Consider the following 72,089-nt stretch of genomic DNA (forward strand, 5'->3'; position numbering starts at 1 on the left):
TAATAAAAAAAATATAAAACAACAAAAACAATAAAAAAAAGTTCTTTTCAGAACTACCTCCCCGTTATAAAAAAAATTGGTAGAATATTTGGAACTCTGCCAACCTCTATTTCTCTTGGTTCGCTTCCCGGTTCGCTCGCCGGTACGCGAACAGGGAGCGAACCAAACATTTTATTTTTTTAAAAAGAACAGTAAGTATAAGGGAAGGAAACAGACAGTTATGTTAAAAGAAAGACAGCTATAGGGGAGTAAACTAGAGATACTGTTACCCGCAATCCACTGCTGATGATGTCACATATTACATCATTCATGACATGGTCAGTGACATCATCAGCAGAGGATTGCGGGTAACAGTATCCCTAGTTTACTCCCTATAGCTGTCTTTCTTTTAACATAACTGTCTGTTTCCTTCCCTTATACTTACTGTTCTTTTTTTTAAAAAAAATGTTGATCAGTCAGAAACAGTAACAGTAATAGAGACAGAGTGAGTGACCAAGAGTGAAGAAGTATGAGAAGAGAGGGACTAAGAAAAATAGTGGAAGGAGTAGAGTAATTAAGTAATAGAGAAAGGAATGAGGGAAGTAGCAAAGGCAGGAAAGTGATGCTTAAAGAAATGAAGCAATGGAACTAATAGAAGTTAAATGTGATAGAAATATAACGAAAAGAGTACAAAACATTTACCTTATAATTGTCGTTAAGTTAGTCATTTGTTATTTTTATACTTTCAATCTGTGAAAGAGACAACAAACATTTGAAAAATATTAAAACATGTTTTTAATAAATTAGAAAAGACAAGGGAAAAAATAGAAGGACAAACAGTTTTTGAACAACTTTGACACTTACAGAAGCCTCTGCTTCTCCATGCCTCTACACAGTCCTAAAAATATACATTTTAAACTAACAGTATCTTGATACAGATGAAGTGAGTCCTATCTTGCAACATGGTGCATCTTTTGCATGACTGCTGCATCGGTTTCATGTGGCATTGTTTTTTTAGAGCATGACACATCTGCGTAGATGCATCATTTTATAATTTTGTTGCCTCATAGCAAATCTTTTCAACCGCCACTGCGTCACAAAAGTGACGCACAGTGGCGCAAAAGAGGCATACACCTATCATAAATCTGTCCCTAACATGTTAAATGATTGATTCAGGATGACGATAAGGTGTGGCCTATCCAGAGGTTTGTTTAAGGTGAGTCCTTCTCAGGGTTGCAGATCAAATTTACATTTGTTGAAAAATACAGAGGAGATAATACATGTAAAGGCCTACTAATGAAGTAAGTCGTGTCCACTTCACTCTTGAACAAAGGCCAGACCTCTTCTGTGTCCGTGGACAGACCTAAACTTCATCTGCACAATGTCATTCGTAAAATTAGGAAACACAGGTGATGTAATTGAAAAATGTGGAGTTTATTTTCCTCATTTCACAATCACATAACCTGTGTTGCCTTTGCTTAGGTATCTCATAGTGCAGATGGAGTCTAGCATATCAAACAGTACACAGAAGTTGAGCAGTGTATACAACAATTTTGACACTTAGAAAAGCTTCAGCTTCTGCATGCCCCCTACACAGTGCTAATTATATACATTTTAAACTGATGGTATCTTGCTGGAGATGAACTGAAACCTATCTTGCAACATGGTGCATCTTTTACACAAAAGTGACCCACAGCGGAGCAAAAGAGGCGCACAGCCATCATAAATCTGACCCTAACATTTTAAATCATTGTTTCAAGATGCCGATAAGCTGTAACCTATTCACAGATTTGTTTCAGGTAAGTCCTACTCAGAGTTGCAGATGAAATTTAGGTTTGTTGAAGAATACAGAGGAGAAAATACATGTGCAGGCCTACCAACCAAGTGTGTCATGTCCACTGCACTCTTGAACAAATGTCAGACCTCCTCTGTCTCCAGGAACAGGCCTAAACCTCATCTACACAATGTGATGTGTAATGTTAGGAAACACAGGTAATATAATTGAAAAACGTGCAATTTTTTTTGCTCATTCCACAATCATATCACCTGTGTTTCCTTTGCTTAGGTATCTCATTGTGGAAATGTAGTCTATCATATGAAAGACTACGTAGAATATGAGCACTGTATGCAACAACTTTGACACTTACAGAAGCCTCACCTTCTCCATGCCTCCTACACAGTTCTACATGTACATCATAAATGCAAACAGTACAGAATTAATTATACATGTTAAATGGTTTATTTTTGCTGTTCTCAGAATGTATCAAATTTCACTAAAAACAGTGACTTGAAGGTATTCATCATATAACAGCGGGGAAAAAAACACAATCAAAATGATTGTGTTTAAAAAACCCATACAACATAACAAATCAGAATTCAGAACTCCTTAAAGTTAACTTACTTTCCATGACGTCGAAGGATGTCCTATGAACAGCTTACACTCTGTTGTGCTGTTATTACTTTCAGCCCGCCACTTTCTGAAAGAAAACCTCCATCGTTTTGAAAAATATGTTACATACAATAAATGAATTCTCGCTCTCTACCACACGTTTCCACAAGGCCAAATCGTGTCAGAGCCATTTATAACTCTTGGAATTCTTGTAAGCCAATCCCGTCATGTTGTATTTCCGCAACTTTCAGAATTAAAATGTTGAAGATCATTTTCACAATCCTGGATTACTAATATCTTTCCCTTCTTGCTCAGTCATGTTCTACATTTCCTATGACACTGATACTGCTTACTATGAAGCAGACTTACACTACCTCTATGACTACTACAATTATTTAATTCTCTACATCACTTTTAATCACAAAGCAATGTAAAACAGTAGACAGCATTGCAGACTTACATTCCCTCTACTCCATGTTTTGATTGGCTGCTTCAATTAGCTTATAAAAAGAAACCGTTTTTCTGAACTCATTCAAAGTGCACTTATTTCTCCATGACGTCCAGTGTTATGGTAAGAAGTTATGTCTCTGTACTACACTTATCCTCAAGGCCAAATCGTGTAGGAGCCATTAGAACTTCTTGAAATTCCTCAGAGCACATCCCGAGATTCTTTCCCTAAAATTTTGGTTTTAAAAACACCAGGTAAGAGTTTTTAAGGTCATACGGCAATTTTTTTTTGAAAATTAAAACAGAATCATTGCAGAATGACCAGCCATTTCTAGACTTTAAATAAGCTCTGTAATGTCCTGATGTTATTAAAGGACCGTCATGATATATAATTGCTGCAGTTACAAAAGTCCTTCCTGATATTGACAACTGTGAAGCCACAACATTTTTAATTAAAGTTGTCAATTTTGTTCCATCAGGCCTACATCGTTGGAACATTAAAATAACATACTGGCCATATGTTCGTATAAATAATGTGGACATCATTTCAGATTTACATTGGCTACACTCCATGTTGTGATCAGCTGCTTTTACTAGTTTATTAAAAGAGACTGATTTACTGTCTGGCAAAGTTAAATATATAAATCTTTCTGAGTCTACACTAGTAGTACTTGATACCCTACAGTTCTCGCAGTCATGCTGCCATTGATAAGAAAGCCCAAACAGGTGATCTACATCTACACCTTCAGCATGCAATACATCAAGCATATACATTAAAAACTCCTGACAATCTTGCTGAATATTTTGAGAGAATTGTGTTTGGCCTGAACATCTGTCTAACAGATTTCGAATTTCAGACACACTTTCTATTTTTGTTCTATCAGTGCTACATTTCTCTAACACAGAATTTAACAAACTGCAAAATCTTTGATCAGAATTGACCACAATCTCTTCTTTTACATTTTCTAGAGAAAACAAAACATTAACCACTACATTAGCATAGCAGTTGACACCAGAACTGTTTTCAAATTGAAAACCAACAACATCTTCAACAGAATCCTTTTTGTTTCTGCTTATAATTTCAGGTTCATCGACTTTTCGTCTTTTTGCTACAACCTCCCCAGTATTGGTCACATTTCTTCGTTTCCGGCCTACCACACGTTTCTCAAACAAAGGATATTGAGGCAAATGTGGCGCATACTCTCTTCTTAACCTATTGTATTCCTTAACACAATCTAGATCCGCACAAATGTTTGTGACATCACACTCAATCAAGTACAATCCCGATAAAGTTCTAACTCGTGACAATGCCACATATGCCATACCCTCCTTGAACACAGAACTGCCCATATTCACCAATGCACTGTCTACACTTAAACCTTGCGATTTAGGGATTGTCACCGCATATGCCAAGCAAACAGGAAACTGCTTACGGCGAACATATAAGTCTTTTACAAGCAAAAATCTAGCAGAACAACGACCAATTAGCTGTACTTCCTCAATGCCATCAAATTTAATTTTTAAAAATTCAATTCCATCTCTATTTCTGTATTTTACAAAATCAACAACATTACCCATTGATCCATTTACCAGACCTCTTTCAACATGTAAATTCCTTCTTAAAATTATACGGCAGTTCAAGCACACATTCAGAGTCTTTTCAAAACCTGCAGTTTTAGATATAGTCTTCTCTAATGAATCCAATTTTGTTTTCAAATTCTCAGACAAAATAATTGTTGATCCCATATGCTCTACTCTGTCAATAGCTTCCAGTTTTACAATCTCTTGCGTTTCTAAATGCAACATTTTGTTGTTGAATTTGGCACATTCTGCAAGAGTTGGCATCAAACATATTCCAGATTTCTTCTCAGTAATTTTCTGAAAAATATTCTCAGGCACAACATCTTGTTCTGGATATAAATTTGACAGTAATCGTGCATGTAAAGCTTCTTTCCCATGCTCGGTCACTTTTCCAATTCTAACATCTTGTAGAATAGTCTTGTAAACTTCATCCTTCGCCTGACGCATATTTTCATGCAGTTCAGCATAATTGAAGTTTAACCATATATTGACGTTGCCAATTCTCCCTAGGCACTTCCTGGTATCTTCATGCGTGAGCATTTTGAACACAGGTTGCCCTTTCACTGGTGTCAGCTGCAGAAGATCTCCGAAAACAATGATGTGTTTGCCACCAAATAACACATCATACTCTGTTTTGAGAACTTCTTGCATTCTCAAATGCACAAAGGCAAGCATGACATTGGAAACCATGCTTACTTCGTTAATGATTAGAAGTTTCATTTTCCTCAAGATTCTTGAAACTTCACAACAAGCATCTCCAGATAGCTTGTGATATTGTAATTTGTTGTCATGCTCCACTGGCAGCATCAGTAAACGATGTAAAGTAATCCCTTTAATGTTATGTGCTGCCAGTCCAGTTGGAGCAGTGACAACACAAGACAGCGATGACTCTGTCCTTTCCTGCAAATAACATGAAATTGCTTTAATAAGGAAACTTTTTCCAGTTCCCTCTTCTCCACTCACGTACAGTCGGACAGGCTTCAACGACGTACATGAGCACTCTTTCTTGTCATGACTTAATCCATGATCAATTTGCATGGTAACTTCGTCATATATTTTCCTCTGCTCAACGTTGAGTTGTCTTTCCAACTCTTCTAAGTTAACCGCATCCTCCTGAGCATGTGCCATGGCTCTTTCCACTTCATTCATAGCAGTGGCATCTTCATTTTCGATAACAGGTCCTCCTAGTGGATCCTGACTCAATGAAGCAGAACTCTGACTGTCCTGAGAACTGTCTCTGGCAATCTCGGCTGCAATCGTTGCTTCCTGCTCAATTTCCGCATTCAACATTTCTACATATTTGGGAAAAGCAGGACATTCTATGGTCTCCTTGGCAGCATTGAAAGAGTCTTCGTAACAGAGGAAATCTCCAAGCAGTTCCTCTTCTGCACGCCAAGGCTTGAAAAGTTGCAAAAGTGCTAAATAGAAAAACTCCTTTTTTACAGGAGATTCGCCACTCAATTTTCGATGGTTTACCAAGTGGCATTTTCTTTGCTTGACCAGACATCCCTCACTTCCTATTACAGCATACACTCCTTTCTCAGTATCTTCTTTGATGTTCCTCTTGAATATGTAATTTTGAAGAACCTCATACAGACAAACATTCTCGAGGTGACTGCTTCGATTTGGATAATATGTATCCAACATGTTGGTCTTCAAAATGTCGGTACTGTTTGGCTCCTTTTCCGCCAAATACTCAATTTCCCGCACAGGTTTCAGAACTCGATTACGCGTTGCAGCAAGACCAAGACTCGCCCAAACGATACTCCTGGACTTGGCATAGAGACTTGCTGAAGACAACCGGTCAGAACATTCGTAAGCTCCGAATTCTCGATGCGACAACATCTTCAGACTGAAACTGTACAACTTCTTGCTGAGGCTCTTTTCATGGGAAATGTCCTCCCACATATCCTTCATTTCTGTCTTCTCTTTTTTGGTGATGTAAGATGTCACATACCGAGCCACAGCCATACAGTTATCAGCCACAAACTGTATATCCATGTTAGCATTCCACATGGACAAAATCACCGGGTTGTAGTCGTTGATGTACTTAGACTCTTCGTTCCTCTTCAAATTGTATGTGTTTTTAGGTGATTTCTTCATCACATTATGTCGCAGCGAAGACATCAAACTGTTTACTCTTCCTTTAGAAATCACCGGTCGTGGAAAGCCGAAACGACATTTGGTGTAGAACTTGTCCTGATTTCGGAATTTACGACGACAGTACTTTCCACATCGATGGCTTTGGAAACGTGGAACTTTTTCTCTTAGGCTTTTCTTCTCCTTTGCGTTTGGAAAAGCACACGTAGTATACTGTTGTATGAAACTCATCACTGACTCTTCTGGATCCGTTCCAAATTTAGGTGCATCCTTGATCCACAGCAACATATGTATATGAGGAGCACCTCTTGCTTGGTACTCCTTTCTCCAGAAGAAATCCAACACCTCTCCAAGAGGTGGATTCTTCTTATTCATGATGAAAGACATCATAGCTTCAAATCTATGATTGAAGTACCTACATACATTGACTGGATCCAAAGAGCACAGTTCTCCGGGTGTCTTGAATTCGATGTTTTCGATGTTTCCATTTGCCTCTCGTAGAAATTCAAGTAAGTCTTCCCAGCCATACTCGGCACAGCTCAGAGTGAGGAACCATGTGGGAGTTCCTAAGTTCCTCAGCATACATTTTAAATCACCATGACAACGGTACCAGTACTCATTAGTACCACGCTGACACGCCATGAGATTAATCAGGTGAGAATCCAAAATACTGTCTTGGACATTGACTTTATCCATAAAGTCACTTGCCGAGATGTTTTGCATGTGTATACCACTTTTCAAGATGTGGTTCACTGCATATGACAGTCCAGACAGATCGCTTTCAAACAGGAGATGAAACAAATAGGGAATGCATTGTCGAAACCTAGCATCTCCTGCATACAATCGCAAAGTCCGGTATTCAGAAGCAGGAATTTGATGAGGTCGCTCATCATATCTTCCTCCCTGACCTGTTGGAAAAAGCTGTGGGAAACACCGAGCTTCCAAACTTTCCTCCCAAACACTAATGGGACTCCCTTTGGCTTGTTTCATTTGAAACAACTCAATAGCATTCCCCATGACTTCCTTGGAATGCAAAGGATGAACACTATAATGTTCATATATTTCTTCACTAGTAGAGGGTTCTACTTTCTCAATTTGACCAGCACACAAATCGCTATCCTCTTCCTCACTTACTTCCTCTTCTGCAACATATACATTCTTATAGTATTTATTATTTTTTTTCAAATACAATGTTGCCTTTTTAACTTTCCTAACATCCACTAAATCTTGCCATATTTTCTTATTCTTTGTCGGAACCCCATTAACTAAGATAACCAGAGGTTCCTCTTCCACTTTTTCTACTCCAATTGTGTTCATGTTTTTCTTCAAATCTAGAGGCAAATAAACAACTCTTGCCTTTAATCCTCTCTGTAAATCTGATGGAGGCAATTTCCCTGTCTTTGGCTCCATTCTTACAATAGCCTGAAAGGGATGGATACTTTGAATCAAAATAGATTCATAAGTATTTAAATCCTTCAATTCAGAAGGAATCTCAACCAATTCCAGATTATTATGAACTGCTCTAGCAGGCATCTGGTTTTGATTTAATTTGTTACAACAATAAGTACACACACGTTGATCCAATCCCAAATCAAAACAATTTTCTACCATCAAGTATGTTGTGAAATCCTTCCATTCACTATTATTTTCCCTTTCACTTTTTGCATATAAATCCACTAACTTAGTCTGATTCTTATAATAAGTGCGTCGACAACACACACAAGTGAAATTTGACCTCTCACTTGATTTCACCTGAAACGTCGCAATTTCCCTCTGGAAATTATCTGTACTGGAAACCTGTACACTATCTTCCACATTACCCGCTTCTTCTTGGTCAATTTCAACATTCTCCTCTTTACTTCCAAAGTAACAAAACTCAATTTCTTCACATATATTCTTCACATCTATTTCAGAACCATGCAAAAGAGCAGCGCATAATTGTTTAAGCATAATTGCTGGACTCTTAGCATAATACAACATTCTAACTAATTTCCTCACTTTATTATGATGCACTGCTAGCATCCTGAAATGATGAAAAACACTCTGGCATACTCTCCTGGAAAGACAAGCCAGTGAATGACCATGCAAACCTGTCACTTCTCTCACTCTGCAAGGATCTAATTCTTGCAACAACTTCATTTTCTGCTTCAAACTTTTCTTATTAAATGACCGTACAAAATCACAAAGCAAATTGATGGAATCCTGTCGCACACTGCAAATACTACTACACTTCCAGGTATACACAGGACCCTTAGGACGTCTTCCTAAAACCTCATTACCTAACACCTCTTCTGCCTCTGTTGTCACAAGTTTGTATTTTTCAACTGGACAACCATCTTTCACTTCATAAGCTCGACCACTGGTGTCAACTGCATGCACCAAATCATTATCCTGGAAATAACTCTCCTCCTTAAAAAATGCCTCACAGCTTGAACTATGCATCCATTCTCCAGAAAAAACTTCACAAAAATTACTACGATTAACTATTCTCTTCCATCTACTATTTCTTTTGAAATCATAAATTGCCTTGTTTAGCTTCCTAATTCTATTGATTATCAAAATAAATAACTTACGTTTAATTTCAAATGCCTGATCAATAACTTTCTCAACTATTTTTTTTCTCTTATAAAAAACCACTTTCTGTTGACCTTTCTTAATATTTTTTAACAAATTGCCAATTATCCTGTTGCGGAACATTCGTTTACGAATGTCCCTAAACTGTTGTTTCCTTCTACTATCATGCACAGAGTTATCTCTTGCTCTAGCAGTAACATTTTTCATTGGCCTTTCCTTTCCGTTTGAATTGCTTCTCTTTTTCTGGACTGAAACATTTTCTGTAGTAATATTTTTTTTACTACAGATATTTCTTATGAATGTTTTTGTACTCTTACCCGGTGCTTTCTTGGTGACTTGACAAATCTTTTTATTAGAGGACTGCTGCTTTTTTTCATTGACCTGCTGTCTTTGACGTTTTGCAGCCTTTCTCAGTCTTTCTTTGGTTGGCATGCTGAAATCTTGAAATGATCTGCAGTTGAATCTGTGGTAAAATATATTAAAAAATGTTATTAACCACTATTACCCAACAGTAAATCAATAACAGTAATCAAAAACTTAAAACACTACTTGACATTTTTACATAGAAGATTTTTTAGTGCTTGGCAAATTTAGAATACAGAAATAGCAGAAAAGAAATGGAATTTATATTCATTTTACCTGTGCTGTTTTATATGTGAATCTGATCTAATTTTATGAGCATATTTTAATATTTTATTGAAGACACTACACATAACCTGTTTTTGAAGGTGTCTTTATTTTTAAATTAAACGGTTTACATTTTTACTTTTTATTTATTATACATTTTTAAAATAAATGTTTATAGTTCCATAGCCTCAAGCACGTCAGCTTCCCATCCTATGTCATACAATTCTGACAAATCTGCATCCTCATCACGTTCTTCTTCATCCTCAGGATTTAAATCGTCCAAGGGATCAACATCCACTGGTGTTTCAATTACGAGTTCAATGATGAGGTCGAAATCAACTGATTGCTGATTGTCGCTCATGTTGATGTTGTCTTTATCTTTAAAGAAAGATAACAACGATGAGATGTTGCAGAGTAAGAGACAAATCTCAGAGATTATAATAGTAAAATTGTTTAACAAGAGTAACATTTTGCACCTATTATTTAGCCATGTCTAGCGATGCTGAGGAGGTGAAGCCTATGTCCAATTTTTCTGTGAACAGGACTAATCTCTTCTTAACCTTGGATAAGCCTCACCGACTCTGTATCCCCTGCACATACTTAAATGTAAAGGGGCAGATTTATGTTAACTGGCACATCCCCAGGGATGCACCAGTTAACGTGCACCGCTGCTCTGCCACCCATGGTGTGCCGCATTTACAATCTGATAGGACAAAGCTGCGTCAAAACCCTGCGCCTGCTTGAAGCAGGCATAGGTCTTGACGCAGCATTGTGGAGATGGAGCACCCCTGAGCCTTGCTGGAGCTGCATCGCACTTGCAATACAACTCCAGCAATGCGCCACTTTTACGGCACAGATGCGTCACGCATCTGTGCCGTTTTTGCCCCATGGTGCGCCACATTGTAAATGCAGCACACCATGGGTGGCGGAACAGCGGCGCAGGATGACTGGCACATCCCTGGTGATGCGCCAGTCATCATAAATCTATCCCTAAGCTTCTTATCTTGTTAGAGATGAACTGCCATATGTATCATCAAACTATTTTGCATTTCCTAAATAGCGAATTTTAAGGAATAAATAGCGATTCTTTACCATTCCTAATTTGCGATGAGCAAATTGCTAATTGCAAATTACCCATTCATTTGGCCCCAAGTGAGGCCTGTCTTGCAACATGGTGCATCTTTTGCATCACTGCTGCATCGGTTTCATTTGGCACGGTTTTTTTACACCATGACACATCTGCCTAAATGCATCAATTTGTAATTTTGTCGCCTCATAGCAAATCTTTTGCACCGCCACTGCATCACAAAAGTGATGCACAGTGGCGCAAAAGAGGCATACACCTATCATAAATCTGTCCCTAGCATTTTAAATGATTAATTCAGGATGACGATAAGGTGTGGCCTATCCAGAGGTTTGTTTAAGGTGAGGCCTACTCAGGATTGCAGATCAAAGTTACGCTTGATGAAGAATACAGAGGAGATAATACATGTAAAGGCCTACCAATGAAGTAAGTGATGTCCACTTCATTGCGCCAGTCATCATAAATGTATCCCTAAGCTTCTTATCTTGTTAGAGATGAACCGCCATATGTATCATCAAACTATTTTGCATTTCCTAAATAGCGAATTTTAAGGAATAAATAGCGATTCTTTACCATTCCTAATTTGCGATGAGCAAATTGCTAATTGCAAATTACCCATTCATTTCCATGGGCCAGGAGGCCCATAGGAATGAAGGTGCAATTTGCGATTAGCAATTAGCTCATCGCAAATTAGGAATTTTTCCAAGAGTGCAGGGGTGTCTCAAGAACACCCTGCTGCACCCCTGAAAAATAAATTTGGGGGCATATGGCGCACATACATTCCCTAATGGTATGTATGGGCGTCATATGGCACCTTTTGTTTTTTGGAAAAAAAGCTTTTTGAAAAGAATTCGCAAATTACCACCAACTAGAAGTTGGTGGTAATTTGCAAATCCTTAATGGCATTTTTTGCATATTTTTTGTTTGATACATTGCATTTAAGAAATCGCAAAATTTGCAAATCCTTCAGTGCAATCGCAAAATAAGGAATAGCAAATTTTGCTATTCCTTATTTTGCATCAAACTTGTTTGATACATACCATTTGTCTGGTATACACCTGTTACAACGCATTTTTTACTCCGCACTACCATTACAACGCGACCATTACTCCGCATACCATTACAACGCATTGCGCTGGGGGGCGCTCTAGGATAGGTAATAAGTATAATTTACTATCCAACACCTTCCCTAGGGTCCACGGGGACTGGAGTTAGAATAGTAAATTATACTTACCACTATCCAGCGCCCCAAGGCGCTATGCGTTGTAACGGTATGCGGAGTAAAAGTCGCGTTGTAATGGTCTGCGGAGTAAAAGTATGCGTTGTAACGTCATACATCCCATTTGTCTAATTAGCATTCGCAAAGGCCGAAATTCACAGAATTTCGGCCTTTGCGAATGCTAATTAGCTTGATACATATGGCCCCAAGTGAGGCCAGTCTTGCAACATGGTGCATCTTTTGCATCACTGCTGCATCGGTTTCATGTGGCACGGTGTTTTTTACACCATGACACATCTGCCTAAATGCATCAATTTGTAATTTTGTTGCCTCATAGCAAATCTTTTGCACCGCCGCTGCATCACAAAAGTGACGCACAGTGGCGCAAAAGAGGCATACACCTATCATAAATCTGTCCCTAGCATTTTAAATGATTAATTCAGGATGACGATAAGGTGTGGCCTATCCAGAGGTTTGTTTAAGGTGAGGCCTACTCAGGATTGCAGATCAAAGTTACGCTTGATGAAGAATACAGAGGAGATAATACATGTAAAGGCCTACCAATGAAGTAAGTGATGTCCACTTCATTGCGCCAGTCATCATAAATGTATCCCTAAGCTTCTTATCTTGTTAGAGATGAACCGCCATATGTATCATCAAACTATTTTGCATTTCCTAAATAGCGAATTTTAAGGAATAAATAGCGATTCTTTACCATTCCTAATTTGCGATGAGCAAATTGCTAATTGCAAATTACCCATTCATTTCCATGGGCCAGGAGGCCCATAGGAATGAAGGTGCAATTTGCGATTAGCAATTAGCTCATCGCAAATTAGGAATTTTTCCAAAAGTGCAGGGGTGTCTCAAGAACACCCTGCTGCACCCCTGAAAAAGAAATTTGGGGGCATATGGCGCACATAAATTTTAAAAACATTCCTTTACCTCAAAAACGATTTTCAAGTCATAATTTGAAAACACTGCCCACAGGGAAATGACTTAAAATGTCCTTAAGACACATGAAAGTGTTTTTTTAAAGCCTTTGCAACTTTTTTGGGTCACTTTTAACATGGCTATGTAACTCAAACAGTCAAAATCTAAATTTACCATGCACAGGTGGGAGCATATTTACAAGGAATTTGCTCCACGGGGAAAGGTCTTTTAATTTAATATGGGAAAAATAACATCAGAGACACTGAAATGCCTTATAAAGAAGCATACGCCATTATGTCCTTGTCATAAATTTTAAAAACATTCCTTTTCCCCAAAAACGATTTTCAAATCATAATTTGAAAACACTCCACATGGGGAAATGACTTAAAATGTCCTTAAGACACATGAACGCGTTTTTTGATTGCCTTTGCAGCATGTTTGGGTCACTTTTAACATGGCTATGTAACGCAAACATTCAAAATCTAAATTTGCCATGCACAGGTGGGAGCATATTTACAAGCAATTTGCTCCACAGGGAAAGGTCTTACATTAAAATGGGAAAAATAACATCAGAGACACTCAATTGCCTTATAAAGAAGCATACACCATTATGTCCTTGTCATAAATTTTAAAACCATTCCTTTTCCCCAAAAACGATTTTCAAATCATAATTTGAAAACACTCCACATGGGGAAATGACTTAAAATGTCCTTAAGACACATGAAAGCGTTTTTTGATTGCCTTTGCAGCATGTTTGGGTCACTTTTAACATGGCTATGTAACGCAAACATTCAAAATCTAAATTTGCCATGCACAGGTGGGAGCATATTTACAAGCAATTTGCTCCACAGGGAAAGGTCTTACATTAAAATGGGAAAAATAACATCAGAGACACTCAATTGCCTTATAAAGAAGCATACACCATTATGTCCTTGTCATAAATTTTAAAACCATTCCTTTTCCACAAAAACGATTTTCAAATCATAATTTGAAAACACTCCACATGGGGAAATGACTTAAAATGTCCTTAAGACACATGAAAGCGTTTTTTGATTGCCTTTGCAGCATGTTTGGGTCACTTTTAACATGGCTATGTAACGCAAACATTCAAAATCTAAATTTGCCATGCACAGGTGGGAGCATATTTACAAGCAATTTGCTCCACAGGGAAAGGTCTTACATTAAAATGGGAAAAATAACATCAGAGACACTCAATTGCCTTATAAAGAAGCATACACCATTATGTCCTTGTCATAAATTTTAAAACCATTCCTTTTCCTCAAAAACGATTTTCAAGTCATAATTTGAAAACACTCCACAGCTCCTATGCACATGAAAACCCTGTTAGTACTAATACTTCACATTTTCTCCAATTACAATTTCTCAAAGAAACAAAATCTATTTGTAAAACACTTGAGACAAAGCAACATTTGAAAAACACAACTTTCTTCATAATTTTCTCCTTAAAGCACACTATTCTCTATCTAAATTAAAGAAATCTTTTCTCACCTTAGCAAATACTTTGAGTTTCAAAACAGTCTCAGAAACACACCAATTTGTCTTCAGCAGAGCAAAAGGTATGCACTCCAGAGTCTGCAGCTATCAAAAGCACAGAAATGCTGTAATTCTTCACACATATCTCTCATGTCACCCAATCAAAACTCTTCCCTCACTTTTTTTCAAATCAAAACCCTTCCCCCCTCTGCCCTCTCTGCTTTTTTTGCATAGCAACCACCTCTTGGAAGACCTCTGGTGTTTGCAAGTTCACACAACAATGTTGCAATTGAACTCTGAACTCTCAGTGCACCTGCATATCCAGTGCATTCTTTCATTTAATGATTTTTTCTTGACCACTAAAAATGCATCTTTCAAAGAACTCATCCATGCACCCTAACTTTCTGTTTTCAGCAATCAAAATCCACCAATCACTGTTACTGCTTCATTAACACAGAAACTCCACAGTTTTTTTCATTTTAAACTCTTATTTTTTCAACTGCCATTTCATTGCCACACTTCATCTGACTGCAGGAGAACCTTCTCTCACCATGTTTTCTGTCTGGATTGTTGGACATAGTTACATCTATTGGGCTCAGAGGTATGCTGAGAACAGAAATGTACCTAACCTCAATTTACAAAATGTGGAAATTAAGTGGTTTGGCCACAGAGGATTAAAATGTCACCAATTGATACCATTGGTGAAAACCTTTATGCATTTGCCAAAACCTGACCTGTTAATTGTGCACTGTGGAGGTAATGATTTGGGCACTTTGACTGGGGTAGGTCTGGAAATGCTTTTAAAGGACATCTTTGAGCAATTAATGGCACTTTTTCCTCAGACTGCCTTGGTATATTCAAATATATGCCAAAGACAGAAATGGAGGGGGTCAAACCAATTTTGTCCACAAATTGAGAAGTCGAGGAAGCATGTAAACAAATCTGTTTCAGCTTACATGAGAGACCATGGAATGGGCTCCGTGTACAACAATAACTTGCGTTACTACATGCAAGATATCTACAGAGGAGATGGAGTTCACTTCTCAGATGAGGGCAACAGAGTTTTCATTCTGAATTTAAGACTGTGCATTGGTACCTACTTATAAGTACCTAAATGTACCATAATCCCAAAAGCTCTTCTCAGAGCTACCCTACATCTGATCACTCACAATTATTATTTTTCTCTAACTTTTTTCACTAATTTTCAACAAAGTACGCTCCCCGGGGCGCTACCCGGTACGCGAACCGGAAGCTAACCTCGCGAAATGTTTTAAAAAAATGTTTTTTCACACATTTAAGCCTCCTCAGCCACCCTCAGAAAACCTAGGGGGTCAAGATAAGTCTACCGTGCCCCCTTCTACCCATTCTGAACATTATTTGCCCTCCATCTTGTATCTTAAGTTGACCGAAACACAAAATGGTGGACTCCCGTAACGCTTAAGGTTCGCGTACCGGGGCGCTCGCCAGTTCGCGTACCGGGGCACTCCCCGGGAAGCGCACCATCAAAAAAGGTGGGAAAGTAATTTACAGAAAAACAACTGGAGACACTCTCACCAAATATAGATTAGCTCATACTACATACCAATCCCTATCATTTTCACAAATTTGATTGAAATTCCATTTAGCCATTCAGCCTGTAGACCTCTCTAAATACCGTGAGGTAAATTACTTCTCAAAACACATCTGAAGTGTTGGAATTGACAACCAATGAAAATGTTACTTTCATTTTCTATTTTTATTACCTGACATTTGATTGGTTATATACCTGAATATATATAAAGGAAGAGAAGGAAACACAGCCATTTTGACTACTACTTCTTGTTGTACATTTCAATTGGATTTTCACTAATCACTTCAACTTCTTTGTAAAGGTAAGTTGTTATTTTTAAAACTGAAGTAAATTGTGCACCAAAAGTTAATATGGTAAACTTTTTCTGATAGTTATATACTATCCCTCTGTAGTAGTTATAGATTTAGATAGACTTCTCTGTTATAGTTATGGATGGAGTTAGGCTTCTCTTGTATAATTATGAAATTACTTACGTTAAATCACATACACTTTTTTAAATTCCTACTTCCACTCTGATACTATACACTGCCCAAAGATAAATTCACTGATAAAAACTGCCTATCTAAAATTAATCCCAACAGTGCCCTATCTCTACTAATATATATATTTTTTTATCCAAATTTCAGGCAACATGGAAGGCGAACAGAAAGTTTCATTTCAAATTGTCCTGCAAGAGAGCAGCCAAGAATTAATTGATCCAAATGACATAGAATTTATGGATGAAACTTGGGACCAAGAACTACTGCAATGTGTGCAAGCAGTAGATGACCTCCTTCAAAATGAGGACATTTTACACCCTCAGAGATTACAAACTATGTTCATGGAAAATGACGACATTTCAGACAGTGAAATGTTAGAAATGTTATTACATTTTGAAACACAATCACAATAATAAATAATTGCTTAAAAAATAAAGAAATTAAAAAATAATCAACAAAACCAACAATCAATTAACATACAGTATTTGAAAAGTCTATCATTCTTTTTTCCTTATAGTACGCTCCCCAGTACGCTTCCCGGTTCGCAAACCGGGCGCTCCCCACGCAAAAAAAAAAAAAATTTTTTTTTTTGCCCTGCGGGGCCCTTTAAAGCCTCCACATCAAACCTAGGGGGTCAGGGAGGATCTACTATGCCCCCTTATGGTCATTTCCCCCTTTGTTTTGGCCTCCTCTTGTCTCTCGATCCTACCGAGAGACAAGATGGCGGCCGCTCCGGACTGTTTAGAATGTTGACAGACACCGAAGAGCCAATCAGCTTCGCTTCGCGAAGTTCCGTTACGCGTAAAGTACGCGAACCGGAGCGCTGCCCAGAGCGCGCTTACTGATATATATCTTTTTTTAAACGTTAATTTCTCAAAATCCACTGGAGCACATATATTGAGACCTAGCAAAGGCACATCGGGCTAACAGTCCCTACAATTTTGCCAAGTTTCGTGCAAATCCATTCAGACATTCGGTCTAAAAGTGAGGCCAACCGCCCTATGGAAATTAACATTGGAAAAACACGTTTTGGGACCCCCCTTTTTTCTCAGCCCCCCCTTGACGAACCCCCCCCAAATTTTCAGGGGCTGCTCAGAAACAAAATGTTCAATTTTCCTGAGAATTTCAGCCAATTCCGTCCACAAACGCCAAAGTTATTAGACATAGAATTTTCAAAAATCCCATAGGGAAAAAATCCTAACTATATATACCTACTGGCGACCGCCAGTAGGTAATATATATATACTCTTCTACTTCAAAGGAAGAAAGGACTCGCACTCCCAGGTACTTTTCTCAGGTTTTTCGAATTTATTTCTCTATTTCACCAAACATTGCATACCAACGCGTTTCGGTGGCGGCTGCCACCTTGATCACGGTCCATATATATATATATATATAGATTGTCTGTATTGTATTTTTTTGAGGTAGCATATTCTTTTCTCCATGTTCTTTCTGAAATACAAAAAAAAATTAGGTGGCAAAGTTCATGGGTGAACCAGGGGGTTTGGTTTTTCTAACTTGTTTTGGGGCAGCTTTTGTGGGACGAACTATATCCAGTGAGTCCTCAATCCAGGTGGAGAACTTCATGTCTGCTACTGAAGGATCGGGTTCGTGTAGAGGAGGGGCGAGTTCCAGTTGTAGAAGTTGTAGAAGGTTCACTGGAAGCCAGTAAGATTTGAAAGCATGCGGGAGAGGATGGAGCTACACACCTGAAGTGACTACAGCATTTAGCCTCGGAAGTAGAAGCATGGAAAGCTTCAAAACGCGTCAGGCAGCAGGACCCCATGGCGGGATGAGAAACTGCATGTTGTGTAAATAAAGGACTTTCTAGATAATATATATATGTGTATATATATATGTAATGTAAATGTCATGGTATTTATAGAGCGCACTGTCACCAGACGGTCACCTTGCGGTGTCGCCTTTTGGGCTACCTGGCGCTGATACTCATACCGCTGTGGAACCCCTCCTGGCTTTCCCTGTGAAGTGTCCACTCCTGGGCACCCCCAGGGTGAAGCCAGGCATCCTTAGCGCTGTTGGGGCCGGTGTGGAGGCTAAGCAATCTATTGCCCAGAGTTGCAGCGTGGGGCCCGTGATTAGAATAGGCACCGAGGCGAGAATTAACAGGTCCGAGGAAATTGAGCCCAATATCCCGCCGAGGCGGGAACCGAACCCTGGTCCCCTGGCCAGAACTCTGCATCAGGGTCTGCCGCTCTAACCAATGAGCCACACTCCTCCACTAGCTGATCGTATCTCTGAATCATCTGGATTGCTCCCCTTAACACCTATGTTCCTGTCTTGAAGATCTTGAAGACATCACCGTTTGGATGACCAATTCCAACCTCAAACTGAACAGTGGAAAAACAGAGATTATGGTATTAGGCAACCAATCTAACTTCTCACTCCAGACCATGTGGCCACCCGTGCATGAAACCAGCACTTATTCCTAGAGAAGAGATAAAAAGTCTGTAAATATGGCTCAACCACGACCTCACGTTTAAAACCCAAGCTAGGAAAACGACGGGCGTCTATTTTGGTTTCCTACGAACAACACGCAAAATCCTCCCCCTCCTGCCCCCTGACTCCAGAAAACTTCTCATCCAGGGGCTTCTCCTGTCCAGACTGGATTACGGCAATGCCTTATATTTGGGTGCCCCCAAAACAGTCATTGCCAAACTCAATCAATCAATCAATCAATCATGCCATTTGTATAGCGCACTACTCACCCGGGGGGGTCTCAAGGCGCTTGGGGGGAGGGGTATGCTACTGCTCGAACAGCCAGGTCGTGAGTTGTTTCCTGAAGGCGAGATGGTCCTGGGTCAGCCGAAGGTGGATGGGGAGGGAGTTCCAAGTCTTGGCAGCCAGGTAAGAGAAGGATCTTCCTCCGGCGGTGGCTCTTCGGATGCGTGGTACGGCTGCGAGCGCGAGGCTGGTGGACGGTAGCTGGCGGGTGGGCGTGTAGAAGGTCAGGCGGTCGTTGAGGTACTTGGGGCCCCGGTCGCGGAGAGACTTGTGTGCGTGGGTGAGGAGCCGGAACGTGATCCTCTTGTCGACGGGGAGCCAGTGCAGGTTCCTCAGGTGGCTGGAGATGTGGCTGCGTCTGGGGACATCCAGGATGAGTCGGGCAGAGGCGTTCTGGATACGCTGGAGTCTTTTCTGTAGCTTGGCTGTGGTTCCGGCGTAGAGGGCATTTCCGTAGTCCAGTCGGCTGGTGACGAGTGCCTGGGTGACAGTCTTCCTGGTCTCGGTCGGCATCCAGCGGAAGATCTTGCGAAGCATACGCAGGGTGTTGAAACACGATGAGGAGACGGCGTTGACTTGTCTGGCCATCAAGAGGGAGGGGTCCAGGATGAAGCCCAGGTTGCGTGCGTGGTCGGTTGGCTTGGGTGCAGTGCCCAGGGCTGGGGGCCACCAGGAGTCGTCCCAGGCGGAGGGCGAAGAACCCAGGATGAGGACTTCCGTCTTGTCCGAGTTCAGTTTCAGGCGGCTGTCCTTCATCCACTCGGCGACGTCTTTCATCCCTTCGTGTAGGCAGGTTCTGGCGGTGTCGGGGTCTCTGGTGAGGGAGAGGATCAGCTGGGTGTCGTCGGCGTAAGAGATGATGTTGAGGTTGTGCTGGCGTGCGATGGCTGCGAGAGGTTTCATGTAGATGTTGAAGAGGGTGGGGCTGAGTGAAGATCCTTGCGGGACGCCGCAGATGACTTCGGTGGCCTCGGAGCGAAACGGGGGGGAGGCGGACTCTTTGTGTTCTTCCGGCGAGGAACGAGATGATCCACTCCAGTGCCTTCTCTTGGATACCGATGTTGCTGAGGCGCTGGACTAGGGTGCGGTGGCAGACCGCGTCGAACGCAGCGAAGAGGTCCAGGAGGATGAGGGCCACTGTTTCCCCCTTGTCGAGCAGGGTCCGGATGTCGTCGGTGGCTGCGATGAGGGCGGTCTCGGTGCTGTGGTTGGCTCTGAAGCCGGACTGCGAGGGGTCGAGGGATCCGTTCGTCTCGAGGAAGGCGGTCAGCTGTCTGTTGACGATCTTCTCGATGACTTTAGCAGGAAAAGGGAGGAGCGAGATGGGGCGGAAGTTTTTGAGATCGGTGGGGTCTGCTGTAGGTTTCTTCAGGAGGGCGCTGATCTCGGCGTGCTTCCAGCTCTCCGGGAAGGTGGCGGTGTTGAAGGAGGCGTTGATGATGTTCCGGAGTTGGGGTGCGATGGTGGAGTCGGCCTTGTTGAAGACGTGGTGTGGGCAGGGGTCGGTCGGTGATCCGGAGTGGATGGTGTTCATCGTGCGGGCTGTGTCTTCGGTGGTCACCGTGGTCCAGGTGCGAAGGGTGGCGGTGGGGGGCGTTGGTTCGACGGTTGGGTGCGTGGGTGGGGCGCCGAAGCTGTTGTGGATGTCGGCGATCTTGCGGTGGAAGAACGAGGCGAGGGAGTCGCAGAGGTCTTGTGACGGAGTGATGTCGTTGGTGCCGGTGCTGGAGTTGGAGAACTCCTTGACGATAGTGAAGAGCTCTTTGCTGTCGTGGGCGTTGTTGTCCAGTCGTTCCTTCAGGGATTTCTTCTTGGTGGTGCGGATGAGCTGGTGGTGCTTGCGGGTAGCGTGTTTGAGGGCGGTCATGTTGTCGGTGGTCCGGTCGAGGAGCCAGGCTTTCTCGAGGGTGCGGCAGATCTTCTTGGAGTCCTTGAGGTCGTCGGTGAACCAGGATGCCTTCTTGCTTCTGGGTATGCAGGGAGGGTTCTTTAGTGGCGCGAGGTCGTCGGCGCAGGCGGTCAGCCACTGTGTGAAGTTGCGGGCTGGTTCGTTGGGGTCCGTTGTGTTGGCGGGTGGGCTCTGGCTGAGGGAGGTGGTGAGATGGTCTGCGGTGATCTTGCTCCAATTCCTGTGAGGTACCTGTTGCGGGTGGTGGTGGGTCGTGGATCTTTTGAAGCTGAAGTGGACGCAGCTGTGGTCGGTCCAGTGGAGTCCGGTGGCGTGGCTGAAGGTGATGTACTTGCTGGAAGAGGAGACGGGATCAAGCGTGTGGCCGGCGTAGTGGGTGGGGGTGTTGACCAGTTGCTTGAGTCCGAGGTTGGCGAGGTTTTCCAGCAGGGCGGTGGTGTTGCGGTCCTTGTTGTTCTCCAGTTGGAAGTTGAGGTCCCTGAGGAGGATGTAGTCAGTGGAGGGGAGGGCGTACGGGCTGATGAAGTCTGTGATGTCTTCGCTGAATTGTGTGCGTGGTCCCGGGGGTCTGTAGACGAGGGTGCCTCTGAGGGTCGTCTTAGGGTCGGTGTGAATCTGGAAGTGGAGATGTTCGGCTACGGCGAAGGAGTCGTTGGCGTCGGTCGTGATGCGAATGGTGTTCCTGTGGACGATGGCGATGCCACCTCTGGTCTGGTTGACGCGGTCCCTCCTGATGATCTTGTACCCGTCCGGGATGGCGATGGTGATGTTGGGTGCAGAGGAGGCGTTCATCCAGGTTTCCGTGAGGAAGGCGACGTCCGGTGATGTAGCGTCGAGGAGGTTCCAGAGTTCCACGGCGTGTCTGTGGACGGAGCGGGTGTTGATCAGGATGCACTTGAGGTGGTTTCTGCTGGTGTTTGTCTTGGCGGGTGCGGGGCAGGTTCGGAGGCAGGTGAACTTGTAGGTGCAGCAGGTGAAGGGTCCGTGGGTGCGTCTCGGGGTGGCTCGGCAGCAGGCGTGGGTCCGGCCGGCATTGAGTGCGTTGAGAGTGGCGGCAACTCCAGGTCTTTCAGAACTCTGCAGCCAGGCTTCTCACATGCACAAAACACCGGTGCTCAGCTAAACCCGCCTTAAGATCGCTCCACTGGCTACCCATACAGGAGAGAGTCCATTTCAAATCCTTGTGCATCTCTCACAAGATCCTTCACGGCAAGGGCCCCCCAAGACCATACAAAGCCAATAGAAACCTCCATTCTGACCACCTACATTTAACCTTCACGCCCCAGAATTAAAAAGGCACGCACAGGGGGCCGTCTCTTTTCCTACATCACTCCTGAGCTTTGGAATGTCCTGCCTCTTGCCATCTGCATTAAGCCAACCTCCTTTCCTTCCGAAAGCTTTTAAATACTTGGCTGTTCCCTTAAACCCCATCGTTCCCGCTAGCACATCATCAAGCGGCGCTGGGTCGCCCCCGGGTAGCCACGCGCTTTATAAATCCTCATTTCATTTCATTTCATTTCAGGGTGGAATCCATTTCAAATGCATGCTGGTATATGGAGTTTCATTTGCACATTTTATACCCTCAAGTGAGTTTGGTTTTCGTAATTTAGAACGTTTTGTTCAACTACCCTGATTTGTGTAAATAAAGGATTGATGCCTTACCTGCTGTGGTGTGCGACCTTGTGTCTGAGTGACTTTGTGGATAATATACATATATATTACCTACTGGCGGTCGCCAGTAGGTATATATAGTTAGGATTTTTTCTCTATGGGATTTTTGAAAATTCTATGTCTAATAACTTTGGCGTTTGTGGACGGAATTGGCTGAAAGTTTCAGGAAAATGGAACATTTTGTTTCTGAGCAGCCCCTGAAAATATGGGGGGGGTTTCGTCAAGGGGGGGCCGAGAAAAAAGGGGGTCCCAAAACGTGTTTTTAACATTGAGTTTTCCATAGGGCGGTTGGCCTCACTTTTAGCCCGAACGGCTGAATGGATTTGCACGAAACTTGGCAAAATTGTAGGGACTGGTAGCCCGATGTGCCTTTGCTAGGTCTCAATATATGTGCTCCAGTGGATTTTGAGAAATTAACGTTCAAAAAAAGATATATATCTGTAACAGCGGACCGGGCAGCGCTCCAGTTCGCGTACTTTTCGCGTTACGGAGCTTTGTGAAGCGAAGCTGATTGGTTCTCCGGCGTCTGTAAACATTCCAAACAGTCCGTAGCAGCCGCCATCTTGTCTCTCGGTAGGATCGAGAGACAAGAGGAGGCCAATGCGAAGGGGCAAATGACCATAAGGGGGCATAGTAGATCCTCCCTGACCCCTAGGTTTGATGTGGAGGTTTTAAAAGGGCCCCGCGGGGCAAAAAAAAATAAAATAATAATAATCGAACGGCTGAATGGATTTGCACGAAACTTGGCAAAATTGTAGGGACTGGTAGCCCGATGTGCCTTTGCTACGTCTCAATATATGTGCTCCAGTGGATTTTGAGAAATTAACGTTAAAAAAAAGATATATATCTGTAACAGCGCTCCGCTTCGCGTACTTTTCGCGTTACGGAGCTTTGCGAAGCTGATTGGTTCTCCGGCGTCTGTAAACATTCCAAACAGTCCGTAGCGGCCGCCATCTTGTCTCTCGGTAGGATCGAGAGACAAGAGGAGGCCAAAGCAAAGGGGCAAATGACCATAAGGGGGCATAGTAGATCCTCCCTGACCCCCTAGGTTTGATGTGGAGGCTTTAAAAGGGCCCCGCATGGCAAAAAATAATAACAAAAATTTTTTAGTTTTTTTGCGTGGGGAGCGTCCGGTTCGCGAACCGGGAAGCGTTCTGGGGAGCGTACTTTGTTGAAAATTAGTGAAAAAAGTTAGAGTAAAATAATAATTGTGAGTGATCAGATGTAGGGTAGCTCTGAGAAGAGCTTTTGGGTTTATGGTACATTTAGGTACTTATAAGTAGGTACCAATGCACATTTTTAAATTCAGAATGAAAATTCTGTTGGCCTCATCTGAGAAGTGAACTCCATCTCCTCTGTAGATATCTTGCATGTAGTAACGCAAGTTATTGTTGTACAAGGAGCCCATTCCATGGTCTCTCATGTAAGCTGAAACAGATTTGTTTACATGTTTCCTCGACTTCTCAATTTGTGGACAAAATTGGTTCGACCACCTCCATTTCTGTCTTTGGCATATATTTGAATATACCAAGGCAGTCTGAGGAAAAAGTGCCATCAATTGCTCAAAGGTGTCCTTTAAAAGCATTTCCAGAACTACCCCAGTCAAAGTGCCCAAATCATTACCTCCACAGTGCACAATTAACAGGTCAGGTTTTGGCAAATGCATAAAGGTTTTCACCAATGGTATCAATTGGTGACATTTTAATCCTCTGTGGCCAAACCACTTAATTTCCACATCTTGTAAATTGAGGTTAGGTAAATTCCTGTTCTCAGCGTACCTCTGAGCCCAATAGATGTAACTATGTCCAACAATCCAGACAGAAAACATGGTGAGAGAAGGTTCTCCTGCAGTCAGATGAAGTGTGGCAATGAAATGGCAGTTGAAAAAATACGAGTGTAAAATGAAAAAAACTGTGGAGTTTCTGTGTTAATGAAGCAGTAAGAGTGATTGGTGGATTTTGATTACTGAAAACGGAAAGTTAGGGTGCATGGATGAGTTCTTTGAAAGATGTATTTTGAGTGGTGAAGAAAAAATCATTAAATGAAAGAATGCACTGGATATGCAGGTGCACTGAGAGTTCAGAGTTCAATTGCAACATTGTTGTGTGAACTTGCAAACACCAGAGGTCTTCCAAGAGGTGGTTGCTATGCAAAAAAAGCAGAGAGGGCAGAGGGGGGAAGGGTTTTAATTTGAAAAAAAGTGAGGGAAGAGTTTTGATTGGGTGACATGAGAGATATGTGTGAAGAATTACAGCATTTCTGTGCTTTTGATAGCTGCAGACTCTGGAGTGCATACCTTTTGCTCTGCTGAAGACAAATTGGTGTGTTTCTGAGACTGTTTTGAAACTCAAAGTATTTGCTTAGGTGAGAAAAGATTTCTTTAATTTAGATACAGAATAGTGTGCTTTAAGGAGAAAATTATGAAGAAAGTTGTGTTTTTCAAATGTTGCTTTGTGTCAAGTGTTTTACAAATAGATTTTGTTTCTTTGAGAAATTGTAATTGGAGAAAATGTGAAGTATTAGTACTGACAGGGTTTTTATGTGCATAGGAGCTGTGGAGTGTTTTCAAATTATGACTTGTAAAACGTTTTTGAGGAAAAGGAATGGTTTTAATATTTATGACAAGGACATAATGGTGTATGCTTCTTTATAAGGCAATTGAGTGTCTCTGATGTTATTTTTTCCATTTTAATGTAAGACCTTTCCCTGTGGAGCAAATTGCTTGTAAATATGCTCCCACCTGTGCATGGCAAATTTAGATTTTGAATGTTTGCGTTACATAGCCGTGTTAAAAGTGACCCAAGCATGCTGCAAAGGCAATCAAAAAACGCTTTCATGTGTCTTAAGGACATTTTAAGTCATTTCCCCATGTGGAGTGTTTTTAAATTATGACTTGAAAATCGTTTTTGGGGAAAAGGAATGCTTTTAAAATTTATGACAAGGACATAATGGTGTATGCTTCTTTATAAGGCATTTCAGTGTCTCTGAAGTTATTTTTCCAATATTAAATTAAAAGACCTTTCCCCGTGGAGCAAATTCCTTGTAAATATGCTCCCACCTGTGCATGGTAAATTAAAATTTTGACTGTTTGAGTTACATAGCCATGTTAAAAGTGACCCAAAAAAGTTGCAAAGGCTTTAAAAAAACACTTTCATGTGTCTTGAGGACATTTTAAGTCATTTCCCCGTGGGCAGTGTTTTCAAATTATGAGTTGAAAATCGTTTTTGAGGTAAAGGAATGTTTTTAAAATTTATGTGCGCCATATGCCTCCAAATTTCTTTTTCAGGGGTGCAGCAGGGTGTTCTTGAGAGACCCCTGCACCCTCGAAAAAATTCCAAATTTGCGATGAGCTAATTGCTAATCGCAAATTGCACATTCATTCCTATGGGTCTCCTGCTCCATGGAAATGAATGGGTAATTTGCAATTAGCAATTTGCTCATCGCAAATTAGGAATGGTAAAGAATCGCTATTTATTCCTTAAAGTTCGCTATTTAGGAAATGCAAAAAACTTTGATGCAAACTTTGAACAAGATAAGAAGCTTAGGGATAGATTTATGATGACTGGCGCATCACCAGGGATGTGCCAGTCATCCTGCGTCGCTGTTCCGACACCCATGGTGTGCTGCATTTACAATGCGGCGCACCATGGGGCAAAAACACCACAGATGCGTGACGCATCTGTGCCGTAAAGGTGGCGCATTGCTGGAGTTGTATCGCAAGTGTGATGAAGCTCCAGCAAGGCTCAGGGGTGCCCCTGTCGTAGGGTTTCTGTTCTCACACAGAACTAAGCACAGAGGATTGGAACCTCGGCGAATTAGGGTGCCCCAAAACTGACCTTAGTACCCAAAAACCCCCTAACAAGCTAGGTACAGTGTCACATTGGATATAACAAACTCCCAATCTTTAGACAATTCAGAACATGAACTTACAGTACCTCAGGATACGTGGAACTCATGAACACTCGGTCGTTATATATTCATTACAAACGAGAACATGGAGTTAAGAAGAACACATGTGCATTTGAAATGTTTATTTACTAATGCCGTCTTCTCAGGCGTAGTATCTTAGATAATACAAGTACACATATTATCAGTAGCAAAATTACCAGCATAGTTACTAGTACATAAAAAGCGAATGGTGACAGTATGTTAACATGCTGTAAATGAATAAGAGTTAGCAACACTTATATTTCACCCTCCCTAATACACATATTATATTATTTGTTAAGAAGGTCTCTTTGGGTTGGTTTAGGGCGGGCCCATACCTTAGTGTCCTAGATTTGAAGGAATCACATCAGCATACACCAGCTCTCTCTTCATGTGAACCACATCAAGTGTTGTGTATGTGTGTTCGGCAAAGCAATATAAAACGCGCCTCATGCCCAGAATTGGCAGAAGCTGCACTTATGTTATGACTATGAAGTCGTGGAGATCAGACCTCATAACAATTCTGTATCGTGTTGTTCTTGAAACTTCAGCACTCGCTGTACAGATATAGTTTAACAAGCAAAGCAGATAGTAGAGCAATAACATATTATTCTCATGTAAACCACGATGAACTACTAGGTTGAAAGCTAAAGCAACAACTAAGTGTCGTGTGCAGAAGTTGCAAAAAAGGAAAAATGGCGTTTAAACCGGTAATGAGCCCATGCTAACTTAACACGGTGTAAAGATATCCAGGATCTACATGACACCCCCCCATGATCCGGAAACGAACTGAATAAGATAATAGAAGTGCCATCTCATGAGAGCAGATTGCAACTTTATATGTGCACGGTCCACAAGGTAAAACATTAAAAACTAGCAAAATTTAATGCTAAAAAAAAATAAAACAGCCAACTACTTTATCGAGGCTTAAGCCAATAGGCAAGCTAAATAATAAAAACTTGACAAATAAGTCAATGAATTGTCAATGAAATGCTAGTACTCAGCATATCAAACATGAAAAAGGTCTATGACATAACTGTGTATGCAAAATAAGCTGCAACAGCCTCCAATAGGAAGTCACCGTCTTCATCCGAAATCAGTTCAGCCATCCAACTTAAAAGCGGAAAAGAACATACGTGCTCTCCCAGCACCGGATCCTCTATCACAATCAGAGGACAGCTCGGTGGGTTTTCAAGAAAGCTCTGTTCCAAGAAAGACTGTGTTGCCGCCAGTAAATTCCAGGGACCAATTAGTCCATGCATCAATGCCACAGCCATAATCCTTTCGCCAGGACAAACCAACTTGTGAGTAATGATAGGACTCATCAGCTGATTAAAGTCGACGTCAAGAGAAACCGGTCCGCAGAGACACAAATCAATGGCCCAATCGAAATCACAGGTCAGGCAGTGAAATACAGGCTGGACACAGGTGAAGTAGGAGATTCGAAAAGATAATCCATTGTGCCATAATATTCAAGCATGCGATTGCGGAACAGCGTCAGCAGCTGCAGGGCGGGACCTTGCACAGGAAGGACATCCATATGTAAAAATGTAAAAAAGCACAAGAGCGTCCGCTGCTAATGCAAGTAAAACTGGGAATCCACCAAACAAAGTGGAAAAAATAGAATGAAAGAAAGCAGGGATGACTCCAAAGATTTTCTCAAATGAAGTCACAAGACCACTGCTAACAACTTTAAAAAAATGTGCCAGGTCCTTTGTGGAGGACACGTTAAAGATAGTCCGAACCATCTCGGTGAAATGCAAAGGCGAATCAGTATTTAAAAGGGCCTGCACCTCTGTACGGGTGTTCGCTATGTGAAGCACGAAAGTTTCACGGGCCGAACTCAAGGCCACCTCTCTCTGAGACAAAAGAGCCCTTATTCTTGCCATGCCGTTGAAATCTGCACCCAAGGTTGGTATTTGTGGCCAGATTGAAAACTCCCTATGTTCATGTGTGGGAGGAAATAGAACATTTCTGCAGCAAATAACCCATTCGCTTACTGTTACGATAAAAGGAATACTTGTAATTAACCCACAACAATCTTCATTATTGAGCATCAAATAACTACCATTTTCCAACAACTTGAACGTGGGGATGATAGCAGGAACTGGCGTGCCTTGCAACACGCAAGCCATATTTGGTCGGTCTTTGTTGTATGAACCGTGTAACTGTATGTGCCTACACATTAGTGAATGATCTGGCGTCTCAGTGCATTCCTCTCCATTCAGATAAACTTCTTGGTCATCTTTGAAACATCTGTATGTGTATGGAAGCGACCAGACCTCATGAAGAAAACCACTACCTAAAGGTTCATAACGACCTATTGGTACATATTTCATACAATTTGAAAACTTATATAAAGCAAAAGGCAGCGTTATTAAACCGTGGATAAGGCACGTTGCAGCATTGGCCTCTGCCACTGAAAAAGGCAAAGATTCTAACCTTTCAATATGTAACATTGAAAAGGAAGCATCACGCATTGACAGCAAGCGTTGTTTGTGAGTCAAATTGAATGGGGCAAATAAAGAAGAACCGTTCATGTATCCCCAGGGAACTTTACCATTTTTCAGAGTTTGAAGGGTCCAAGCAAATTGCAAGAATCTGAACTACGTTGCCAAAGCAGCCAACCTTTTGGATTTATACTGGAAATGTTAAAGGAAGAATTACGGAGTAGGGCCTGTAAATCACTAATGGACAACCGAGTAAAATTACTCCAACCATTATATTCCTCTAACTCCGGGATAGTAGGGGTGTTTAATTTTTTAGAAGTAGCCAATCCAAAGCATGTGGTCTGGGAAATTGTTTCATTCAGAAACAACATATGATTCGGGATGAGACATGCACGGTGCAAAGCCTCAGTGCCTTGTACCTGCCAGGTTTGTGAACCCCAAACTGATGTAGATCCTGGATATCTTTACACCGTGTTAAGTTAGCATGGGCTCATTACCGGTTTAAACGCCATTTTTCCTTTTTTGCAACTTCTGCACACGACACTTAGTTGTTGCTTTAGCTTTCAGCCTACGTGCGTCAAGACGTATGCCTGCTTCAACCAGGCGCAGGGTTTTGACGCAGCTTTGTCCTATCTGATTGTAAATGCGGCACACCATGGGTGGCAGAGCAGCGGTGCACGTTAACTGGTGCATTCCTGGGGATGTGCTAGTTAACATCAATCTGCCCCTTTACATTTAAGTATGTGCAGGGGACACAGAGTCGGTGAGGCTTATCCAAGGTTAAGAAGAGATGAGTCCTGTTCACTGAAAAATTGGACATAGGCTTCACCTCCTCAGCATCGCTGGACATGGCTAAATAATAGCTGCAAAATGTTACTCTTGTTAAACAATTTTACTATTATAATCTCTGAGATTTGTCTCTTACTCTGCAACATCTCATTGTTGTTATCTTTCTTTAAAGATAAAGACAACATCAACATGAGCGACAATCAGCAATCAGTTGATTTCGACCTCATCATTGAACTCGTAATTGAAACATCAGTGGATGTTGATCCCTTGGATGATTTAAATCCTGAGGATGAAGAAGAACGTGATGAGGATGCAGATTTGTCAGAATTGTATGACATAGGATGGGAAGCTGACGTGCTTGAGCCTATGGAACTATAAACATTTATTTAAAAAATTTATAACAAATAAAAAGTAAAAATGTAAACCGTTTAATTTAAAAATAAAGACACCTTCAAAAACAGGTTATGTGTAGTGTCTTCAATAAAATATTAAAATATGCTCATAAAATTAGATCAGATTCACATATAAAACAGCACAGGTAAAATGAATATAAATTCCATTTCTTTTCTGCTATTTCTGTAATCTAAATTTGCCAAGCACTAAAAAATCTTCTATGTAAAAATGTTAAGTAGTGTGTTAAGTTTTTGATGACTGTTATTGATTTACTGTTGGGTAATAGTGGTTAATAACATTTTTTATTATATTTTACCACAGATTCAACTGCAGATCATTTGAAGATTTCAGCATGCCAACCAAAGAAAGACTGAGAAAGGCTGCAAAACGTCAAAGACAGCAGGTCAATGAAAAAAAGCAGCAGTCCTCTAACAAAAATATTTGTCAAGTCACCAAGAAAGCACCGGGTAAGAGTACAAAAACATTCATAAGAAATATCTGTAGTAAAAAAAATATTACTACAGAAAATGTTTCAGTCCAGAAAAGGAGAAGCAATTCAAACGGAAAGGAAAGGCCAATGAAAAATGTTACTGCTAGAGCAAGAGATAACTCTGTGCATGATAGTAGAAGGAAACAACAGTTTAGGGACATTCGTAAACGAATGTTCCGCAACAGGATAATTGGCAATTTGTTAAAAAATATTAAGAAAGGTGAACAGAAAGTGGTTTTTTATAAGAGAAAAAAAATAGTTGAGAAAGTCATTGATCAGGCATTTGAAATTAAACGTAAGTTATTTATTTTGATAATCAATAGAATTAGGAAGGTAAACAAGGCAATTTATGATTTCAAAAGAAATAGTAGATGGAAGAGAATAGTTAATCGTAGTAATTTTTGTGAAGTTTTTTCTGGAGAATGGATGCATAGTTCAAGCTCTGAGGCATTTTTTAATGAGGAGAGTTATTTCCAGGATAATGATTTGGTGCATGCAGTTGACACCAGTGGTCGAGCTTATGAAGTGAAAGATGGTTGTCCAGTTGAAAAAGAAAAACTTGTGACAACAGAGATAGAAGAGGTGTTAGGTAATGAGGTTTTAGGAAGACGTCCTAAGGGTCCTGTGTACACCTGGAAGTGTAGTAGTATTTGCAGTGTACGACAGGATTCCATCAATTTGCTTTGTGATTTTATACGGTCATTTAATAAGAAAAGTTTGAAGCAGAAAATGAAGTTGTTGCAAGAATTAGATCCTTGCAGAGTGAGAGAAGTGACAGGTTTGCATGGGCATTCACTGGCTTGTCTTTCCAGGAGAGTATGCCAGAGTGTTTTTCATCATTTCAGGATGCTAGCAGTGCATCATAATAAAGTGAGGAAATTACTTAGAATGTTGTATTATGCTAAGAGTCCAGCAATTATGCTTAAACAATTATGCGCTGCTCTTTTGCATGGTTCTGAAATAGATGTGAAGAATATATGTGAAGAAATTGAGTTTTGTTACCTTGGAAGTAAAGAGGAGAATGTTGAAATTGACCAAGAAGAAGAGAGTAATGTGGAAGATAGTGTACAGGTTTCCAGTACAGATAATTTCCAGAGGGAAATTGTAACGTTTGAGGTGAAATCAAGTGAGACGCCAAATTTCACTTGTGTGTGTTGTCGACGCACTTATAATAAGAATCAGACTAAGTTAGTGGATTTATATGCAAAAAGTGAAAGGGAAAATAATAGTGAATGGAAGGATTTTACAACATACTTGATGGTAGAACGTTAAGCGATTAACTGCCGCCCAGCCTCCGGGATGTGGGTTGTACGGCTGTGTAAGTTATGGAAGAAAGCACAGTTGTGGAAGCGATTATGAGACCAAACTGGTGTATAAATGATGTGACCCGCATTACCTCTGCAATAAAAATTGTTTTACAAAAAAAAAAAATACTTGATGGTAGAAAATTGTTTTGATTTGGGATTGGATCAACGTGTGTGTACTTATTGTTGTAACAAATTAAATCAAAACCAGATGCCTGCTAGAGCAGTTCATAATAATCTGGAATTGGTTGAGATTCCTTCTGAATTGAAGGATTTAAATACTTATAATTCTATTTTGATTCAAAGTATCCATCCCTTTCAGGCTATTGTAAGAATGGAGCCAAAGACAGGGAAATTGCCTCCATCAGATTTACAGAGAGGATTAAAGGGAAGAGTTGTTTATTTGCCTCTAGATTTGAAGAAAAACATTAACACAATTGGAGTAGAAAAAGTGGAAGAGGAACCTCTGGTTATCTTAGTTAATGGGGTTCCGACAAAGAATAAGAAAATATGGCAAGATTTAGTGGATGTTAGGAAAGTCAAAAAGGCAACATTGTATTTGAAAAAAAATAATAAATACTATAAAAATGTATATGTTGCAGAAGAGGAAGTAAGTGAGGAAGAGGATAGCGATTTGTGTGCTGGTCAAATTGAGAAAGTAGAACCCTGTACTAGTGAAGAAATATATGAACATTATAGTGTTCATCCTTTGCATTCCAAGGAAGTCATGGGGAATGCTATTGAGTTGTTTCAAATGAAACAAGCCAAAGGGAGTCCCATTAGTGTTTGGGAGGAAAGTTTGGAAGCTCGGTGTTTCCCACAGCTTTTTCCAACAGGTCAGGGAGGAAGATATGATGAGCGACCTCATCAAATTCCTGCTTCTGAATACCGGACTTTGCGATTGTATGCAGGAGATGCTAGGTTTCGACAATGCATTCCCTATTTGTTTCATCTCCTGTTTGAAAGCGATCTGTCTGGACTGTCATATGCAGTGAACCACATCTTGAAAAGTGGTATACACATGTAAAACATGTCGGCAAGTGACTTTATGGATAAAGTCAATGTCCAAGACAGTATTTTGGATTCTCACCTGATTAATCTCATGGCGTGTCAGCGTGGTACTAATGAGTACTGGTACCGTCGTCATGGTGATTTAAAATGTATGCTGAGGAACTGAGGAACTCCCACATGGTTCCTCACTCTGAGCTGTGCCGAGTATGGCTGGGAAGACTTACTTGAATTTCTACGAGAGGCAAATGCAAACATCGAAAACATCGAATTCAAGACACCCGGAGAACTGTGCTCTTTGGATCCAGTCAATGTATGCAGGTACTTCAATCATAGATTTGAAGCTATGATGTCTTTCATCATGAATAAGAAGAATCCACCTCTTGGAGAGGTGTTGGATTTCTTCTGGAGAAAGGAGTACCAAGCAAGAGGTGCTCCTCATATACATATGCTGCTGTGGATCAAGGATGCACCTAAATTTGGAACGGATCCAGAAGAGTCAGTGATGAGTTTCATACAACAGTATTCTACGTGTGCTGTTCCAAACGCAAAGGAGAAGAAAAGTCTAAGAGAAAAAGTTCCACGTTTCCAAAGCCATCGATGTGGAAAGTACTGTCGTCGTAAATTCCGAAACAAGGACAAGTTCTACACCAAATGTCGTTTCGGCTATCCACGACCGGTGATTTCTAAAGGAAGAGTAAACAGTTTGATGTCTTCGCTGCGACATAATGTGATGAAGAAATCACCTAAAAACACATACAATTTGAAGAGGAACGAAGAGTCCAAGTACATCAACGACTACAACCCGGTGATTTTGTCCATGTGGAATGCTAACATGGATATACAGTTTGTGGCTGATAACTGTATGGCTGTGGCTCGGTATGTTTGAAGCCAATTGGAATATGATTCCGCACTCGGGTTTGTTGAATGGTGTGTTTGAAATTTTCACTTTGTTATAATACTTTCCGTGGTGCGTAGGTAGGTTACCCTACTGAGCAATAGGGTAGTAGGATACGTGTATGGCATGCGGTTCCTGTAACTCAAGAATCACCCCTGCCTCGCACTCCTTTCTATTTTCCTTAATCAGTAACAAGAGTCAAGTAGGTGCTTTCATTCCATTTTATTTTCAAATTTTCTTATTTTTCTGTTTTCATGATTTCTTCCTTGTGTAATATTGTCATCATATCACATATTAATCAGTTTTTTACTTCCCAATGCATTTCAAGCAATACTGCCCTTCCTCAGGGGATTCTCTTTTTCTGCAAAGGTTAACATAATGAGTGTTAAGCGACTGGAATACCATTTTGATAATTTTATGCTATGTTACATCAAAACATAAACAATAAACGGCACATTTTTCACAGTAATATATCCCTAACCTTGAAACCAATGTTTATGAGTGCCTGAGACTTTTGTGTGGTATGTAACCTTATAGCCCGTTTGTGAATGCAACCTTAGCGGAAAGGTCGAACTGACCTTTGCTTGATAGTCGGTAGCTTTCTGCATAAAATAGATGTCGAAATCACGACCTAAAAAGTAAAGTGTCCAACCGTTACTGGTGCTGGTAAGATACTAACACGGTTAATTTGAATTAAAGTGTCGTCCGACGGCATTTTTACCTGAGCGACTCAAGGTCTCTCCTCTCAGTCTTCATTCAGCGGCGTTTTCGGTTTCCGATCATGTGACCGGACGTCGCTTAGTACACAGCGTGGAACGCATAAACATAGAGAACGGACTGTGTGCTGTCGTTCATGTGGTCGAACGTCGCTTTGAGTGGCGCACAAGACGCATAAGTGTAGAAAACGGACTGTGTGTTATCGTTCATGAGTACTATAAGTAAATGTGGGACTTTAAACAATACATAGTGTGTCTCAGGTTTTAAAATATCGTGTTTCTTACATATATATGACCGTGACTTTTATACAACTTACTGTTGAAATTATAGCTAAACTATTAGACAATCAATCTTACACGTGACCTGGGGTTAATAGCGGTATTGAAAGAACTAACAATACATCATCACATTTCCCATTGTCCTTTGCAATATATTATTTACATTCGGTTCAGAGAAAACAATTAAAGTCCAATTTCTCATTGAGTCCTGATGGATTCATGGTATTAAGGTAATTGATCCAGAAGGTCTCTCTCCTTAACAAGTGACTAGCGTTATCTCTCCCTGGTAGAATTGGTACAATTTCTAAGATACAAAATCTCAGTTGGCTCACATTATGATTCGCTTCATTGAAGTGTACTGCGATTGGTGACTTTTGATTCTTTAATCGAATGTTACTTTTATGTTCGATTATTCGGGTTTTCAGTTTCCGTTTCGTTTTACCAACGTATGATTTCCCGCATGGGCATCTCAGCATATATATGAGGTTCATCGAGTCACATGTTCCTGAGACTTTCAATTTAATAGGTGTTCCTTTTGTGGGATGATTGATGGTGTTGCTTTTTATAATCGCGGAACAGTTTCCGCAATTATGGCACGGTAAAGTTCCTTTGTAGGTATGTGTAACTTCAGTAGAGGTCTGTCTGATCAGTTCCTTGACATTTTTGGTTCTTTCATATGCAAAGATGGGGTCTTTTCTGAAAATGCCTTTAAAATCTTCTTCCAAAGTTAGCAGTGGCCAATGTTTTTTGATACTTCTTTTTATTTCACCACTTCTACAATGAAGAGGGCAAAATCACCACCAGTGTATTTTCGAAAGCAACAGACAGGAACAACTTATTGCACTTCAAGAGTTTTCATCAAAACTCACTAAAAAATCACTTACCATTTTCTCAACTGCTGAGAATAAAAAGAATAGCGTCTACAGAAGAACTGTATCAAAAACACAAGGAAGAAACATTGAACAAATTTAAGAAACGAGGATATCCTGACAACATCTTGGAATCCGCGGCGGAAAGAGCGGACAAACTACAAAGGAAACACCTACTCACACAACAAAGAAAGGACGATGACCAAAGGATGGTATTTGTATCAAAATATTCCACTAGAAGTGGTGAAATAAAAAGAAGTATCAAAAAACATTGGCCACTGCTAACTTTGGAAGAAGATTTTAAAGGCATTTTCAGAAAAGACCCCATCTTTGCATATGAAAGAATCAAAAGTCACCAATCTCAGTACACTTCAATGAAGCGAATCATAATGTGAGCCAACTGAGATTTTGTATCTTAGAAATTGTACCAATTCTACCAGGGAGAGATAACGCTAGTCACTTGTTAAGGAGAGAGACCTTCTGGATCAATTACCTTAATACCATGAATCCATCAGGACTCAATGAGAAATTGGACTTTAATTGTTTTCTCTGAACCGAATGTAAATAATATATTGCAAAGGACAATGGGAAATGTGATGATGTATTGTTAGTTCTTTCAATACCGCTATTAACCCCAGGTCACGTGTAAGATTGATTGTCTAATAGTTTAGCTATAATTTCAACAGTAAGTTGTATAAAAGTCACGGTCATATATATGTAAGAAACACGATATTTTAAAACCTGAGACACACTATGTATTGTTTAAAGTCCCACATTTACTTATAGTACTCATGAACGATAACACACAGTCCGTTTTCTACACTTATGCGTCTTGTGCGCCACTCAAAGCGACGTTCGACCACATGAACGACAGCACACAGTCCGTTCTCTATGTTTATGCGTTCCACGCTGTGTACTAAGCGACGTCCGGTCACATGATCGGAAACCGAAAACGCCGCTGAATGAAGACTGAGAGGAGAGACCTTGAGTCGCTCAGGTAAAAATGCCGTCGGACGACACTTTAATTCAAATTAACCGTGTTAGTATCTTACCAGCACCAGTAACGGTTGGACACTTTACTTTTTAGGTCGTGATTTCGACATCTATTTTATGCAGAAAGCTACCGACTATCAAGCAAAGGTCAGTTCGACCTTTCCGCTAAGGTTGCATTCACAAACGGGCTATAAGGTTACATACCACACAAAAGTCTCAGGCACTCATAAACATTGGTTTCAAGGTTAGGGATATATTACTGTGAAAAATGTGCCGTTTATTGTTTATGTTTTGATGTAACATAGCATAAAATTATCAAAATGGTATTCCAGTCGCTTAACACTCATTATGTTAACCTTTGCAGAAAAAGAGAATCCCCTGAGGAAGGGCAGTATTGCTTGAAATGCATTGGGAAGTAAAAAACTGATTAATATGTGATATGATGACAATATTACACAAGGAAGAAATCATGAAAACAGAAAAATAAGAAAATTTGAAAATAAAATGGAATGAAAGCACCTACTTGACTCTTGTTACTGATTAAGGAAAATAGAAAGGAGTGCGAGGCAGGGGTGATTCTTGAGTTACAGGAACCGCATGCCATACATGTGGCTCGGTATGTGACATCTTACATCACCAAAAAAGAGAAGACAGAATTGAAGGATATGTGGGAGAACATTTCACATGAAAAGAGCCTCAGCAAGAAGTTGTACAGTTTCAGTCTGAAGATGTTGTCGCATCGAGAAATCGGAGCTTACGAATGCTCTGACCGGTTGTCTTCAGCAAGTCTCTATGCCAAGTCCAGGAGTATCGTTTGGGCGAGTCTTGGTCTTGCTGCAACGCGTAATCGAGTTCTGAAACCTGTGCGGGAAATTGAGTATTTGGCGGAAAAGGAGCCAAACAGTACCGACATTTTGAAGACCAACATGTTGGATACATATTATCCAAATCGAAGCAAACACCTCGACAATGTTTGTCTGTATGAGGTTCTTCAAAATTACATATTCAAGAGGAACATCAAAGAAGATACTGAGAAAGGAGTGTATGCTGTAATAGGAAGTGAGGGATGTCTGGTCAAGCAAAGAAAATGCCACTTGGTAAACCATCGAAAATTCAGTGGCGAATCTCCTGAAAAATGGAGTTTTTCTATTTAGCACTTTTGCAACTTTTCAAGCCTTGGCGTGCAGAAGAGGAACTGCTTGGAGATTTCCTCTGTTACGAAGACTCTTTCAATGCTGCCAAGGAGACCATACAATGTCCTGCTTTTCCCAAATATGTAGAAATGTTGAATGCGGAAATTGAGCAGGAAGCAACGATTGCAGCCGAGATTGCCAGAGACAGTTCTCAGGACAGTCAGAGTTCTGCTTCATTGAGTCAGGATCCACTAGGAGGACCTGTTATCGAAAATGAAGCTGCCACTGCTATGAATGAAGTGGAAAGAGCCATGGTACATGCTCAGGAGGATGCGGTTAACTTAGAAGAGTTGGAAAGACAACTCAACGTTGAGCAGAGGAAAATATATGACGAAGTTACCATGCAAATTGATCATGGATTAAGTCATGAGAAGAAAGAGTGTTCATGTACGTCGTTGAAGCCTGTCCGACTGTACGTGAGTGGAGAAGCGGGAACTGGAAAAAGTTTCCTTATTAAAGCAATTTCATGCTATTTGCAGGAAAGGACAGAGTCATCGCTGTCTTGTGTTGTCACCGCTCCAACTGGACTGGCAGCACATAACATTAAAGGGATTACTTTACATCGTTTACTGATGCTGCCAGTGGAGCATGACAACAGATTACAATATCACAAGCTATCTGGAGATGCTTGTTTTGAAGTTTCAAGAATCTTGAGGAAAATGAAACTTCTTATCATTGACGAAGTAAGCATGGTTTCCAATGTCATGCTTGCGTTTGTGCATTTGAGAATGCAAGAAGTTCTCAAAACAGAGTATGATGTGTTATTTGGTGGCAAACACATCATTGTTTTCGGAGATCTTCTGCAGCTGACACCAGTGAAAGGGCAACCTGTGTTCAAAATGCTCACGCATGAAGATACCAGGAAGTGCCTAGGGAGCATTGGCAACGTCAATATATGGTTAAACTTCAATTATGCTGAACTGCATGAAAATATGCGTCAGGCGAAGGATGAAGTTTACAACAGTATTCTACAAGATGTTAGAATTGGAAAAGTGACCGAGCATGGGAAAGAAGCTTTACATGCACGATTACTGTCAAATTTATATCCAGAACAAGATGTTGTGCCTGAGAATATTTTTCAGAAAATTACTGAGAAGAAATCTGGAATATGTTTGATGCCAACTCTTGCAGAATGTGCCAAATTCAACAACAAAATGTTGCATTTGGAAAAGCAGGAGATTGTGAAACTAGAAGCTATTGACAGAGTAGAGCATATGGGATCAACAATTATTTTGTCTGAGAATTTGAAATCAAAATTGGATTCATTAGAGAAGACTGTATCTAAAACTGCAGGTTTTGAAAAGACTCTGAATGTGTGCTTGAACTGCCGTATAATTTTAAGAAGGAATTTACATGTTGAAAGAGGTCTGGTAAATGGATCAATGGGTAATGTTGTTGATTTTGTGAAATACAGAAATAGAGATGGAATTGAATTTTTAAAAATAAAATTTGATGGCATTGAGGAAGTACAGGTAATTGGTCGTTGCTCTGCTAGATTTTTGCTTGTAAAAGACTTATATGTTCGCCGTAAGCAGTTTCCTGTTTGCTTGGCATATGCGGTGACAATCCATAAATCGCAAGGTTTAAGTGTAGACAGTGCATTGGTGAATATTGGCAGTTCTGTGTTCAAGGAGGGTATGGCATATGTGGCATTGTCACGAGTTAGAACTTTATCGGGATTGTACTTGATTGAGTGTGATGTCACAAACATTTGTGCGGATCAAGATTGTGTTAAGGAATACAATAGGTTAAGAAGAGAGTATGCGCCACATTTGCCTCAATATCCTTTGTTTGAGAAACGTGTGGTAGGTCGGAAACGAAGAAATGTGACAAATACTAGGGAGGTTGCAGCAAAAAGACGAAAAGTCGATGAACCTGAAATTATAAGCAGAAACAAAAAGGATTCTGTTGAAGATGTTGTTGGTTTTCAATTTGAAAACAGTTCTGGTGTCAACTGCTATGCTAATGTAGTGGTTAATGTTTTGTTTTCTCTAGAAAATGTAAAAGAAGAGATTGTGGTCAATTCTGATCAAAGATTTTGCAGTTTGTTAAATTCTGTGTTAGAGAAATGTAGCACAGATAGAACAAAAATAGAAAGTGTGTCTGAAATTCGAAATCTGTTAGACAGATGTTCAGGCCAAACACAATTCTCTCAAAATATTCAGCAAGATTGTCAGGAGTTTTTAATGTATATACTTGATGTATTGCATGCTGAAGGTGTAGATGTAGATCACCTGTTTGGGCTTTCTTATCAATGGCAGCATGACTGCGAGAACTGTAGGGTATCAAGTAGTACTAGTGTAGACTCAGAAAGATTTATATATTTAACTTTGCCAGACAGTAAATCAGTCTCTTTTAATAAACTAGTAAAAGCAGCTGATCACAACATGGAGTGTAGCCAATGTAAATCTGAAATGATGTCCACATTATTTATACGAACATATGGCCAGTATGTTATTTTAATGTTCCAACGATGTAGGCCTGATGGAACAAAATTGACAACTTTAATTAAAAATTGTGTGGCTTCACAGTTGTCAATATCAGGAAGGACTTTTGTAACTGCAGCAATTATATATCATGACGGTCCTTCAATAACATCAGGACATTACACAGCTTATTTAAAGTCTAGAAACGGCTGGTCATTCTGCAATGATTCTGTTTTAATTTTCAAAAAAAAATTGCCGTATGACCTTAAAAACTCTTACCTGGTCTTTTTAAAACCAAAATTTTAGGGAAAGAATCTCGGGATGTGCTCTGAGGAATTTCAAGAAGTTCTAATGGCTCCTACACGATTTGGCCTTGAGGATAAGTGTAGTACAGAGACATAACTTCTTACCATAACACTGGACGTCATGTTGAAATAACTGCACTTTGAATGAATTCAGAAAAACTGTTTCTTTTTATAAGCAAATTCAAGCAGCCAATCAAAACATGGAGTAGAGGGAATGTAAGTCTGCAATGCTGTCTACTGTTTTATATTGCTTTGTGATTAAAAGTGATGTAGAGAATTTAATAATTGTAGTAGTCATAGAGGTAGTGTAAGTCTGCTTCATAGTAAGCAGTATCAGTGTCATAGGAAATGTAGAACATGACTGAGCAAGAAAGGTAAGATATTAGTAATCCAGGATTGTGAAAATGATCTTCAACATTTTAATTCTGAAAGTTGCGGAAATACAACATGACGGGATTGGCTTACAAGAATTCCAAGAGTTATAAATGGCTCTGACACGATTTGGCCTTGTGGAAACGTGTGGTAGAGAGCGAGAAGTCATTTATTGTATGTAACATGTTTTTGAAAACGATGGAGGTTTTCTTTCAGAAAGTGGCGGGTTAAAAGTAATAACAGCACAACAGAGTGTAAGCTGTTCATAGGACATCCTTCGCCGTCATGGAAAGTAAGTTAACTTTAAGGAGTTCTGAATTCTGATTTGTTATGTTGTATGGGTTTTTTAAACACAATCTTTTTGATTGTGTTTTTTTTCCCCGCTGTTATATGATGAATACCTTCAAGTCACTGTTTTTAGTGAAATTTGATACATTCTGAGAACAGCAAAAATAAACCATTTAACATGTATAATTAATTCTGTTCTGTTTGCATTTATGATGTACATGTAGAACTGTGTAGGAGGCATGGAGAAGGTGAGGCTTCTGTAAGTGTCAAAGTTGTTGCATACAGTGCTCATATTCTACGTAGTCTTTCATATGATAGACTACATTTCCACAATGAGATACCTAAGCAAAGGAAACACAGGTGATATGATTGTGGAATGAGGAAAAAAAATTGCACGTTTTTCAATTATATTACCTGTGTTTCTTAACATTACACATCACATTGTGTAGATGAGGTTTAGTCCTGTTCCTGGAGACAGAGGAGGTCTAACATTTGTCCAAGAGTGCAGTCGACATGACACACTTGGTTGGTAGGCCTGCACATGTATTTTCTTCTCTGTATTCTTCAACAAACCTAAATTTCATCTGCAACTCTGAGTAGGACTTACCTGAAACAAATCTGTGAATAGGTTACACCTTATCGGCATCTTGAAACAATGATTTAAAATGTTAGGCTGAGATTTATGATGACCGTGCGCCTCATTTGCTCCGCTGTGGGTCACTTTTGTGTAAAACATGCACCATGTTGCAAGATAGGTTTCAGTTCATCTCCAGCAAGATACCATCACTTTGAAATGTATATAATTAGCACTGTGTAGGGGACATGCAGAAGCTGAAGCTTTTCTAAGTGTCAAAATTGTTGTATACACTGCTCAACTTCTGTGTACTGTTTGATATGGTAGACTCCATCTGCACTATGAGATACCTAAGCAAAGGCAACACAGGTAATGTGATTGTGAAATGAGGAAAATAAACTCCACATTTTTCAATTACATCACCTGTGTTTCCTAAGTTTACGAATGACATTGTGCAGATGAAGTTTAGGTCTGTCCACGGACACAGAAGAGGTCTAGCCTTTGTTCAAGAGTGAAGTGGACATGACTTACTTCATTAGTAGGCGTTCACATGTATTATCTCCTCTGTATTCTTCAATAAGTGTAAATTTGATCTGCAACCCTGAGTAGGCCTCACCTTAAACAAACCTCTGGATAGGCCACACCTTATTGTCATCCTGAATCAATTATTTAACATGTTAGGGACAGATTTATGATAGGTGTATGCCTCTTTTGCGCCACTGTGCGTCACTTTTGTGACGCAGTCGCGGTTAAAAAGATTTGCTATGAGGGGACAAAATTATAAAATGATGAATCTAGGCAGATGTGTCATGCTGTAAAAAAACAATGCCACACGAAACCGATGCAGCAGTCATGCAAAAGATGCACAATGTTGCAAGATAGGACTCACTTCATCTGCATCAAGATACTATTAGTTTAAAATGTATATTTTTAGGACTGTGTAGGGGCATGGAGAAGCAGAGGCTTCTGTAAGTGTCAAAGTTCTTGAAAAACTATTTGTCCTTCAATCTTTTCCCTTGTTTTTTCTAATTTATTAAAAACATGTTTTAATATTTTTAAAATGTTTGTTCTCTCTTTCACAGATTTTTTGGTATAAAAAGAACAAATGACTAACTTAACGACAATTATAAGGTAAATGTTTTGTACTCTTTTTGTTATATTTCTATCACATTTAACTTCTATTACTTCCACTGCTTCATTTGTTTAAGAATCACTTTCCTGCCTTTGCTACTTCCCTCATTCCTTTCTCTATTACTTAATTACTCTACTCCTTCACTATTTTTCTTAGTCCCTCTCTTCTCATACTTCTTCACTCTTGGTCACTCACTCTGTCTCTATTACTTTCACTGTTTCTGACTGATCAAAAATTTTTTTTTTAAAAAGAACAGTAAGTATAAGGGAAGGAAACAGACAGTTATGTTAAAAGAAAGACAGCTATAGGGAGTAAACTAGGGATACTGTTACCCGCAATCCTCTGCTGATGATGTCACTGACCATGTCATGAATGATGTAATATGTGACATCATCAGCAGTGGATTACGGGTAATAATATCTCTAGTTTACTCCCCTATAGCTGTCTTTCTTTTAACATAACTGTCTGTTTCCTTCCCTTATACTTACTGTTCTTTTTTAAAAAAAACAAATTTTTGGTTCGCTCCCGGTTCGCGTACCGGCGAGCGAACTGGGAAGCGAACCAAGAGAAATAGAGGTTGGCAGAGTTCCAAATATTCTACCAATTTTTTAATAACGGGGAGGTAGTTCTGAAAAGAACTTTTTTTTTTATTGTTTTTGTTGTTTTATATTTTTTTTATTATTTTTCTGAATTTTTTTTTACTTTTTTTGAATTTTTCTGAACGGTTTTATATTTTTTTGGGGGTTTTTTGGGGGGGGGAACGAAAACTATTCATTGTAAAGGGCTCAACAGGAGCAACAAAAAAAAAGAATTTATTATTTGGGGCGTTTCGGACAAACTGGAAGATGATTGTCAATAGCTCTGTTGATCAGAGTGATGCTACTTTCTCTGTAGCAAATGAATCCATTGCAATGTACGCAGATTTGTTTTACTTCCCCAAATCTCATTTGTATATTTGGCACCATCTCCCTGCCCTCTGGTCCCGTCACTTCCGGTACAACAGATCTTCTGGCCATAATAGGGGGATTATCTAGATCGTTACGAAACTGTGCAGCACTGTAGTTGTTAGGATGCCACCTAGTCATATGGCGATGCATTGTGTAGTTTCCGTAACTGTATTTCTTCTCGGTCCCTCTGGACAGTCTATCTTGACATATAAGGCAAGTTACGTATCTTGCATTTACTTTTTTCTGGCCTTTGGGAATTTAAAAAAATTGCCAAATGAAGTTTTCTTTCCGGTGAGACCTCCTGGGCTCTTCAGGCAAAAACTGCCTCTCTTCCTGCTCTTCCTCCTCTTCCTCTTCTTCCTCTTCTTGCTGAATTATAACTTCAGCAGGTGGTCCTCTCTTCCTTGGATGTGGTGGAGGTGGTGGGGAAGCACCAGCTGAAGCTACTAAAGAAGCCATTGCTCACTGGTAACAAAGGGTCTTTCTCTCACAAAGATGAAAGTCAGAGTGAGGAAAGAAGGAGGGGTTTTCATCATTTGGGAAAAACAATAGTTCTCAACCAATGAAAAGTGTTAATTTTACATTACATGACCTAGTCTTACATCATTAGGAAACCAAAAGTGAAATGAACCAATGAAAAGTGTTATTACCAAGTCACATGACCTGCTGTGTTTACGTTACGCGCTTTGCGCCGCCTCCCGGTTTGCTTCCGTGAACCTGCGCTTCGCGCCTCGGTTCGCGTACCAGTTCGCTTTCGGGTACGCTAACGTAGCACGTCATATGACGTATCACGCGACAACGCGAAACGTCATGCGGACGCGAGGCGTCACGATGTTGTTTTCTAACGCGGCAGTTGCGCTAAAGGAACGTTTACCGGTTCGCAGACTATTTCGCGGCATCAAGGTCACCTAACGGGAAACTTCCCGATTCGCGAAGCGGGAGCGAAGAAAAAAAAATAGTACATTTTTTTTTTATTAATAAACATATAAAATATATTTTTGGATTTAAGGAAGAATACATTTTACAGCTAGAGATATTAGCTTTTAAAAAACCAATGAAATTCACTGAAAAAACCATAGGTTATAGACCATATATAGTTAGGAATTAGCATTTACAAAACCTTGAAAATTCACTGAAAAAACCATAGGTTATAGACCATATATAGTTAGGAATTAGCATTTACAAAACCTTATTTTACTCACACAAAACCATTGAAATTCCATATATAGTTAGTTGCACTAACTATATATCTCACACCCGCAATTCACTGCTGATGATGTCACATATTACATCATTCATGACATGGTCAGTGACATCACTGATGACATCACTGATGACATCTCAAATGACATCACTGATGACATCACTGATGACATCTCAAATGACATCACTGATTACATCACTGATGACATCTCAAATGACATCACTGATAACATCTCAAATGACATCACTGATGACATCTCAAATGACATCACTGATGACATCACTGATGACATCTCATTTGACATCATTGGTCACATCACTGATGATATCATTCATGTGACAATACAATGCATCTCCTCACACTTTCATATAACCTCTGTTACACCCAGTGTTAAATACAGAGTATAATTTTGTAAACCATTGACACACCAATACTAGTTACTACATACGCACTCACTGATTCCTATGTTTACACAAACACTCACTTATTCACCCATACAATCATTCATACATACAATCACTCATCTTTACAACACTATCATATGCACTCATACACCTATACAGACACTCACACTCTGCCACTCATCCATGGAGTTATTCACACACCTAGTCAGTCCTGTAAAGAATCAATCACACTTCCATTTTCTAATCTATACAGTTAAACATAGAGCACCTTACATTTTCAAACATATACTAACACATACTTACTCTCTTATACAATCATTGATACAAGTACACATTGATCTGCACAGAGTCACACACCTCCCAGCCAGCCACACACACACTCAGTCTCCCATACAAATACTTGGGCAATCAATCAATAACCCATATAGTTACTCATATAGCTACTGATCAACACATGCAGCAGTTTACAGAACAAAAGACATAATGATGCACAAATTAAGACAGTTTAGTCACTAACCCATGCATTCAGTGAGACACATTTAATCACTCACTCATACATTCAGTCATGCACCTACTAAATCCTTCGTCCAGACACTTATACATCTACTCATTCTTCAATATGTAAGACATATTTTAAGTTTACAGAAACATACAGTCACTGGATGTTGTCATCAGTGATGTCATCAGTGATGTCATTTGAGATGTCATCAGTGATGTCATCAGTGATGTCACTGACCATGTCATGAATGATGTAATATGTGACATCATCAGCAGTGAATTGCGGGTGCGCGATATATAGTTAGTGCAACTAACTATATATGGAATTTCAATGGTTTTGTGTGAGTAAAATAAGGTTTTGTAAATGCTAATTCCTAACTATATATGGTCTATAACCTATGGTTTTTTCAGTGAATATATATATATATATATATATATATATTTCCCAACGAAAAAAACCCCAATCCTGGGTTTAGAAATTAGAGCACTCCAAGTCAGTACAGCGTAGGTTCGTCACGTTCTTTATTCAACAGAAAACCTCCACAAAATCAATCCACAAACGCGTTTCGGCGTTGCCGCCTTCGTCAGTGTAGATTGACACTGTTTCTTAGTTCGTATTTAAAACACAGACCGTTAATGATTGAGGTCACGTGTTCTAGACATAGAGGACGGTACATCAGGTAATTCATTCATTACTTTCACGGCGGCCATCTTAACATGGTAATTGACTCATTCGAATATGTACAATTATTACTTTCATATATACATTCTCTTCATAATCAGACAACAATTCATTTGAAAGATGATATCCATGCCGTTTGTACCTAATATGTGGTTTTCACAACCAACTCTTTACGCAAATCTTAACGGTGTTCACACACAAATATGTCACCAAGCATTTGAACCACAGTAGTTAAAGTGTTGACAATCTAGCCCTGGATGGGCACAACGATACACTTGCAATTATAAAAAATCCTAATCACAATTATAGCTGCGGCTCAGCACAAAGATAAAACATAATTATAAATGATAACAGCTGCTTTTATGGTGACTACAGCTTTGACTTCTCTGTGTACATCAAGGAGACCATATACAGTTCTATTATTCCAGGTTGTTTAGAAAAGAGCTTTCAGGGATGAAAATTACTTAAATGTGAGTCCACATCTCTTCTTCATTGTTCATCCCTCCCGGGGTCTTAGTCTGCAATTGAATAATGAATCTTGATTCTAGTGTTCTCAGTTTCTTTATCCAATTGCCCCCTCTTTCTGTTCTGACCAACTGATCCAGAATGAAATATGTCAATAAATTACTATTGCTGTCATGTGCCTGCTCGAAATGACGAGCTACTGGGTAGTTTGGATCCTTCGAGGAGATTGCCCTCATATGTTCAAGGACCCTAAGTTTGGTCGGTTTTACTGTACTACCTATATACCTTTTCCCACAGGGACTTGTTAAGCAATAGACAGTGTAGTCAGAATTACAATTCACCAGCTTGGTTATTTTGCCCTTCTTTTTCCTTCCTGGAATAAAGTATTCTTTGACCTTTTGGGAATTTTTACAGGCCTTGCACTTCATGCAAGGATAGAAGCCTGAAACAGTTACTTTTCTCTTTCTTTTCTTTTCATAATGGCTATTTACAAGGTGATCTTTGAAAGAATTCCCCTTTCTATAGGTGATTAGGGGATAATCAGATAATGTTTTTCCGATTACGGAATCTGATTTCAGAATCTTCCAGTTCTTACGCATTATATTGAAGACTTCTGGTGATTTGTCCGAAAAATCGGTAATGAATCTGATTTTAGTATCTGAGGGCCTGAGTTTATCAATCAACAGGTCTTTTCTTTCTACTAGGTCACTCCTCTTTTCTGCTTGACTTAGGATTCCTTGTCCATATCCTCTCTGCAAGAATCTCTTTTTGGACTGTTCCTTGGCTCTCTCAAACTCCTGTACGGTTGAGCAGTTGCGTTTTATTCGCAAAAACTCTCCCAGGGGGATATTGTTAACGACACTACGGGGATGGTAACTTCGTGAGTGCAATATCGTATTGCCCGCCGTGGGTTTTCTATAAGCAGCGGTTTGGATCCTATCATCTTCCACATAGACCCGAAGGTCCAAGTAGAATACCTCACTTCTACTTACATTGCTCGTGAAGCTGAGATTCAGATTATTTTCATTTAATTTAGAGATGTATCTCTCAGCCTCCTCCTGTGGTCCCCGCCACACCAAGAATAGATCATCGATGTAGCGGGTCCACAGAATGTTGTCCATCCACCTGTCATTCCCTTCCGCCCAGGCCACGTGCTTCTCCCACCAGCCCACGAAGAGATTCGCGTAGCTGGGGGCGAAGCACGTGCCCATCGCGGTCCCCTGCAGTTGTAAATACAGTTTCCCTGCAAACAAAAATATGTTATTTCTCAAACAGAAGTCTGTGAGTTCCAATAACATGGCATTATGGCTTCGATACTTGATAGGTCTAAGTTCTAAGAAGCTTTTCATTGCCATGAGACCGTCTTCATGCTTTATAGATGTATATAAGCTCGCAATGTCCAATGTTATTAGGATCATATCCTTTTCCCATTTTACATCCTGTATTATTCTCAAAAAGTCCTTCGTATCTTTGAGATACGAACTTAGGTCCTTCACGAAAGGGGCAATGAAGCTGTCGATATAGCTCGAGGTTTTCTCCAATAAACTGTCTTTAGCGGACACGATAGGTCTTCCAGGAGGCCATATTTTACTCTTGTGTACCTTTGGCAGGTGATAGAATGTTGCAATTTGAGGAAAGTCACACTTCAGGTTTTTCCAGTCTCTAAAATCAAGTATCCTTTATCTTTCCATTTCTCAATCAAGTCATTGAAAGCTTTGATGCTTTCCGTATACTTGGTTCTCTTTATCTCCACATAAAAAAAAAAATAAAAAATAAAAAAAAATATATATATATATATATATATATTCACTGAAAAAACCATAGGTTATAGACCATATATAGTTAGGAATTAGCATTTAGAAAACCTTATTTTACTCACACAAAACCATTGAAATTCCATATATAGTTAGTTGCACTAACTATATATCGCGCACCCGCAATCCACTGCTGATGATGTCACATATTACATCATTCATGACATGGTCAGTGACATCACTGATGACATCACTGATGACATCTCAAATGACATCACTGATGACATCACTGATGACATCTCATTTGACATCATTCTTGTGCTAATACGATAAACCTCTTCAGACTCTAATATAACCTTAGATACACTCAGTGTATACAGACACTCACACACTGTCACTCATCCATGGAGTTACTCACACACCTAGTCAGTCATGCAAAGAAACAATCTCACCTCCATTTCCTCAACTATACAGTTATACACACCTTACTTATTCAAACATATACTAACACATATTTACTCTCTTATACAATCCCTGATACAAGTTCACAATGATCCATACAGCCACTCACACATTCAGTGGCTCTCATGCACAGTTATTTATATATGCCAACTCTCACATGTACTGTGTTTTACATATGTACTTACTATGACATGTAGCATTGAGATATCCATTCACTCATCAATACACTCATGCACACAGTCAACCGCCCATGTAGCTTTTTCCACATGCACTCTTGAACTCATACACCTAGTGAATCAACTGCTCACACATCTATGCACAGAGTCACACACCTCCCAGCCACCCCCACACAAACTCAATCTCCCATAGAAATACTTGGGCAACCAATTAATAACACATATAGCCTCTCGTATAGCTAATGATCAACACATGCAGCAGTTTACATCACAACAGACATAATGATGCACAAATTAAGACAGTTTAGTCACTAACCCATGCATTCAGTGAGACACATTTAATCACTCACTCATACAGTCAGTCACACACCTACTAAATCCTTCATCCAGACACTTATACATCCACTCATTCTTCAATATCTAAGACATATTTTAACTTTACAGAAACATACAGTCACTGGATGTTGTCATCAGTGATGTCATTTGAGATGTCATCAGTGATGTCATCAGTGATGTCACTGACCATGTCATGAATGATGTAATATGTGACATCATCAGCAGTGGATTGCGGGTGCGCGATATATAGTTAGTGCAACTAACTATATATGGAATTTCAATGGTTTTGTGTGAGTAAAATAAGGTTTTCTAAATGCTAATTCCTAACTATATATGGTCTATAACTTATGGTTTTTTCAGTGAATTTTCAAGGTTTTGTAAATGCTAATTCCTAACTAATATCTGTAGCTGTAAAATGTATTCTTCTTTAAATCCAAAAATATATTTTATATGTTTATGAATAATTTTTTTTAAAAATATTTTTTTTTCTTCGTTCCCGCTTCGCGAATCGGGAAGCTTCCCGTTAGCTGACCTTGATGCCGCGAAATAGACCGCGAGCCGGTAAACGTTTCTTTACCGCAAGTGCCGCGTTAGAAAACAACATCGTGACGCCTCCCGTCCGCATGACGTTTCACGTTGTCGCGTGATACGTCATATGACGTGCTACGTTAGCGAACTGGTACGCGAAGCGAGTGCCAAAGCGCAGGTTTCTGGAAGCAAACCGGGAGGCCCTGCAAAGCGCTTAACGTAAACACAGCAAGTCATGTGACTTGGTAATAACACTTTTCATTGGTTCATTTCACTTTTGGTTTCCTAATGATGTAAGACTAGGTCATATAATCTAAAATGAACACTTTTGATTGGTTGAGAACTCTTGTTTTTCCCAAATGATGAAAATCCCTCCTTCTTTCCTCACTCTGACTTTCATCATTGTGAGAGAAAGACCCTTTGTGATCACTGAGCAATGGCTTCTTTAGTAGCTTCAGCTGGTGCTTCCCCACCACCTCCACCACATCCAAGGAAGAGTGGACCACCTGCTCAAGTTGTAATTCAACAAGAAGAAGAAGAAGTGGAACAGGAGGACGAGCACGAAGAGAGGCAGTTTTTGCCTGAGCAGCCCAAGACGTCTCACCGGAAAGAAAACTTCATTTGGCAATTTTTTAAAATTCCCAAAGGTCAGAAAAAAGTAAATGCAAGATACGTAACTTGCCTTATATGTCAAGATAGACTGTCCAGAGGGACCGACAAAAAATACAGTTTCGGAAACTACACAATGCATCGCCATATGACTAGGTGGCATCCTAACAACTACAGTGCTGCACAGTTTCGGAACGACCTAGATAATCTCCCTATTATGGCCAGAAGATCTGTTGTACCGGAAGTAACGGGACCAGAGGGCAGGGAGATGGTGCCAAATATACAAATGAGATTTGGTGAAGTAAAACACACCTGCGTATTTTGCGATGGATTCATTTCCTACGGAGAAAGAAGCATCACTCTGATCAACAGAGCTATTGACTATCATATGCAAGTTTGTCCGAAACGCCCAAAATAATAAATACTTCTTTTTTTTGTTTTGTTGCTCCTGTTGAGCCCTTTACAATGAATCGTTTTCATTGCCCCCTCCAAGAAAAACCCAAAAAAATATAAAACTGTTCCGAAAAATTCAAAAACAGTAAAAAAATGTTCAGAAAAATAAAAAAAAAAGTTCTTTTCAGAACTACCTCCCCGTTATTAAAAAATTGGTACAATATTTGGAACTGTGCCAACCTCTATTTCTCTTAGTTCGCTTCCTAGTTCGCTCGCTGGTACGCGAACTGGAAGCGAACCAAAAACAGTAAGTATAAGGGAAGGAAACACACACTTATGTTAAAAGAAAGACAGCTATAGGGGAGTAAACTAGAGATACTATTACCCATAATCCACTGCTGATGATGTCACATATTACATCATTCATGACATGCTCAGTGACATCATCAGCAGAGGATTGCGGGTTTTTTGGCAACATGCCTTATCCACGGTTTAATAACGCTGCCTTTTGCTTTATATAAGTTTTCAAATTGTATGAAATATATACCAATAGGTCTTTATGAACCTTTAGGTAGTGCTTTTGTTCATGAGGTCTGGTCGCTTCCATACACATACAGATGTTTCAAAGATGATCAAGAAGTTTATCTGAATGGAGAGGAATGCACTGAGACGCCAGATCATTCACTAATGTGTAGGCACATACAGTTACACGATTCATGCAACAAACACCGACCAAATATGGCTTGCGTGTTGCAAGGCACGCCAGTTCCTGCTATCATCCCCACGTTCAAGTTGTTGGAAAATGGTAGTTATTTGATGCTCAATAATGAAGATTGTTCTGAGTTAATTAAAAGTATTCCTTTTATCGTAACAGTAAGTGAACGGGTTATTTGCTGCAGAAATGTTCTATTTCCTCCCACACATGAACATAGGGAGTTTTCAATCTGGCCACAAATACCAACCTTGGGACACGTTTCAACGGCATGGCAAGAATAAGAGCTCTTTTGTCTCAGAGAGAGGTGGCCTTGAGTTCGGCCCGTGAAACTTTCGTACTTCACATAGCGAACACCCGTACACAGGTTTGCCTTTCAATTTCAGCAACATGTTTCCGACTATCTTTAACGCATCCTCCACAAAATCCCTGGCACACTTTTTTAAAGTTGTTACCAGTGGTCTCGTGACTTCATTTGAGAAAATCTTTGGAGTCATCCCTGCTCCCTTTCATTGTATTTTCTGCACTCTGGTTCGTGGATTGGCATTTTTACTTGCATTACCAGCGGACGCTCTTGTGCTTTTTTACATTTTTAAATATGGATGTCCCTCCTATGCAACCTCCGACCCTGCAGCTGCTGACACTGTTCCGCAATCGCATGCTAGAATATTATGGCACAATGCCGTTGGCGATATTAAGCACGGCATATGGATTATCTTTTCGGTTCTCCTACTTCACCTGTGTCCAGCCTGTATTTCACTGCCTGACCTGTGATTTCGATTGGGCCATTGATTTGTGTCTCTGCGGACCGGTTTCTCCTGACGTCGACTTTAATCAGCTGATGACTCCTATCATTACTCACGAGTTGATTTGTCCTGGCGAAAGGATTATGGCTGTGGCATTGATGCATGGACTACTTGGTCCCTGGAATTTACTGGCGGCAGCACAGTCTTTCTTGGAACACAGCTTTCTTGAAAACCCACCGAGCTGTCCTCTGATGGTGATAGAGGATCCGGTGCTGGGAGAGCACGTATGTTCTTTTCCGCTTTTAAATTGGATGGCTGAACTGTTTTCGGATGAAGACGGTGACTTCCTATTGGAGGCTGTTGCAGCTTATTTTGCATACACAGTTATGTCATAGACCTTTTTCATGTTTGATATGCTGAGTACTAGCATTTCATTGACAATTCATTGACTTATTTGTCAAGTTTTTATTATTTACCTTGCCTATTGGCTTAAGACTCGATAAAGTACTTGGCTGTTTTATTTTTCTTTAGCATTGAATTTTCCTAGTTTTTAATGCTTTACCTTGCGGACCGTCCACATATAAACTTGCAATCTGCTCTCATGAGATGGCACTTCTATTATCTTATTCAGTTCGTTTCCGGATCATGAGGAGGTGTCATCTAGGTCCTGGATATCTTTACACCGTGTTAAGTTAGCATGGGCTCATTACCGGTTTAAACGCCATTTTTCCTTTTTTGCAACTTCTGCACACGACACTTAGTTGTTGCTTTAGCTTTCCACCTAGTAGTTCATCGTGGTTTACATGAGAATAATATGTTATTGGTCTACTATCTGCTTTACTTGTTAAACTATATCTGTACAGCGAGTGCTAAAGTTTCAAGAACAACACGATACAGAATTGTTATGAGGTCTGATCTCCACGACTTCATACTCATAACATAAGTGCAACTTCTGCCAATTCTGGGCATGAGGCGGGTTTTATATTGCTTTGCCGAACACACATACACAACAGTTGATGCGGTTCACATGAAGAGAGAGCTGGTGTATGCTGATGTGATTCCTTCAAATCTAAGACACTAAAGTATGGGCACGCCCTAAACCAACACAAAGAGACCTTCTTAGCAAATAATATAATATGTGTATTAGGGAGGGTGAGATATAAGCAGCCGCGGGCCGTGGAGGGAGTTACGATGGGGCAGGGAGGCGGGGAGGGGGAGAAGCAGGGTGGAGCCCTCTCTACCTTGCCCCTCCCCCTCCCCGCCTCCCTGCCCCACCGTAACTCCCTCCACGGCCCGCGGCTGCTTATAAGTGTTGCTAACTCTTATTCATTTACAGCATGTTAACATACTGTCACCATTCGCTTTTTATGTACTAGTAACTATGCTGGTAATTTTGCTACTGATAATATGTGTACTTGTATTCTCCACCCTGCTTCTCCCCCTCCCCGCCTCCCTGCCTCACCGTAACTCCCTCCACGGCCCGCGGCTGCTTATAAGTGTTGCTAACTCTTATTCATTTACAGCATGTTAACATACTATCACCATTCACTTTTTATGTACTAGTAACTATGCTGGTAATTTTGCTACTGATAATATGTGTACTTTTATTATCTAAGGTACTACGCCTGAGAAGACGGCATTAGTAAATAAACATTTCAAATACACATCTGTTCTTCTTAACTCCATGTTCTGGTTTCTAAGAAATCTATAACGACCGACTGTTCATGAGTTCCACGTATCCTGAGGTACTATAAGTTCATATTCTGGATTGTCTAAACATTGAGAGTTTGTTATATCCAATGTGACACTGTACCTAGCTTGCTAAATAGTTTTTGATTACTAACGTGAGTTTTGGGACACCCTAATTCGCCGAGGTTCCAATCCTCTGTCCACAGTTCTGTGTGAGAACAGAAACCCTGCGACAGGGGCACCCCCGACCCTTGCTGGAGCTTCATCACACTTGCGATACAACTCCAGCAATGCGCCACCTTTACGGCACAGATACATCACGCATCTGTGCTGTTTTTGCCCCATGATGCGCCGCATTGTAAATGCAGCACACCATAGGTGACGGAACAGCGGCACAGAATGACTAACACATCCCTGGTGATGCGCCAGTCATCATAAATCTATCCCTATGCTTCTTATCTTGTTAGAGATGAACCGCCATATGTATCATCAAAGTTATTTGCATTTCCTAAATAGCGAACTTTAAGGAATAAATAGCGATTCTTTACCATTCCTAGTTTGCGATGAGCTATTTGCTAATTAGCCGAATGTAGCCCAATGAAGCCCAATGTAGCCCAATGTAGCCCAAAGATGGCCGCCAGACACACAAAAAAACAAATGTAGCCCAAATATCAGCCAGATGTAGCCCAACTATAGCCCAGTGACAGAATGACCAATCAGCTTCGCAAACCTCCGTTACGCGAAGCGGAGCGCTGTTACAGATATATATCTTTTTTTGAACGTTAATTTCTCAAAATCCACTGGAGCACATATATTGAGACCTAGCAAAGGCACATCGGGCTACCAGTCCCTAATATTTTGCCAAGTTTCGTGCAAATCCATTCAGCCGTTCAATTATTATTTTTATTATTTTTTTTTGCCCCGCGGGGCCCTTTTAAAACCTCCACATCAAACCTAGGGGGTCAGCGAGGATCTACTATGCCCCCTTATAGTTATTTCCCCCTTTGTTTTGACCTCCTCTTGTCTCTCGATCCTACCGAGAGACAAGATGGCGGCCGCTACGGACTGTTTGGAATGTTGACAGACGCCGGAGAACCAATCAGCTTCGCTTCACAAAGCTCCGTTGCGCGAAAAGTCCGCGAACCAGAGCGCTGCCTGGTCCGCGCTTACAGATATATATCTTTTTTTAAACGTTAATTTCTCAAAATCCACTGGAGCACATATATTGAGACCTACAAAAGGCACATCGGGCTACCAGTCCCTACAATTTTGCCAAGTTTCGTGCAAATCCATTCATAAAAGTGAGGCCAACCGCCCTATGGAAAACTCAATGTTAAAAACACGTTTTGGGACCCCCTTTTTTCTCGGCCCCCCCTGGACGAACCCCCCCCCAAATTTTCAAGGGCTGCTCAGAAACAAAATGTGCCATTTTCCTGAAAATTTCAGCCAATTCCGTCCACAAACGCCAAAGTTATTAGACATAGAATTTTCAAAAAACCCATAGAGAAAAAATCCTAACTATATATACCTACTGGCGACCGCCAGTAGGTAATATATATATATATGTAATTTATTTATAGCAGTGATGTCATTTGAGATGTCATCAGTGATGTCATCGGTGATGTCACTGACCATGTCATGAATGATTAAATATGTGACATCATCAGCAGTGGATTGAGGGTGCGAGTTATAGTGAGTCCAACTAACTATAACATGGGAATTTCAATGGTTTTGTATGAGTAAAATGTTCAGCTAACTATAACCGGTGTGAAACCTATGGTTTTTCGGTGAATTTCAAAGGTTTTTTAAATGCTAATTCCTAACTATAACGAGTGTCAAACCTATGGTTTTTTCAGTGAATTTCAAAGGTTTTTTAAAAGCTAATTCCTTACTATAACGAGTGTCAAACATATGTTTTTTTTAGTGAATTTTAAAGGTTTTTTAAATGCTAATTCCTAACTATAACGAGTGTCAAACCTATGGTTTTTTAAGTGAATTATTAAGTTTCTTTAATATGTAATTTTTATAGCTATAAATAAATATATTTTTTTCTATCTATTCCAATATTCTATATTTTTATAATATTACTTTTTGAATGTATTTTTCCTTTTTTTTTTATATTTAAACCCTGGAGCACTGAGGGAGCACGTACCGGTAAGCGCAGCCGTACATGTAGCGTCAGCGTTATTTCCGTGATCGAAAAAAATATATGTATGTATTTAAAGTAAATAATAATGCAAGACATTCATTGGCATACTCACAAAAGTTGTATTTTTGATTTTTAATGCCCGTATTTTGACTTTTAAACACATTTCCGAAAATCGAGCAACACGTCATTCATTCGCGCCGCATAAGCGCCCCCGGAAGCGCCTTCGTAAGTGCCTACGTACGTGCCACGTAAGCGCCCCGGAGCACGTAGCGTAAGCGCGTCAAGCCATGTGACCTTAAAACAACACTTTTGATTAGTTAATAACAGTTTTTTACAGAACTATGGAAAGTCTCCTCTCATTTCCCTCACTACCTCTTTGCAATTGCTCAGAGAACACCTCTTCTCCATTCTTCTTGGAAAAACTTGTTTTTTGGGAAAGATGTCTGGTTCCAGAGAGCCCTCTTCAGACTCTGATCCAGAATTTCTACCAGAGGACACCCCCCAGAGAAAAGTGAAAGAACACTTTATTTGGAAGTTCTTTAGTGTCCCAGAGGGGCAAAAAAAGTTAATGCAGCAAAAGTCACCTGCAAGATATGTGACACAACTTTGTCACATGGAGTTCCCACACGGAAATATAGTTTTGGGAATGCCAATTTTATCCGGCATGTACAGAGGAGGCACCCAAATCATTTTGCAAGCGACAGCACCAGGGACCTGGCCCGCAAACCCCCAAGAGATGGCCCCTCGACTTCCACCGGAGGACCAACATCGTCGGTGAGAGGAAGAACAGTAGAATTGATACCAAATATTCAGCCTGTTTTTAGTGACATAACCATTCGTTGTAAGCAGTGTGACGAACTGCTTTGTTATGGAGAGCAGAGTATTCTACGTATTGTTCAAAAAAGGGAAGTACACCGCTGCGCCCCTCAGCCCTAATTTTTCCCCTTTTTTTGCTCCTGTTGAGCAGTTTGGCATTCCCTAGTTTTGTTTTTGTTCTGAAAAAAATACCAAAAAAATTTAAAAACGTTCGGAAAAAGCAGAAAAATAAATAAAAACTAAAAAAGAAGAAAAAACCAGTTCTTTTTAGAACTACCTCCAATTCTCCAAAAAGAGCTATATTCTTTACATATTCTCAAGGAGTGAGTGAAGTGGGGTACTGTGAGAGAGGAAAGGAAAATGAGTGAGGGAGTGAAGGAAGGGAAGAGAGGGGAAGGGAAGTGAAGTAGGGGGACTGAAAGAAGGTGAGTGTGGGAGGTGAGTGAGGGGAAGGGGAGTGAACATGGGGAGGGGAATGAGGATAAGTGAGGAAAGCGGAGTAAGGGAATGGGGTGAGGAAGGGTAAGAGAAGAGCAGTGAGGTTGAGGAAAGAGTGGCGATAGAGGGTGGATAAAGGCAAGTGAGCGTGAGACAAGGGGAGTGAGGGAGTGAGGAGACAGAGGGAGTGAAGGAAAGAGTGAGAGAAGAGGACTGAGTGAGGGATAATAGAAAGATAAGTGAGGGAGTGTAGGTGAGTTATAGGGAGTAAGCGTGACGGAAGAGGAGTGAGAGAGTGAGGGGACGGAGGTAGTGAAGCTAAGAGAGAGGGAGTGAGGGAAGGAGAATGAGGATGTGACAGGACAGAGGTAGTGAGAGGAAGAGTGAGTGAAGTGGAATAAGGTGAGTGAGGTAAGGGGAATGAGTTAGTGAGCAGAGGAAGGGAAAAGAGGGGAAGAGGACTGAAGCATTGGTACTGAGTGAAAGTGAGTAGGGGATGAAAGTAAAAGGAAAGGGAGAGAAAGATAGGGAATGAGGGGTAGTGAGGGAACCAGACTAAGAGAACAGGAGTGAAAGAACGGCAGAGAGCATGTTATGTTGTCTTGTAAAGCGCATGGCTACCCCAGGATTGGGGCGTCCCAGCGCTGTAGACCACTGGGGAACCCATCCGGGCTTTCCCTGTGAGATGATCCCTGCTGGGTATCTCCAAGGTGAAACCAGGGATCCCCGGTGTATGTGGGGGGCTGTTGTGGAGATGAGGCAAGCTAATGCCCAGAGTTGCCGAGTGTGATCCCTGGTTAGAGTAGGCACCGTAGTGAGAATTATCGAGTCCGCTGACCCTGGTCCACGACCCTGCCGCGTTGGGAATTGAACCCTGGTCCCGGCCCGTCCTCTGCTTCCGGGTCTGCCGCCTCTAACCAGTGAGCCACACCACTCCACTGAGTAAAGAGGGATGAAAGAGGGTGGATAAGAGTGAGTGAGGGTAAGACAAAGGGAGTGAGCAAGTGAGGGGATAGAGGTACTGAAGGAAAGACTGACAGAAAGGGACTGAGTGAGGGAGCAAAGAAAGATAAGTGAGGGAGTGTGGCTGAGTTATAGGGAGTGAGCGTGACAGAAGAGGAGTGAGAGACTAAGAGGACAGAGAGAATGGGGGTAAGAGAGAGAGAGTGAGGGAAGGGGAGTGAGAAAGTAAGAGGACAGAGGGAGTGAGAGAAGGAGTTAGTGAAGTGGAGTAAGGAGAGTAACGGAAGGGAAAAGAGTGAAGGAGCGAAGGAAGGGAAGAGAGAGGAAGGGAAGTAAAACAGGAGATCCGAAAGAAAGTGAGTGTGGGAGTGTGGCTGAGTTATAGGGAGTGAGCATGACAGAAGAGGAGTGAGAGACTAAGGGGACGGAGAGAATGAGGCTAACAGAGAGAGAATGAGGGAAAGGGAGTGTAGAAGTAAGAGGACAGAGGGAGTAAGAGAAGGAGTTAGTTAAGTGGAGTAAGGAGAGTAAGGGAAGGGAAAAGAGTGAAGGAGCGAAGGAAGGGAAGAGAGAGGAAGGAAAGTAAAGGAGAAGGTCTGAAAGAAGGTGAGTGTGGGAGGGGAGTGAGGAAAAGGGGAGTAAACATGGTGATTGAGAATAAGTGAGGGAAGCGCAGTAAGGGAACGGGGGTGTGGCTGGGTGAGAGAAGAGTAGTGAGGTTAAGGTAAAGAGTGTTGAGAAAGTTAATTTTGTATGTCAAACTTACCTTATAAGTAATGTAAACTTAATTACACATTTTCAGTAAATTTAATATCTGTGAAAGAGAAAAAAAGTAAGTTATAATATTTATTCATATATATTTCACAGTACAAAGCAGGAGATTAAAAGTCATAAAAGGGTAGTAAGAGATAAAGTAGGAGTGAAGGACTCAGAAAGGAAAACAAAGGGATGGTGAAGGACAGAGAGAGAGTGAAAAAGAAATAGAGGGAGAGAAAATTACTAAGAGGGTAATGAGATGGATTCATTCAGTGACAGAGAAGAAGAGAAGGAGAGAGAAATTAAGTGAAGGTGAGTAAGATACTAAAGGAATGTGCATTAGGAAAACTAAAGGAAGAACGGGGAGTAAAGAAAGGGGAGTGAGTGACAGGGAAGCAGGAGTGAGTGACGGTGCATTCATGACAATGGGGGATGGAAGGTGAGTGAGGGTGAATGTAGGGACGTAATACAGTGAGGGGACAATGGGAGTGAGGGTAACAGAGAGGGGGTGAGGGAAGACAAGTGAGAATATGAGAGAACAGAGGGAGGGAGAGAAAGAGTGAGTAAAGGGGAGTAAGGTGAGTGAGGAAAGGGGAATGACTGAGGGAGCAAAGGAAGGAAAGAAGGGGAAGAGAAGTGAAGCAAAGGGACTGGGAAAAGGTGAGTGCATGAGGAGAGAAAGAGGAAGGGGAGTTAAGGATGATGAATGAGGATAACTGAGGGAACCGGAGTAAGGGAACAAGGGTGAAGGGCAGTGAGGTTGAGGAAGGAGGGAAGATATGGGAGGATAAAGGCAAGTGAGCATGAGACAAGGGGAGTGAAGGAGTGAGGACATAAAGGTAGTGAAGGAAAGAGTGACAGAAAGGGACTGAGTGAGAGAGCAAAGAAAGGTAAGTGAGGGAGTGTGGGTGAGTTATAGGGAGTGAGCGAGACAGAACAGAAGTGAGAGACTGAAGGGACGGAGAAAGTAAGGCTAAAAGAGAGGGACTGAGGGAAGGGGACTGAGGAACTGAGAGGACAGAGGGAGTGACTTAAGGAGTGAGAGAATTTGAGTAAGGTGAGTAAAGGAAGAAGAATGAGTGAGGGAGCAAAGGAAAGAAAGAGAGGGGAAGGGAAGTGAAGAAGGGAGACTGAAAGAAGTTGAGTGTGGGAGGGGAGTTAGGGAAAGGGCAGTAAACATGGGGAATGAAAAGAACTGAGGGAAGTGGAGTAAGGGAACGGGGGTGAAGTAGACTGAGAGAAGGGCAGTGAGGTTGAGGAAAGAGGAGTGATAGAGGGTAGATAAAGGCGAGTGATTGTAAGACAAGGGGACTGAAGGAGTGAGGACATAGAGGTAGTGAAGGAAAGAGTGAGAGAAAAGGACTGAGTAAGGGAGCAAAGAAAGGTAAGTGAGGGAGTGTGGGTGAGTTATAGGGAGTGAGCATGATGAAAGAGGAGTGAGAGAGTGAGAGAACCGAGAGAGTGAGGCTAAGAGAGAGGATGTGAGAGGACAGAGGTAGTGAGAGAAGGAGTGAGTGAAGCGGAGTAAGGTGAGTGAGAGAAGGGGAATTATTGAGGCAGCAAAGAAAAGAAAGAAGGGGAAGGGGAGTGAAGTCGAGTAACTGACAGCTGGACAGTGGTGGATGAGAGAGAGGGAAAGGGCAGTAAAGGAATGGGGAATGAGGATAAGTGAGGGAAGTGGAATAAGGGAAGGGAGGTGAGGGAGGGTGAGAGAAGGGCAGTGAGGGTGACTTAAGAGGAGTGATAGAGGGTGGTAAAAGGTGAGTGAGTGTGAGACAAGGAGACAATAATATATATTTAATAATACAAAATATAATTTAACTTGTACAACATGTTATATGGTTTATTTGTGCTGTTCTCAGAATATATTGAATTTCACTTAAAACAGTGACTTCAATACTACTCATCATATGCAAAAAAAACACAATCAAAATGATTGTGTTTAAAAAATCCATACAACGATTCAATATATAATGTAAAATTTAGAAAAAACATATCTTAACTCACTTTTGATCCACATACTTTTCCACGAGGCCAAATAGTATATGGAAAGTCCTTTTCTTTGGAAATTAATCAATAGTATTTTTATTCTTCCATTTACCCGAGTTTCTGAAAAAAAAGCTCCAACATCTTTTACATTATGAAACAATAGTTATATTTCCACCTCTGGCTTACTTATGATTAATATTTCCTATAATACTCACATCACACACTACGTGATACACTTACACTACCTCTATGACAACTATACGTTTTTTAATATCTTAATCAATCTCACTCACAAAGTAATTTTGAACAGCAGACTAAGTTTTATTAACTGCTCCAATCTTCATAGGCCAATTACCTTTCCTAAAATTTCGGTTGTAAGAATACTAGGTAAGAATTTGGTAACTGATAAGGCAAACGTTGTGTTAAAGCCAATTGAGTATCATTAAAATTAGTCCAGCCTTTTGGACATTTTAAATATGCTGTGTAATGTCCTGATGTTGTCAAAGGACCATCATGGAAAATAATTGCTGCAGTTGCAAAGGTTCTTCCTGAAATTGATAATTGAGAAGCCACAACATTTTTAATTAAAGTTGTCAATTTAGTTCCATCAGGTCTACATCGTTGGAACATTAAAATTACATACTGTCCATATCTTTGTATAAATAAAGTTGATAGCATTGCAGATTTACATTGAGTACAGACCATGTTTTGATTTGCTTCTCTAACTAGATTATTAAAAGACACTGATTTGCAGTCTGGTAAAGTCAAATATATAAATCTTTCAGTGTCAATTGTAGTACTACTTGAAAAGGAGCAATTATCGCAGTCATGCTGCCATTTATAAGAAAGGCCGAAACGATTTTCTACATCTACACCTTCATGTTGCAATACAACAAGCATATACATTAGAAATTCCTGACAATCTTGCTGAATATTCTGTGTAAATTGATTTAGACCAGAACATATGTCTAAAACATTTCGAATTTCAGAAACAGTTTGTATTTTTGTTCTATCACTGCTACATTTCTCAAACACAGAATTCAACAAAGAACAAAATCTTTTATCCCGATTTTCAGCAATCTGTTCTTGTACAGTTTGAAGAAAAAAAAACATTAACCACTACATTAGCATTGTAGTTGACACCAGAACTGTTTTCAAACTGAAATCCAACAACATCTTTAACTGAATCCTTTTCCTTTTTGCTTACAATTACTGGTTCATCTACTTTTTTTCTTTTTGCTACAACTTCACTACAATTTTTCTCATTTCTTCTTTTTCGGCCTACTACACGCTTTTCAAATAGAGGATATTGAGGTAAATTTGGAGCATACTCTCTTCTTAACCTATTATATTCTTTTACACAATTTAGATCAGCACTAATCTTTGTCTCATCAAAATCAATCAAGTACAATCCAGATAAAGTTCTGAATCGAGATAAAGCAACATATGCCATACCCTCTTTGAACACAGAACTTCCAATATTCACCAAAGCACTATCTACACTTAAACCTTGAGATTTATGAATAGTCACTGCATATGCCAAAGAAACAGGAAATTGTTTTCGGCAGACATATAAATCTTTCACAAGCAAAAATCGAGCAGAACAACGACTGATTTGTTGTACTTCTTCAATACCATCAAATTTAATTTTTAGAAATTCAATTCCATCTCTATTTCGGTAATTCACAAAATCAATAACAAGACACATTGCTCCATTTACTAAACCTTTTTCCACATGTAAATTCCGTCGTAAAATTATACGACAATTTAAAGATACATACAGAGTCTTTTCCAAACCAGCAGTTTTAGATATTGTCTTCTCTAAAGAATCCAATTTTGATTTCAACTTTTCGGACAAAATATTAGTTGCTCCTGCATGCTCTATTTTATCAATAGCTTCGAGTTTCACAATCTGTTGATTTTCTAACTGTAACATTTTGTTGTTGAAGATTGAACATTCTTGCAGAGTTGGCATCAAGCATATAACAGATTTGTTTTCAGGAATTTTCTTAAAAATATTCTCTGGGAGAATATTTTCATTTGGAAACAAGTTTGAAATTAATCGTCCAAGTAAAGCTTCTTTGCCATGCTCAGTTAGTTTTCCAATTCTTACATCTTGTAGAATATTTTTATAATCTTCATCCTTTGCCTGTCGCATATTTTTAAGCAGTTCTGCATATTTGAAATGTAACCATATGTTAACATTTCCAATGCTTCCTAGGCACTTCCTGGTATCTTCATGTGTAAGCATTTTAAACACTGGTTGTCCTTTCACTGAAGTTAGCTGCAGTAGATCTCTAAAAACAATGATGTGTTTGCCTCCAAATAACACATCATACTCTGTTTTAAGAATTTCTTGCATTCTTAAATGCACAAAAGCAAGCATTACATTTGATACCATGCTTACCTCATCAATGATAAGAAGTTTCATTTTCTTTAGGACTCTTGAAACTTCACAACAAGCTTCTCCAGATAGCTTGTGGTATTGTAATTTATTATCATGCTCTACTGGCAGCATCAATAAGTGATGTAAAGTAATCCCTTTAATGTTATGTGCTGCCAACCCAGTTGGAGCGGTAACAACACAAGACAGCGATGACTCCGTTCTTTTCTGCAGATACATTGCAATTGTTTAATCAGAAAAGTTTTTCCAGTTCCTGCTTCTCCACTCACGTACAGTCGGACAGGTGTAAATGATGTACATGAGCACTCTTTTTTCTCATGACATAAAACATGCTCAATCTGTTCTGTGACTTCGTCATATATTTGTCTCTGCTCAACGTGTAGTTCTTTTTCTAAATCTTCTAAGTTAACTTCATCCTCCTGAGCTTGTTCCATAGCTCTTTCCACTTCATTCATGGCAGTGGCAGCTTCATTTTGTATAATTGGTCCTCCTAGTGGATCCTGACTCAATGAAGCAGAAATCTGACTGTCTTGAGAACTGTCTCTAGCAATCTCTGCTGCAATTGTAGCTTCTTGCTGTATCTCCTCGTTCAACATTTGCATTTAATTTGAAAAAACAGGACACTCTATGGTATCCTTGGTTGCATTGAACAAATCTTCATAAGTAAGAAAATCTCCAAGTAGTTCCTCTTCTGTACGCCATGGCTTAAAGAGTTGCAAAAGAGCTAAATAGTAAAATTCCCTTTTGTCTGAAGATTCACAACTCAATTTTCGATGATTAATCAAATGGCCTTTTCTTTGTTTCACCAGACAGCCTTCACATCCAATTACAGCATATACACCTTTATTGATATCTTCTGTGACGTTCCTCTTAAAAGTATAGGTTTGCAGAACTTCATAGAGACAAACGTTCTCAAGATGACTACTTCTATTTGGATAGTATGTATCCAACAAGTTTGTCTTCAATATATCTGTACTGTTTGGTTCTTTCTCCGCCAAATACTCTATTTCTTGTACAGATTTCAAACCTTGGTTTCGTGTTGCAGCAAGACCTAGACTCACCCAGATGATGGTTCTAGATTTGGCATATAGACATTCATATGCTCCAATTTCTAGATGCGACAACATCTTCAGACTGTAACTGTATAATTTCTTGCTTAGACTCTTTTCATGTGAAATTTCCTCCCACATTTCCTTCAGTTCCGTCTTTTCTGATTTTGTGATGTAAGACGTCATATATCGAGCCACAGCAATAGAGTTGTCAGCAACATATTGAATATCCATGTTAGCATTCCACATGGACAAAATGACTGGGTTGTAGTCATTTAAATGTAAATGTAGCCATACTTGTAAAGCGCACTGATACTCCTGAGTGTCCTGGCGCTGTACTCATACCGCTAGGGAACCCTTCCTGGTTTTTCCCCGTGAAATGCCCACTCCTAGGCATCCCCAGGGTGTAACCAGGCATCCCTAGCGCTGTAGGGGGCCGTTGTGGAGACTAAGCAAGCTATTGCCCAGAGTTGCAGCGTGGGACCCATGCTTAGAGTAGGCACCGAGGCGAGAAATCAGGTCCGAGGAATTATGAGCCCAAGATCCGCCGAGACCAGCCAAGGGAGGAATTGAACCCTGGTCCCGGGCCAGACCTCTGCATCAGGGTCTGCCGCTCTAACCATTGAGCCACACTTCTCCACACATTTATGTATTTGGACTCCTCATTTCTTCTTAGGCTGTATGTATTTTTAGGTGATTTTCTTGTCACAGTATGCCGCAGAGAAGACATAAAATTGTTCACTCTTCCTTTCGATGTTACTGGACGTGGAAATGCAAAACGACATTTTGTGTAGAACTTGTCCTTGGATTTGTATTTTCAACGACAGTATTTTCCACAACGATGGGTTTGAAAGCGTAAAACTTGATGTCTTAAATTGTTTTCTTCTGTACTTTTCGGAACAGCACATGTAGAATACTGCTCAATGAAACTCATCACTTTCTCATCTGAATCTGTTCCAAATTTTGGTGCATCTTTAATCCATAGCAGCATATGTATGTGAGGAGCACCTCTTGCTTGATACTCCTTTCTCCAAAAGAAATCCAACACCTCTCCAAGCGGAGGATTTTTTTTGTTTGTAATAAAAGACATCATAGCTTCAAACCTCTGATTGAAATATCTGCATACATTAACTGGATCCAAAGAGCACAGTTCTCCAGGTGTCTTGTATTCAATATTTTCAATGTTTTTATTTGCCTCTCGTAGAAATTCAAGTAAGTCTTCCCAAGCATACTCAGCACAGCTAAGAGTGAGGAACCATGTAGGAGATCCTAAGTTTCTTAGCATACATTTCAATTCCCAATGACGACGGCACCAATACTCGTTAGTACCACGCTAACATGCCATGAGATTAATTAGCTGAGATTCCAAAACACTGTCTTGCAGTTTCACTTTATCCATAAAGTCCCTTACTGAAACATTTTGCAGATATACTCCACTTTTCAGTATATGGTTCACTGCATAAGAAAGTCCAGACAAATGACTCTCAAACAGTAGATGGAACAAATATGGAATGCATCGACGAAACCTTGGATCTTCTGCATATAATCTTAAAGTCCGGTATTCAGATGCAGGAATTCGAACAGGTCGGTCGTCATATCGTCCACCTTGACCTGTTGGAAATAACTGTGGAAAACAACGAGCTTCCAAACTTTCTTCCCATACACTAATAGGACTTCCTTTTGCTTCTTTCACTTGAAACAAGTCAATAGCATTCCCCATTACTTCTTTGGAATGCAATGGATGAACACTATAATTGTTCATAAATTTCTTCACTTCTAGAGACATCAACTTTTTCAATTTGCCCAGCTGAGAAATCACTGTCCTCTTCTACAGTTGTTTCCTCTTCTCCAACATATACATTTTGGTAGTAGTGATTGTTTTTTACCAAATACAACGTTGCCTTTTTGACTTTTCTAACATCCACTAATTCTTGCCAGATTTTCTTACTCTTTGTCGGAACACCATTAACTAGAATAACCAGAGGTTCCTCTTCTACTTTTTCTACACCAATTGTATCAATATTTTTCTTAAAATCTAGAGGCAAATAAACAACTCTTCCCTTTAATCCTCTCTGTAAATCTGAATAAGGCATTTTCCCTGTCTTAGGCTCCATGCGAACAATAGCCTGAAAAGGATGCACACATTCAATCAGAATAGACTCATAGGTATTTAAATCCATCAATTCAGAAGGAATGTCTACCAACACCAGATTATTATGAACAGCTCTAGCAGGCATTCTGTATTCATTTAATTTATTATAACAATATTTACAAATACGTTGATCAGAACCCAAATCAAAACAATTTTCTACCAACAAATAAGTTGCAAAATCCTTCCACTCATTAATATTTTCCTTTTCACTTTTTACATATAAATCAACGAATCTAGTCTGATTCTTGTAATGAGTTTGTCGACAACACACAAAAGTAAAATTAGGCCTTTCACTTGAATTGACCTTAAACTTTGTAATTTCATGTTCAAAATTTTCTGTACTTGAAATCTCTACATTCTCTTTCACATTACCTTCTATCACTGTATCAGTTTCTGCACTGTCCTCTTTGTCACCAAAGTAACAAAACTCAATTTCTTCACAAATGTTCTTCACATCTAATTCAGTTCCATGCAAAAGAGCACTGTTTAACTGTTTTAGCTTACGTGCTGGACTTTTTGCATAATACAACCTTCTCACTAATGTCCCCACTTTATTATGATGCACTGCTAACATCCTAAAATGGTGAAAAACACTCTGACATACTTTTCTTGAAAGACAAGTCAGTGAATGCCCATGCAAACCTGTTTTTTCTCTCACTCTACAAGGATCTAACTCTTGCAAAATTTTCATTTTTTGTTTTAGACTTTTCTTTGTATATGTCCGTAAGAAACTGAGAAACAAATCAATTGAATCCTGTCGCACACTACAAATACCACTACAATTCCAAGTATACACTGGAGCCTTAGGACATCTCCCTAAAACGTCATCAGCTAACACCTCTTCTGTATTTCTAGGCACAATTTTTTCTTTTTCAACCGGACAACCGTCCTTCAACTCATATGCTCGACCAGTGGTGTCAACTGCATGCACCAAATCATTATCCTGAAAGTAACTTTCTTCATTAAAAAATGGCTCATAACTTGAACTATGCTTCCATTCTCCAGAAACAAATCACAAAAATTAGTCCGATTAATTACTCTTTTCCACTTACATTTTGATTTGAACACATTGATTACCTTATCTAGTGTACGAATTCTATTGATTACTAAACAATATAATTTATTTTTCACTTTAAATGCTTCATCCACAATCTTCACTATGTTTTTTTTTCTTGTAAAAAGCGGTCTTTTTTTGATACATCTTTACATTTTTTAATAAATTTGAAACTATTCTGTTATAAAACATTCATCTACGAATTTCAATAAATTGATTTCTCCTTCTATTGCTATAGACAATATCATCTCCTTCTACAGGTCTAACATTTTTTGAGAGGCAGAATTTTTTCTTTCTATTAAGAGACTTGTTATTCTTCTTTGAAACAACATCTTTTTTTGACATTTCAATAACTTCCTTAAAACGTACTTAGTTTGCTTACCAGGAGCATTATTTTGTTTCACAGAAGATTGTGTTTTGGATGAGTCCTGTATTTCTGTTTTCTTGGACCTTAAATCCTGTTTATGTTTCTTTTGACGTCTTTCCTTTGACGGCATATTCTTTTATCTTTCTGTAGATGATTACAATCTGTGGTAAAGAAAAAATAACATATTATAGACCACTACAAACATACTACATAGCAATTACAATAACTGAACGATACAAACACTAGTTTACAATATAAGTTACTTTATACCACAGCAACTGTGTCACAGTAACAGTGCAGTACAGTTTCATTTTTAATCCTAATCTCTGCCTGCACCATGTCACTCTGTGCCTGTGTCTTATGTCACTCTGTGCCTGTGTCTCATCTCACTCTGTGCCTGTGTCTCATCTCACTCTGTGCCTGCGTTTCATCTCAGTCTGTGCCTGCCCCATCTCTCTCTTTGTGTGTGTCATTTCTCACTTTGCGTGTCTCATCTTACTCTATGCCTGTACCTCATCTCACTCTGTGCCTGTGTCTCATCTCACTCTGAGCCTGTGTCTCACCTAACTCTGAGCCTGTGTATCATCTCACTCTGTGCCTGCCCCATCTCTCTCTCTTTGTGTGTGTCCTTTGGCTGTTTGCGTCTGTCACATCTCTTTCTGGTAAATGTTTTATGTTAAAAAGCATAGCTTTAACATTTTTGACAAGGATCACACTAGGGGGTCGATTCCGATTCGGGAAAAAAAACGTCCGTATGATTTGTATCCGGAGCCCTCTCTGTACGAATCGTACCCGTCCGTCCGAGTCGCGAATACGATCCGTATTCCGTGAATCCGTCCGAATCATCGCGATCCATACGTATTGCAAGGCTGAAACCGTGAACCGTATGACTCGTACACATACCGTACGACTCGTACACAAGCACACAAACACATACACACCGTACGGTCCGTACCCCCCATAATTGCAGGGGTACGCACCGTACCCCTGCCATCATGGGGTATACGAGCCGTACCCCCATTGTACGATCGATGTTCGAGCCGTACCCCATGTACGATCGGTGTACGAGCCGTACACCCATCGTATAATGGGGGTATGGCTCGTACACCGATCGTACAATGGGGGTACGGCTCGTACACCGATCGTACATGGGGTACGGCTCGTACACCGTTTGTACAATAGGGGTATGGCTCGTACACCGATCGTACATGGGGTATGGCTCATACACCGATCGTACAATGGGGGTATGGCTCGTACACCGATTGTACAATGGGGTACGGCTCGTACACCGATTGTACAATGGGGGTACGGCTCGTACACCGATCGTACATGGGGTACGGCTCATACACCGATCGTACATGGGGTACGGCTCGTACACCGATCGTGCAATGGGGGTACGGCTCATACGCCGATCGTACAATGGGGGTACAGCTCGTACATCGATCGTATAATGGGGGTACGGCTAGTACACTGATAGTACAATGGGGGTACAGCTCGTACACCCCATGATCGCAGGGGTACGGTGAGTACCCTTGTGATCATGGGGGTACGCACTGTACCCGGGGGGGGGTCGTTCCGTATCTGTTTCGGTGCGAACTCTGCCTTTACGGCTGTTTTCAGCTCCCGTAGAAAAAGGGTCGTACAGTGCGTACCCGACACGTATGGGTCGTAAAAACCAGCCGTGAACCGTACAGATGTCGCGTACAGCGGGTTCCGAGGGAGAATCGTACGGAGATTAGAGTCGTAAGGTGTCTTGTACGACTCGTACGGAGTACGGCTCCTGGTACGAATCGTACTTCGTCGTACGTATGGGACGTTTACAGGTACGATTTGTATGGGGAAAAAACGCTCCGTACGATGATTCGGAGCGCTTTTTACCAGATCGGAATCGACCCCTGAGTGTCTGTATAAAATAAGGAATTATATTTTCACATTTGTCAATAATGTCACATGTGTCTGCTTACAGTTTGCATTTCTAAGATTAAAGGGTACTTTGTGCCTGTGTCTGACCTCACTCTGTGCCTGTGTGTCATCTCACTCTGTGCCTGCTCAATCTTTCTCTCTTTGTGTGTGTCATTTGTCTGTTTACGTCTGTCTCATCTCATTCTGTAAATGTTTTATGGTAAAAAGCATGGCTTTAACATTTTTCACAAGGATTATACTGAGTCTCTGTATGAAATAAGGAATTATATTTTTACATTTGTCAATAATGTCACCTGCGTCTGCTCACAGTTTGTATCTCTAAGCTTAAAGGGTACTCTGTGCCTGTGTCTTACCTCACTCTGTGCCTGTGTGTCATCTCAGTCTGTGCCTGCCCCGTCTCTCTCTCTTTCTGTGTGTCATTTGTCTGTTTGCATGTGTCTCATCTCACCCTGGCAGATGTTTCATGGTAAAAAGTTTGGCTTTAACATTTTTGACATGGATCACACTGACTATCTGTATGAAATAAGGAATTATATGTTCACATTTTTCAATAATGTCACCTGTGTCTGCTCACAGTTTTCATCTCTAAGCTAAAAGGGTACTCTGTGCCTGTATCTCACCTCACTCTGTTCCTGTGTGTCATCTCACTCTGTGCCTGCCCCATCTCTCTCTTTTTTTATGTGTCATTTGTCTGTTTGTGTGTGTCTCATCTCACTCTGGTAAATGTTTCATGCTAAAAAGTATGGCCTTAACATTTTTGACAAGATCACACTGAGTGCCTGTATGAAATAAGGAATTATATTTTCAAATTTTTCAATAATGTCACCTGTGTCTGCTCACAGTTTCCATCTTTCTAACTCTCATCAAGTTATTCACCCAGATCCATTTAAAATCAAGCTTCACTCACAGTGTGATCTGAGGCACATGACCAGGATGTTACATGTAATCTACCATGTCTGTCTCTGCATGCAATATGTGTGTCTCTGCTCACACTATTTCACTGTGTCTAATGGCAAAAAACAGACCACATATATATAAGCAAGACATAACATTCCTTTTTTCATTACAAAGGCACACCCTGGATCTTGATTGCACAGCTTAGAGCCTATTTGTGAAGTAAGAGGCCTAACAGACATGCTGCCTACGATTCCCTACTAGTACATATGCTAAAGCCTAACTGACTTTAAAAATACATGTATTTCCATATTTTTAAACACATCAAC

The sequence above is a fragment of the Lissotriton helveticus genome, chromosome 6 (genome assembly GCF_964261635.1).
Source record: "Lissotriton helveticus chromosome 6, aLisHel1.1, whole genome shotgun sequence".
In the NCBI taxonomy this organism is placed as follows: Eukaryota; Metazoa; Chordata; class Amphibia; order Caudata; family Salamandridae; genus Lissotriton; species Lissotriton helveticus.